The 72,089-nt window shown below is 40.7% G+C and overlaps 1 long non-coding RNA gene across 1 annotated transcript; it reads left to right on the top strand.

Moving 5' to 3' along the window:
• The first annotated feature begins 40,067 nt into the window (after window positions 1–40,067).
• On the top strand, window positions 40,068–65,456 carry LOC117531100. Its single transcript, XR_004566521.1, has 4 exons — window positions 40,068–40,079; window positions 54,519–54,529; window positions 60,386–60,397; window positions 65,264–65,456. It is a non-coding gene; the product is annotated as an uncharacterized LOC117531100 (long non-coding RNA).
• The last annotated feature ends 6,633 nt before the right edge of the window (window positions 65,457–72,089 follow it).

Here is a 72,089-nt window from a genome sequence, read left to right as displayed (position 1 = left end):
TGTGAATTAATCTGGCTGTACGTGACATGTTATTAAGTTAAATAAATGCTTCAGCTTGTCACCTGTGTTCTAAATGAACAACAGCGAGGCCAAATATGAGAATTGTTGAGCCTCAGTGTTAGTACTTTACGTTCCATAGCACTTCACGCCCTCTCCTGCCATGCAGTGTCGCATCCCAAAAACACAGTCAAGCTTTGTTCTTTAACAATCCTTCCTGCTCACTGTAAATCTGGGCTCCTACCTCGCGAGACGCCCCGTTCATCCCCCTGGGTTACAGCAGGAAGTCGTCTAATGCCTCATACCTGGCACTGCTGCGGGTGAGGAAGCAGGAAACAGTCACCATGGTGTGGCTGCTTTGTGCCGTATGGGAGATAATGGGAGACAAGGATGTGCTCCAGGCCATGTTCCAAATCACCACATCACACGGCATCCAAGCCGTCTGGGCAGGAAGCAGCAATTTCTCTCATCCAAAGTACAAATACACCACTACTGTACATTGAGTATATTTTATCTGTCCAAGTGATTCCTGGCGCGTGCTGTGAAAAACAAATTAAATAATGTTTGTATGCTAATTGACGCCAGGCGGGCAGTAACTTAATAAACTAATATAAGAGGTCAAAGGGCAGTAAGGATCAACCGAGTGGGTGGAAAAAACATGAACAAGAATCATGAATTCAGTTTGGCTAATGCAGATTACACCTTGACCTCGTAGTCGTCGGACACGTTTAGCGCGCGAGGTGCGCTCATCAGCATTCGCAGTAAACAATCCCCATGAAGAAAACAGCTGCATCCCAGACGGTTCATGGAACACCAGCCGTAACTCGGGCGCACGCCTTCCTCTTCAGAGAGATTGCATTTTTGAAGACGCCATTAGCGGTGAGGGTAAACAAACACAGGTGGTATCAATTCAAATTTTCATCCGAACATAAGGTCTGGATCAGTGGAAAGATATATTATGAAAACTACCGCTGTCCCACTGACGTGACTCTGCTCTGCATTATCGCTCAAGTCTACACCAGTTTTATCACTTTACATAGTTCTGTTTTTAAACTGTTGAGAGTTTAATTGTTATTGTTGAATAAATCTGATGTTAAGAACAAGGAGGCCTCGTTTAAACAAAGGCTCATTTCTGTTGCCACTACTGTTTCAGCACTTTTTATGGCTGAGAACTTACAGAACAGATGCCTCCTGAGCTTGTTGTTGTCACCTTCACCCAACTTTGTTTGCGGAGGTTATGTTTTCACCCCTGTTTGTCTGCTTGTGAACAGCCTGGTACTCACAATTTTTTACATATAGTTCAAAAACTTTTTCACAGGATTCATATCCTGATAGGCAAGAACTGATTAATTTTTCAAGGTCATAAGTCAAAGGGCAAAGTCAGGAATAATCTTGGAAATTTGGAATAAATCCCTATCTTTAACACTGAATGAATTTTCAAAAAATCATAACTGTCAGAAAAGATCAAATTTCTTTCACATTTGAGAGTGTTATGTAGGATGGTATCCTTTATCGACTGGCAAAGTTGGATCCAGATCTGGTCCCGACTACAGATTTTGTGGCCATTTCAATCTAACATTGAAAACCCCATTTAATGTATATTTTATTTATATCTTAATCACTGTGCCCCAATCACGCTCATATTTAAAAGTGAGGTGCAGACTGGTACTCACTATTGTCTGACAAAGTTTGATCCAGTGTAACAATATAATTCCCCCCCCCCCCCCGGCTACTGGATATCTTCCCCCACCCCTGAGAGGCAACATCCCTACATGGCAGCACTAATTAAAGCTTACCCAAACCTTGACATGGCCAAATCAGGATAGAGCAACATTTAAACTCTATTTGTCATGGATGTCTTTTGGTCCCAGATCATAAGTGGGAAGGTAGAGTGATACATGACCAGGGAAGAAACTGTACATCATAACTGAGAGAATTTACACAACAGCGGCCAGTTGCTTCAGAATGGAGGATCTTTTGAACATAGCCAACCTTTGCGCATCCATAAGTAGATATGTGTTCAAGATGGGAATAACCTTTTTATCAGATAGCCTACAATCAGTCCAGGGCAAGACCACATCACTGAGACATCTTTGCAGGGGGTGGAGAGATACACAAGATGGGGGCCAAGAACTGCAGCAGATTTGCTTTGCAGGGGCTAGGGGGGAAGATATAAAAGGTTGGGGTAAGATATCCTAGGACAAATTCTCCTCTGGGGGGAAGATATCCAGGAGGGAAGATAAACTGGGACATCGGATCTGCTCCGGATTGTGGATTTTGTGGACATTTGAATTTAATATTGAAAAGCCCATTTGATATATTTGTATTATATCTCAATCAAAAGTGCCTCAGTCACTCTCGTTTGTGACACTGAGGTGCAACCTGGCTCTCTCAATGAATAGAATAAGTTTGAACAGCATTTGATTGATATGTAATGTGGATTTGGCAGATATTTGATTTTAACATTGAAAAGCCCTTTGTTCTATATTTTTTTTATTATATTTTAGCTTATGAAAAGCTACTTCTAACAGGACTTTGACCTTGAAAAATTTTCAAAGGTAAAAATTTGTGGAATTGGCAACTACCGTTCATGGAGGTTTGTGTTCTATGAGCGCAGTGCTCTAGTTTAGTACTACAACCCCTGGCAAAAATTATGGAATCACCGGCCTTGGAGGATGTTCATTCAGTTGTTTAATTTTGTAGAAAAAAAGCAGATCACAGACATGACACAAAACTAAAGTCATTTCAAATGGCAACTTTCTGGCTTTAAGAAACACTATAAGAAATCAAGAAAAAAGATTGTGGCAGTCAGTAACGGTTACTTTTTTAGACCAAGCAGAGGAAAAAAATATGGAATCACTCAATTCTGAGGAAAAAATTATGGAATCACCCTGTAAATTTTCATCCACAAAACTAACACCTGCATCATATCAGATCTACTTGTTAGTCTGCATCTAAAAAGGAGTGAACACACCTTGGAGAGCTGTTGCACCAAGTGGACTGACATGAATCCTGGCTCCAACACGAGAGATGTCAATTGAAACAAAGGAGAGGATTATCAAACTCTTAAAAGAGAGTAAATCATCACGCAATGTTGCAAAAGATGCTGGTTGTTCGCAGTCAGCTGTGTCTAAACTCTGGACCAAATACAAACAACATGGGAAGGTTGTTAAAGGCAAACACACTGGTAGACCAAGGAAGACATCAAAGCGTCAAGACAGAAAACTTAAATCAATATGTCTCAAAAATCGAAAAATGTACAACAAAACAAATGAGGAATGAATGGGAGGAAACTGGAGTCAACGTCTGTGACCGAACTGTAAGAAACCGCCTAAAGGAAATGGGATTTACATACAGAAAAGCTAAATGAAAGGCATCATTAACACCTAAACAGGAAAAAAGAAGGTTACAATGGGCTAAGGAAAAGCAATTGTGGACTGTGGATGACTGGATGAAAGTCATATTCAGTGATGAATCTCGAATCTGCATTGGGCAAGGTGATGATGCTGGAACTTTTGTTTGGTGCCGTTCCAATGAGATTTATAAAGATGACTGCCTGAAGAGAACATGTAAATTTCCAGTCATTGATGATATGGGGCTGCATGTCAGGTAAAGGCACTGGGGAGATGGCTGTCATTACATCATCAATAAATGCACAAGTTTATGTTGATATTTTGGACAATTGAAAGGATGTTTGGGGATGATGAAATCATTTTTCAAGATGATAATGCATCTTGCCATAGAGCAAAAACTGCAAAAACATTCCTTGCAAAAAGACACATAGGGTCAATGTCAATGAGCAGATCTGATTTGATGCGTTAAGGTGTTAATTTGGGGGATGAAAATTTACAGGGTGATTCCATAATTTTTTCCTCAGAATTGAGTGATTCCATATTTTTTTCCTCTGCTTGGTCTAAAAAGTAACCGTTACTGACTGCCACAATCTTTTTTTCTTGATTTCTTATAGTGTTTCTTAAATCCAGAAAGTTGCCATTTGAAATGACTTTAGTTTTGTGTCATGTCTGTGATCTGCTTTTTTTCTACAAAATTAAACAACTGAATGAACATCCTCCAAGGCCGGTGATTCCATAATTTTTGCCAGGGGTTGTATTAACATGTTTTATTTATGCCGTTCTTGCAGTTATCTGTAATTTAAGTAGATGGGGTCACTCTGCAGATATTTTGAAAACGACTTGAGCATATGGCTGATAAACCACATTTTATTTTGAAAGACCTTTGATCATTTTTCATCTTTTTTAAACATTGATTTTTCAATTTCAACACTTAACTCTAAACTCTGCAGCTGCTCTGATTTAAATAACCTGAATAAAAACTGCTCTGACAGTTCAGTAGTTATGACAAATTGACTTCAACCTCAAATTTTTTTCTGTGGTGTCCAAGCAGACCCCATAAGACAAATTACTGTGGAACTCACAGTATTTAAAGTAAGTGGATAAAAATGTGAAACTGAAGAAAACTCTGTAGGTGATAATTACATAACATTTTAGCTAAATAAATGGCACGGAACAAAAATTCTTAAGCACAAGAAGGACTGAAGGCACTGGAAAACAAAATCACCATGTGCTTGACAAACAGGTTGGATATTAAGCAGTATGACCTGGCAGCCAGTCAAAGAAAACACACCATTTAAATGCTGTGAGATGATGAAGAACCTGAAGACAGGTGACACAATTAAGTGAATGCAGGTCAGGTGTGCAACAAAAGAACCAGACAGGGAATAGTGCAATCCCAACAATGGACACCAGAGGGAGACAGAGGTGAGAGAAAGAGAGACTAAATGGATCAACCATAAAACAAAAGTGAAAAACTAAGCAAATAAAACAAGTACTAAACAAACACATAGTTCCCACACGAGGAAACATCAAAGGCAACAGTAAGTAAGTAAGTGAGTAAGTAAACTTTATTTATATAGCGCTTTTCACAGACAGGGGTCACAAAGTGCTTTACAAGGTAAAACAATAAAAATATACAGTAAAAATACACACTCAGTACTAAAAGATTATTGGCCATGAAAAGCCTGTTTAAAAAGTAGAGTCTTTAGTTGCTTTTTGAACATCTCAACAGAGTCCAGAATCGCAGGGACAGAGGGAGTTCGTTCCAGAGACGAGGCGCTACGGCTTTAAAAGATCGGTCTCCTCAAGTTTTAAAAGAGGTTTGAGGAACCATCAACAGGTTCTGACCTAAAGGTCTGAGGTTGCGGGCTGAGGTGTAAGGCTGAATCAAGTCAGCAATGTAATCAGGAGCCTGACCATGTAGTGCTCTGAAAGTCAAAACCAAGATTTTAAAATTAATTCTGGAGGCAACAGGGAGCCAGTGGAGGGACTCCAAGATAGGCGTGATGTGGGCTCTCCTGTTGGTGTGGGTCAGAAGCCTCGCAGCAGAGTTCTGGACATACTGCAGCCGATTTATCTCCTTCTTACCCAGGCAAGTGAACAGGCTGTTGCAATAGTCCAACTGCGTGGAGACAAAGGCATGGATGATTTCCTCTAATTCTTTCTGTGACACCAATTGTTTAAGTTTGGCGATATTTCGCAGTTGAAAGAAGCAATTCTTCACAAGCTTGCTTGCGTGCTGAGCAAGAGACATTCCTTCATCAAAAATAACGCCAAGGTTTCTAAGGCTTGTTTTTGCCGTTAAGCCCAAGTCACCAAGGAGGCTCCTGATAACAGGAACAGCACTGTCAGGGGCAACAATAAGTGTCTCAGTTTTTTCAGTGTTCAGTTGCAGACGGTTTCCATTAAGCCACTTCTTCACCTGTGACAGGCAGTCAAATAAAGAGTTCAATTTGTGGACTTCTGAAATCTTAAAGGAACAGTACAGTTGTAAGTCGTCCACAAACAGGTGGTAGGAAATATCCCTGAAGCCCTGAATCAACTGGCCGAGGGGAAGGACATACATCTGAAACAGCAGTGGCCCCAAAACAGAACCTTGCGGGACACCATACTGTAAAGCAGCTGTTTTCGATAGTTTATGGCCAGCCAACACACTAAAGGTCCTCTCCTCCAAGTATGAGTATCCAGTCACACAGGGACGTCAACAACAGTGAACAAACACCAAAAGAAAACTCAGTCACAACTAAAATCTAAAATACAGCTTTTTTGAAACATGTTGCAGGCATTCATTTCAAAATGAGCAAATATTTGCACAAAAACAATAAAGTCTATCAGTTCGAACATTAGATATCTTTTTTTTGTGGTGTATTCAATTGAATATAGGTTGAAGAGGATTGCAAATCATTGTATTCTGTTTTTATTTACATTTTACACAACATCCCATCTTCATTGGAATTGGGGTTGTATATAATATAGAGATAAACTGTGACTTCTTCTACTGCTATTTACTGGTTTTGATAAAGATGATGACAGTGTTTGAGGTTTTATCTTTTTATCCATTTATTTTTTTGTGCGTTCGTTTTGTGATTGTGTTCTTGCCCAGCAAACCCTGCAGAGTTTAAACTCGAAACTAGCTTATCAGTAGCCGACAGTGTAATCCAATGTGGCTGCTACTGAGTCAATACTAATAGTTAGCGGTTAGCAGTAACGTCCGCTAAATTTTTTATAGGTTTATCAGTTTAGCGTTATAAAGTTAACTTTTCAGTAAGCGGTTTAATGGTTATCGATGCTAAGTCCACCACTGGTGACAGGTGATGACACAGTACATGGTGAAAATCAGCAGAAGGTTACAGGCTTGAAAACAAAACCAAACTGAAGACTTATGATAAAATGTTCAAATTTATTTCCAGGACATTATACATTGTCCATTAAAAATAATGGATTTACTTTTCAACCACTGCAAACGTACAATATTCATCATATTTTTCTGAGCATCCAGTTAATGTACAGTTTTTATGGTGTAATGTGTGCCAGTAGTGATTGTGATAAGTGTAGATTTCACAAGAATCTAACCAATCCTGAGCACTGCTTTGATCAGGACTGCAGTGGAGTGTCTGCTTAATGCTAAACTGTCTGTTAGAAGCTGAATACACACTGAAATGAAATGTCTCTACTGCTCCCTTCATCATCCATCCATCCAGCTTCTACCTCATTTTAATTCAAAATATCTCTTTTTATTCATCCCCTTACTGTAAAACATCACTACGTCTGTCAGGCTTGATCAATTTATGCATTTTCATGAGAATTCAAGCAACTTTTGTCTGCTTGTTCACATCCTTTGACAGGGTTGTGGAATTGTCCAGGCAGTGTCAAATTGACCAAAGATGAAACAGTGAGGTTAAAGGTATTGGGGTCAAGGCCAATTTCAGTTTTTAACTTTTTAACTTTTTAACTTCTTAACTAATTTACACCAAATGTGGTACATATATGCAGTGGGTTCCTGAATTGCCTGCGCAACATTAAATTTGCCCAAGCTCAATCACTGGGATCAAGGGCATTGGGGTTAAAATTTTAAAAATGTAGGTTTGTCACTCAGATTTGCACCAAATTTGTAATACATATGAAGTTGTGTTCTGGAATTGCACAGCAAAGTCAAATTTGCCAAACCTCAATCATTGGGGCCAAGTTCAGGTCTGCGTACCTATTTGTTCAACCCCTCCTCCTGAATTCTACCAAAACTGATTGGTCAACAAAACAAAATCAAGGCCAGGGAATGTGATTTTCTATCCAATTTGGACAAATTGTTGCACATGCTTAGATGGATTATAGAATTTCCCTGTCAAGGGCAACCAGATGTCAACAATCAATGCCAGTGCCAATGAAGATCAATGCCATTGGTGTCATATGTCAGATTGTTGTAGCCTGAAATGTCTTCATGCCCACAGGGGCTATTATCTAGTTATTAATAAACAGATTTACCACTGTCAGCCTGTAAAAGATGCTGTAAAAGATCTTCTGTTAACCTCATAAACATATGGTTAAGAAACATTTTATTTCTTTTACCACTTAAAATATTACTAAAGACACAATTTTATACATTCATTTTCTGTAAGTACTCACTTTTATTGTGATTGCAACATAAAATCAGCTTTCATGTTATTATGTAAGTTGGTTTGGATTTAATGTTATATGTGTATATTTTTCCTTCTTTTTAGATATGGTATTATTCCCATCTCTCTTAATTGTGTTTCCAGTTTGAGGTTCAGTGTCTTGCTAAAGAACACTTCAGCACAAAGGAGCAATTGGGATTCGAACCCATGTTCCCCTTTGGTCAATGGACAACATGATCCACCACTTAAGCTTCAGTTGTCCCCACTATTAGCATAGCAGAAACCTTGGAAACGTTTTAAACATACTAAATAGCTAATATTTATAAGTAATCATAAATTAGTAAAATATGTAGCGACTTTTCACTTTTAGAAATCTGTAATTCCTGAATGATAAAATTATATAAATTCTTTTATGTGTTGTCCCTCAGTCATGTTGTATTTAAACTGATTTTTCATTGTACAGTAAGTATCATAGACAAAAGAGATGAATGTAGCAGCGGATGCCACCAGTGTGAAGGATAACAGTCACTGTAACATCCAGAGTTATGTCTCTACTTCTTGGTGGTACCACTCACATGCACATCTGTTTCCTCACTTATGCATTTGTCCTCTGAATAGCAGCGCACCAGGTTATAGTGCATCGTGGCTGTTAGCGAGGATGACATGAGAATCTGATCGGTTGAATTTGTGATACTGATGAATGTGGAGCATAAATCCTGCTCTGTTGCGCCCATTGCATACGTGTCAACCCCTTTGAGGGTCCACCTGTATAACCAAGTGAGAAAATCCATAAAATCAACACAAAATCCTTATAAGCTCTAAAGTGCACCAAAATCAGTTTTATTACAGTACACACAACCACATAGCGGTATCACATAACTGGGTTTTTGTCCACATATTATGAGTTGCCACAATGACATTAAAGTCAGGATCATTAGTATTTCCTCCACAGTTGAATTTCAAACAATAGAGATCTAGTATTCATGCATCAAGCTGAATTTTATAGAACTGAATGTGTCAAATTTAGTTATTTTTTACAGAAACAAGAACTGTGTGTCACTAATGGAAATACATTAATAAAATCATGAAAAATAAATTGAATATAATGAACAAACTAAAACATACCTCAGAACTTCATCAAGTGTAGCGAAAATTGCCTCGCCAGTGTCGATGTTGCAGAGTGGTGATGATCCTCGACTTCGCCCCTGTGTTTATGTTGAAGATCCGTACCAGGATGGCCAGTCTCTTGGTTTTCTTGTCATAGTTTGGATTTCAAGTGTTCTTTCACGTGCAGCGCATGACTGGATACAAACAAAGTCATTACTAGAATGTAATTTAATGGGGTCCCTGATACGTAATTTACGTATCAGCGACCGGCAGACCAGTCTAGAAGTTATGGTAATGCGCGAGACTCGGAAAAAACAAGCATCTGGCTTTTTGTGACGATCATTTGACGATGTTTAAGAAAAACCACAGTAAAATAAATTTACAACAGAAAACCCTGAATATCTGTAAGACTTTATTTGTACGTCTGTATTACTCTGAAACTCAGAAAAATCAGTATAATTTACGGATAATCCGTATAGGTTGACATGTATGCCACTGACCTGCTTTGCACTGATATTTGGACCAAATGGACTTGCACTCATTTGTACAACGCGTTTTGCGTCCGCTCTGAAGATAGCACCTACTGTGTTTGTCCCCTTGAAGAAGATCAACTGCTAGCATACAGCTATCACTGATCAGTGTAGCTAGCTAATTATTAGAATCTGATGATCTTTTATCAACTATTAGTGATGAGGTAGCAGTTCTGGACAGTTTATTCAGAAAGAATATGCAAAATGAGACTGTTGCTATCAAGACAAAGCAGACAACTTAGCATAAGAGAAAAGCAGGCAGATGAAATAAGGATGTAATTGAATGCTAACAAGTATTGTGTTTAGTACTTAATCACTTTACGAGTCTCAATCTAAGTGCACTCAAAATAAAACAACTGTATCTCCCGGTATCACTCATAGGTTCTTTTTAAAGTAGCAAGCATAAGCAAACATTTCCACACAGTATATTTCTCAAAGAGAAGTGCAGTACTGGTCTGTTGCTGTAGCATGCTCGCTACTGACAGCTTTTAAAATAATGGTGAAAACACAGTCGCTTCAAGAAGACAAAAATAGCACAGATTATGTTTAAGAAGAAGAAAAACGTAAATCAAGCCACACAGCTTCATTTTAATTAGCACCACAGAGTGTTCCAGAGTGCTAATAAAAGCTCCCAGGTTGGTGGTAAATGATATTCCAGTCTTTTGCTGACACAGAAATAGGATGTGTGATGAAGCTATTGTTACTCTTTACCTGGACAGCGACTGTCTAGACTTATTTACAATGTTTGTGCTTTCTTGTGGTAACCCACTGGAGCATAATGGATCCTTTCCTTTTATAAGTTTAAAGCTACAGTGTGCATGATTCAGGGGTGATTATTATCAGAAATGGAATATAGCATTCATAAGCATCTGGTCAATAGTGTTCAATTACCGGCACAATGAATCCATGTGTTTTCATAAGCTTAGAATGAGCCTTTCATACCTCCATGGGAGCGGCCCCCTCATGGAGGCTGCCATGTTGATACAGGTGCGCAAACAGAGATTAGTCACCAAAGCTCCCTGAGGTGAAGCAAAGAAGCAGTAAGCTGAAATGTTGTATTTTTCATGTGTTAAATTTGATTTCTTTTAATGGTTGTTTTCAGTTCTGTTTCATTGTGTACACAATGTGTTTTCTGAAATATAAGGGTTTTTTTGCTAGTTCGGGAGCACCTGTGACTTATTTATGGGTTGTTTCTCTTTGAGAGGCCTTTTTATAACAGATGCAACTTATACTCCGGAAAATATGGTACTTGTGTTGTGAACTCACCTACGTAAGGTGTATTGAAATATTGCACCCTATAAATACAAAAACTTCACGCTGGAGTTTAGACCAAATGTTTGGCCATCTTTGGCAGAGTCACTTTTTAATGTTTGCCTTTCTAATGTTTCTAATGTCAAATGTTTATTATCAGAAGTGAAAGTTGCATTTTTGCATCTTCAAAATGCAAGGTTGGTGTGTCGAAAATCCCTCACCAGTCCTCAAGGAAACATCGACAATGATGTATTGCCCAGGTGTTGTATTGAAATTCTTCTCTGCCACAGACTGAGGAGGAATGTGATGAATGTCCCGTCATGTCACAGACATAAGTGCTCCCATAGATTACTCCAACACGTCGGACACCACCCGACACAAATGTGTTTCGATGACGGCTCATCTTTCTCTCCACTCATCTCTCTCTTTTTTGTCACTCAATATGCCAAGGACCTTTGGACAAACAGGTTAAAAATATCTCCCAAACACTGTCTTGTTAGGAGTGAGACAAGATGGAGTGAAAGAAGCAGGAGATCAGCAGCGGGTTTTGTCATTTTGACCAAATAGGACAGCCAGAGGTTTTCTGGGGTACATAAAATATCAATCTAGTATTATCAACTCCATCCCATCAGGGACATCCTGAATATGTGGCCTTTGTATTGTGACCACCTGCTGGATCTCCCTGTTAGTCATCTCAACAGGAGTAGGCCATCATTGTTCATCTTCACCGCATCAAAATTGAATATGCATTCAAAGAACATCTAGAAACACCCATCTACACGCTGGCAGTCCAACACAGTACACCTGATGAATGTTTGTTTACAGAACCAAAGTCAGATGAAAATAATCAAATATCCTCCATCTGATCATTGGAAAGAGAAATGTGAGTCATATTGTTTGAAGAAGAGCCACCAGGACCATGGGATTCCTTAGATGCACCCCAGAGAGGAGCAGGACGACCGTTACAACCCCAATTCCAAATTAATTAAATTAAAAATAGAATTCAATGGTTTGCAAATCTCATATGCCCGTATTTTATTCCCAATAACACTGAAACAACATATCAGATGTGGAACCAAAGACATTTTGGAAAATATTGGCTCATTTTGAATTTGATGGCATCAACGCATCTCAAAAAAGTTGGAACAGGGGCAACCAAAGGCTGGAAAAGTAATTGGTACAAATCAAAAACAAGTGGAGGAAGATTTAACAACTAACTGGATTAATAGGCAACAGGGCTGTAATGTGACTGGGTATAAAAGGAGCATTTCAGAGGGGCAGAGCTTCTCAGATGTAAAGATGGGCAGAGGTTCACCAATTTATGACAAACTGCATCTAAAATTTGAGGAACAATTTCAGAAAAATGTTCCTCAATGTTAAACTGTGAACACTTTGAAGATCCTACCATCTACAGAGAATCGGGGGGAATCTCCGCCAAATCAAGGCTGAAGGTCACAACTGGATGTTGTTGATCTTTGGGCCCTGAAGCAGCATTATATTAAAAACAGGCATGATTCTCAAATGGAAATCACCACATGGACTCAGGAACACTTCCAGATATCACTGTCTCTGAACACAGTTCTCCTGGCAATCCGCAAATGCAAGTTAAAGCTGTATCATGCAAAGAAGAAGAAGTCCTATGTGAACACGATCCAGAAATGCAGCTGTCTTCTCTGGGCCAAAGCTCTGTTAAAATGGTCTGAGACAAAATGGAAAACTGTTCTGTGGTCAGATGAATCAAAATTTGAAATTATTTTTGGAAACCACAGATGCTGTGTCCTGTGCACTAAATAAAAGAGGGACTATCCAGCTTTTTATCAGGAGACAGTTCAAAAGCCTGTATCTCTGGTGGAATGGGGCTGTATTAGTGCCTATGGCGTGGGCAGCTTACACATCTGTGAAGGCCCCATCAATGCTGAAAGGTACATCGAAGTTTTACAGCAATATATGCTCCCAGCCACATAACGTCTCTTTCAGGGAAGGCCTTGCATATTTCAGCAAGACAATGCTAAACCACATACTGCATCCATCACAACAGCATGGCTTCAAAGGAGAAGGAGTGCTGAACTGGCCTGCCTGTAATCCAGAACTTTCACCAATAAAAAAAAAACATTTGGCACATCATAAAACAAAAAATCCGGCAAAGAAGGACCGGTACTGATGAGCAACTTGAATCCTGCATCAGACAAGAATGGGACAACATTCCTCTAACCTCAAGAACTGGTGTCTTTACTTCCCAAATGTTTACAGACAGTTATTAACAGAGGAGGGGATGCTACACAATGGTAAACGTTGCCCTGTTCCAACTTTTTTGAGATGTGTTGATGTCATCAAATTCAAAATGAGCCAATATTTTCCATGTAATGGTAAAATGTCTTTGGTTCCACATCTGATATGTTGTTTAAGTGCTACTGGGAATAAAATATAGGTATATGAGATTTGCAAACCATTGAATTCTGTTTTTAATTCACTTTTTTGCACATCGTCCCAACTTTTTTGTAACTGGGGTTGTACTGTACATCATGTCTCAATGTAACACGACTACTATGAGCTATATGAAGTCTACATAGCAACAAAATGAATGCCAGAACTTGTTTGTGGAGCATGGGGGGAGCATGTTCTAGGTGGGTTGGAGATGCATCAGGAATGGGATGAAAACTGGGGAATGTCGTATTTTAATGACTGACCTGGCATCAATACAATGACTGACTCACCAAACATAGCCCATTTTACTGGTACTCTCAGTAGGGCCAAAGCAGATGGTCACCCCTGCGAGTCTGGTCTGCTTGAGGCTTCATCCTATAATCAAATATAATGCAATGTTAAAATACCCTCGGCTGTATGAGCATGAAAATAGGAAACAGAATGTGACCTTTTGACCTCTTGAAATAGGTCAAGGTTAGCCATCTTTGAACTTGTCCAAGGTCTGTGTCCCAAGAGTGTTCCCTGTGAATTTGAAGACCCTGGCAGTAATAGGACTCAACTTATGCTGAGCACAGACAGACGGATGGACGTGAAGCCTTCGCGATACCTGATGGCCATATTTTGGCCTTGGTTAAAATGCCTAAGGGACTTTTCCCCTTTGAGCCTACATAGGACTTACTGTCACCAATGTGCTTGCTCAGGGGTGGGTGAGATTTAAACTTCACTCGTGTGTAGCGCCTTGAGGGGACTTTTGTTGTGATTTGGCACTATGTAAATACATTGAACTGAAACTGAATTGAGAGGAGTCATAGATAGTTTGCAATGTTCTGGCTAAGTCCTACATACATGATTTTGACCATGACTGCAGGATGAATACACCATCGGCGGTGTTGTGGTGAATCGTGACAATCTCCTGTATAAAAATAAAGACTTTCCTGTAACAACATCATGACCTTATTACAATGCACAAAATGATTCTTCACTTTTGAACCAAGAACCATCATGATCTAACACATCACCATCAGGACTGTATCAAAGATCTAGTAAGATTGCATAAGCTGGAGTTATGAGGAAACAAGAATGTCCAAAATACAACAAGAATGTCTATGATTGACATGAAAAAACAAAAGCAAGAAAACTTGGCCCATCCACTTTGTTTTTTCCCCAGCCAAGAACTAAACCAAACCAAACCAACTTTGTTTTAGGTTCGCTAGACTGCCATAAAAACAGAATCAGGATGTTTCCAAAAAGAAAAACCTGCCTCAAGACAGATATTCAAAAAGATGTCCAAAAATGCCACCAAAATATTACGTTCTGATGTGGTTAATTGTATCCTTTATTGTTATGATGCATTTTTTGGGGGGGTATTTTAATGGAAAACAGTTATTTAGCAGCCATTTTGGAAGCCATTTTAAATGAATAATTCTGGTCCTTTACTGTATATGCCTTTTTAAATGCATTTTAATGCATTTAAAAAAAAATTGCTGTCCAATTTGTACACCATTTTGAATATTTGGCTTGATTCCCGTTTTGTCTTTGGGAATGTCCTGATTGTGTTTTGGGGGTCATTTAAAGTACCTTAAAGTACCTAAAAACTTGGTTTGGATTAGATGGTGGGGGTGGGAGTAATTAGGCAGTCCTAACTCTCCTACTAAAGACAATTTGTCAAAGTTCCATGACAGTTTACACCCATTTCAGACAGTTTAACACCTTCATGGAGGTATCTTTTATCATCAGAAATTATGGAAACTGTCAAGTTTTGCTAAAACACTACCAAGAATAAGTGTAAAAAGTACACAAAAAAACACTTTTGCACAATAAGAACCATATAAATGCATTGAGCGTGGCGTTTTTCTGACCTTCCCTCACTCTTGTTAAACCTTCCTGGTGCCTGTTGTCCTTCTATGACCTGTGGATTCATCTGGACAGCTGGATGTTATTTAAGTGACATCAGACCTGTGATGGACTAACGAGGGTACCGCAAGTTCATGACATTGGTTGACCTCAGGTTGGTATGACCCGCTGGGACCTGATCGGGACTTTAACAATAACTGACAGAGACAGAGAGCAGAAGCTTTCAATCAGTGTCAGGGTCACACTTTGGTGAACTTACACATTCAGCCTTGCAAAGAAAAGAAAGATAAAAAAGATGGTTGGTTGGTTGGTTGGTTGGTTGGTTGGTTGGTTGGTTGGTTGTCCATTCGGCTGCTCCCGTTTTTGTTTTCGGGGTCGCCACAGCGGATAAAAGACATATATTCATATTTTGCTCAGTAATGAAGCTGAAGTATGTAGGTATTTAGCTAAATATTTAGGTTGATGTAGTTAAATATTTAAGTAAGGTGGTGTGTACTTTAATATTTAAATATTTAATTTAATAAAACCCCAATTCCAATGAAGGTGGAACATTGTGTAAAATGTAAATAAAAACAGAATACAATGATTTGCAAATCCTCTTCAACCTATATTCAATTGAATACACCACAAAGACAAGATATTTAATGTTCAAACTGATAAACTTTATTGTTTTTGTTTATATGAAAATTCAGTAAGGTATATCTTATATATTATATTCCAATTCTAAGGTGGAACTATGCCAGTATACAAAGGTATATCTAAATATCTAAAAAGGAAGAGTAAATTAGGAGAGTAGAAAAGAGTAGAGTAGAGCCACTTAGGTGCCTGGTCTTGAGAACCAGGGATGGTAGGTTAAAAAGCTTTTTTATCCCATGGGAACTCTCCCTACCCACCCAAGCAGCTCAAGAAAAAGGTATACAGTAGTGTTCAGAATAATAGTAGTGCTATGTGACTAAAAAGATTAATCCAGGTTTTGAGTATATTTCTGATTGTTACATGGGAAACAAGGTACCAGTAGATTCAGTAGATTCTCACAAATCCAACAAGACCAAGCATTCATGATATGCACACTCTTAAGGCTATGAAATTGGGCTATTAGTAAAAAAAAAAGTAGAAAAGGGGGTGTTCACAATAATAGTAGTGTGGCATTCAGTCAGTGAGTTCGTCAATTTTGTGGAACAAACAGGTGTGAATCAGGTGTCCCCTATTTAAGGATGAAGCCAGCACCTGTTGAACATGCTTTTCTCTTTGAAAGCCTGAGGAAAATGGGACATCCAAAACATTGTTCAGAAGAACAGTGTAGTTTGATTTAAAAGTTGATTGGAGAGGGGAAAACTTATACGCAGGTGCAAAAAATTATAGGCTGTTCATCTACAATGATCTCCAATGCTTTAAAATGGACAAAAAAAACAGAGACGCGTGGAAGACAATGGAAAACAACCATCAAAATGGATTGAAGAATAACCAGAATGGCAAAGGCTCACCCATTGATCAGCTCCAGGATGATCAAAGACAGTCTGGAGTTACCTGTAAGTGCTGTGACAGTTAGAAGACACCTGTGTGAAGCTAATTTATTTGCAAGAATCCCCTGCAAAGTCCCTCTGTTAAATAAAAGACGTGCAGAAGAGGTTACAATTTGCTAAAGAACACATCAACTGGCCTAAAGAGAAATGGAGGAATATTTTGTGGACTGATGAGAGTAAAATTGTTCTTTTTGGGTCCAAGGGCCGCAGACAGTTTGTGAGACGACCCCCAAACTCTGAATTCAAGCCACAGTTCACAGTGAAGACAGTGAAGCATGGTGGTGCAAGCATCATGATATGGGCATGTTTCTCCTACTATGGTGTTGGGCCTATATATCACATACCAGGTATCATGGATCAGTTTGGATATGTCAAAATACTTGAAGAGGTCATGTTGCCTTATGCTGAAGAGGACATGCCCTTGAAATGGGTGTTTCAACAAGACAATGACCCCAAGCACACTAGTAAACAAGCAAAATCTTGGTTCCAAACCAACAAAATTAATGCCTCGCAGATGTGAAGAAATCATGAAAAACTGTGGTTATACAACTAAATACTAGTTTAGTGATTCACAGGATTGCTAAAAAAGCAGTTTGAACATAATAGTTTTGAGTTTGTAGCGTCAACAGCAGATGCTACTATTATTGTGAACACCCCCTTTCTACTTTTTTTTTTTTTTACTAATAGCCTAATTTCATAGCCTTAAGAGTGTGCATATCATGAATGCTTGGTCTTGTTGGATTTTTGAGAATCTACTGAATCTACTGGTACCTTGTTTCCCATGTAACAATAATAAATATACTCAAAACCTGGATTAATCTTTTTAGTCACATATCACTACTATTATTCTGAACACTACTGTATATAATATAATCAATATGTTTAACTTAATTATAAAATATCTTAAGACACAAACACAGACAGTTCATTTTAAACCCTTTTGGTGGGTTTTGGCATAAATGTTTACAATTTTCAACCTAAGTATCAGAGGAAAGAGACTAAACCCACAAAAGCTGAATTTTATGCATTAATTAATTTACAAATAGCGGCCCACAGAACAATATAGCAGATATAACTATATCATATGTCATTTTTAAACTACGCAAATATCTAAAAGTGAATTACGAACATGTGGCAAATTCCTGAAAAGGTTTCAAAACATCCATATTTTCACTCCCATTGAGACAGCAGCACCATGAAATGTGGCCCACCCAGTATCTGCACGGGCCCAGAACCATATCAGCATGACAAAGCAGGAGGCTGAATTACAGCTCACATCCTATTGCTGTTAATTACAGTGGGAGGAGGAGATGTGTTCTAATTACAAAGGAGGGCTGACACAGCCACTGCAGCTCAGGGAGACAAACAGGCCTCCCTCCTCATGCTGTGGTTTTGGATTTAATGAAGACCCACCAAGTTCTCCCCACATGCTGACACATATGGCGGCTGCTGGTGCTACCGTTTTCCCATAAGCCAGGAACTCACTGCCCAATTACAACAGCCCTCGTGGCCAAACCAGGGTTACGTTTGGCCACGGGGACTGTTTCTACAGATTGTGCTCCACAGCATTCTTCACTAAACATGGCAGATCATCCCAGACAATGACCACAAATGAGCGAGAGTTTACGGTTTTTCCCAATTACGCAAAAATGGTTTGACTGGAACCTGGGCAATTTGAACGTCAAGTACAAAAGTGGATTTGATCTTCATTTGAAGGGATTCTGTAACATGTTCTATACGTTGTTTGCGAACCTTTTTCCAACCTGTATACATGGAATGGTGAAATCGGAAACACGCTTTTGTGTTCTCCAGCACTGACTATTGCAATGTGTTGTTTTCGGGCCTGCCAAAGAACATCATCAGAAGTCTCTGTATGATCCAAAATGTGGCTACTCAAATTTTGGTTGGGCAGTGAAAATTTTGCCTTATATGGCTGAATTGTGTTGATAGACAACTATGGGGTTTCAAAAACATTGTATCGCTAGTCCCCAAACACACTTGCTTTTTGCACTTTAGAATATGCACACGGTCCTTACAGCTCATTGAACCCTTTGGTACAGTACATCTGGGCAGTACCGCCTGTTTATTTTGCTGCTCACGCTACGGTCACATTAGCTACAAGCAACAGAGGCAAAAAGTCGGCTAGCTGTTCATTTTCAATCAGAGTTGCGTTTTACAGGTTGGCGGTGCCAAAATAAATGAAGACTCTATTTTTTTGCAAATGCTGAGCAACACGACACGCCGACTGACAATCCAAGTGAAAAGGTAGCTTGGATTCAGCTGGTTGTTCACTCAAACGACATATTCCAAGATGGCGGAATGTCCTCTGAAACAGCTCATTTCTGTAAAAATCAAATATGTTTGGCATTTTTCCTCATATATTTTGTAAAAGTTTGTGAGAACTAAACACTTCAAAATCTAAAAATGCTGTTTTTGTAACTAGATAACACCCCTGAAGACTGAAGTGATTTACAAGACATTGCGCAGAGAGGTTAGCATGCTAACAAGTGATACAGAAACATTTACTGTGAAAGGCATTGGACTGAAATCAATCAAGTGAACTTTGGTTCCGTAAAGCAGTAAATCATGGGCTGGCCATGCCCTGGGACCATGTGACAAATACTAACTGCTTGTCGCCCTTTGCCTTTGTCACTTGTAGCTAATGTGACCATAGGCTAAAACTTTGAGTTATTAGAGGGAAGGGGCAGAGGATTCTCAAATTTTACTTGTAACTGTTGATGATTGCTGTGGTTGGTGCAGAGTGAGATTAAGATGAACGATGCAGCTGAAGCCATTTGCCATCATGCCTGTATGACAGGTTCATTCTTTATCCACGTTTCTCTCGCCGCCTCGCTTTTCTTGCTACAATCTTTTTCTGCCTCCTGTTTATTTCTTTCATTTCACTGACTTTTTTTTTCCACTGCGCTCCCTCTCTGCCTCCGTCTCTCTGTTTATCAGTGGGACATCAGCACACTCCATCTTTAGCGTGGCGGCTTTGCGATAGGGGTTAATGGATTGGGCAGGATGAAGCATTGTGTCCCGCCGTTGGAGACGGCCATTTGTTTTGCGCGGGATCAATGAGGAGATTCAGGGTTGGTGCCTGACGGAGATGATGGACGAATGTTGCACCAGAAAACCGTAGAAAACTGTCAGCTGCAAACCACATCATATCATAGCATTACTGCTGCTTTAAATTCACATTTTCCTGAGCAAAGTATTTCTATCTATTATCCATAAAGGGGTATTTTGGAATTTTACCACACTTTTACACTGCCAGCTAATTCAAGTAAAACAACAACAGATGTTAATTTTATTCTTTGTGGATTTGACGATGGCACGAATGGGATAAAATCCCCTTTCCTTAATGATGTTTGCATCCTTGGGGTCTTCATAAAAATATTTCATAGAAAAGAACACCAGTAAGTCGACCACACTTGCTTATGTGTTAGCTAGCTGAAGTCATCCGGAACCTAATACCCTGGCCAGGATGGGAGACAGCTGGATGACACAAAACACACTAATTAAATGCTTATGTTTAAATCAAATGTTCAGTTGTTATCGCTTCCCTTGAGGGATTTCGTCCGACTGTTCTGACTAGCCGAAGAAACATGTGGCTTTAAGCATCGCAGTTGGCCTCTGGACTCCAGGGCAGCGGCCTCTCAAGTTTGCCACATACTGTCAACATCCGAACAGTTACTCAATTCACAGCCAAGGGATTTCTCAATCATGCACCCCACGGATGGCTACTGGTTCCAAACATCTTCCAATGAGGTGGCCGCCTCACACCTGTTCCCTTCGCTAGACGACCCAGACTCGGCCCAGCTGTTCGACAGAGGCTGCAGAGTTATCTGGTCATGTGAGAACTGTGTCATATACAGTGAAAAATCAAAGAAACCGGCCCCACACTCTTCACTCCTCCGGGATCCTCCAAGTGGGATTTGACGGACCGCAGGACAGCCGGATTGTTTAAACCTGGCATGGAAAATCAAGAGCCGCATGGGGTGTTTGAGAAGGGATCGAGGTTCGGTGACTTTGCTTATTTTGTCTTGTGTCATTATCTCACAGATCGAGTTCAATTTCAGGTGCGGTGATGAGTTTCCACTCGTCTTTCCTTGCACGTAATTACGTCTATACGTAGCGTCTCTATACCCTCCGCTCACCATTTTCTAACACAAACATCTGAAGTGAACACAAGGGCAACATGAAATTTCACCCACTGCCTCATCTCACCAATGGACTTTAAACTATCCGGCCAGGCCTTTAACAATTAGTCACATTTATACACTGACACAATTTATACTCTGTATGATATTGGGCAACCTGCCACCACCTTGTAGAAGCTCTGATTGAGAGTAGACATTCTCTCACCTCATCCTGCCCCTTATTACATAAAGTGAATTTTACTAATTCCTGGCATGGGCTAATGCCCTATTTTACAAGCCTAATAAGAATAATGCTTAGCCATAAATTCTGAGTCATCCCGATCTCATGAGACAGGCTACAAATGAGTTATGAATTATATCTGCACTCTTACAGAGTGGCGGTACAGCATCAATTTGCTAAAATGGCTGTGTGTGAATTTTAGTGTTTTCTTTGCAAACAAATCGCTGGAATCACCACTAAACTTTAATTTATTTGGTAACATTATAAGTAGATATGATAAAAGAGCTCAAAGTGTGATTAAAACATGTCTGTATACACGATTAATGGCGGATAATTCTGAAAAGGCAGCATATGAAGCATACTTGTGAGGGTGGGCTGAAAGGTTTGTAGATTATTGAAATTTAGCACTTTTGTTAACTAATTGCATTGGTGTTTTCCAGTTATGGCCATATTGGTGCATTGATCACTTGTCAAAATGGAAGCATTTTTCATCATAGTGTCATTAAAAGTGTGACAAATGAACTTTCTGTCATGAGATGTTGCACTAGCGCCACATTTCAGAACTAAAACTATGCATTCCTCTTCAGTCACTTATCCCTTTATCATTCCTCCATATCAAGCAGAATAAATGCCAGTTGGAGCCTTTTAACAGGTTGAACGCCATGTATGTAGGAAACAAATATAGGTATGTCCATTGTGATGTAATTATGTTCTAGCCTAGAGGCGTTTCTAGCCTTTGGACATGATTGTTAAAGGAATTTCTGGTGATTTCATCACCTTGAATGCAAAAGAGAAGTGCAATAGTCTCATAGACCAGTACTCATGCACTAAGCATGCACACGCAGGAATCTCATGCACTATACTTGCACGCACAGCCATCTTGGCTTCGTAAACAAAGGACAGAAAACCACAGATAACAACACACACAAAGGGAGTGTGCTTCGCTCCCTGCCTCATTCCCACAGGATGTTTTTAATATCTACATAGAAAATAGTTGTTGGCTGCTATATTTATCTTAAAAATTTGGCTTAGTGCACCTTTACAACCAGCAAAAGGTGTGTCTGCTTAGGATTTTCATGCTAAAATCGCTGTTAGATTAGGGAATGATGCTCCAACTTTTATAAAAGATGTACAGGGTCCTAGACACCTTGCGTACAAAAGTTGGAACGTCAAATGTTTCTGCTTCGGATGTTTCGATGTAAATTAAAGTGTTAAATCACTTCAAAAATTTGCACCGTGGCTTTGTAGTGAAGCAGTGGCCATGACTCTGTTTAGTCCGCTACCACCATGCTGATAAAGCAAAGCAGAGAAAACATGCACACACTTAATTGGTGACTCAAGTTTAATCAGGTTTAATTCATCTGATACCTATCAATCAAAAAATGCCTAGATTGGGATATCCCTAGTTTCGGCTCAATGGGTGATGCATCTAGTGGTTCAAAGTACACCAAGCAGATGTTGGTTGAGAACTTTCAGTGTTCTGAAATCAGATGATTTCATCTGCTTCCTATGCTCGGATGAATGATCCCTCACTTAGAGATACAGATAATGGATGCAGTGAAAACACACCCCATCCATTGAAGACCATAAGGTTGTTTCATCTATAGGGAAGATGATAGCCTGAGTTTTCTGGGATCTAAAGAGCATAGTATTAGTGGAATAGCTTCCAAAGAGCTGAAATACAGTGCATCCACCCCTTAGTAAAAGGTACATGGCAGCCCAACTGGAGTTTGCCAAAAGGCACCTGAAGGACTCTCAGACAATGAGGTACAAAATTCTGTGGTTGAATGATTGAACTCTTGGGCGTGAATGGCAGCCGTCAAGTTTGTAGGAAACCAGGCTGCATCCCTACAGTGAAGCATGGTCGTGGCAGCATCATGCTGTGTAGATGTTTTTCACTGGCAGATACTGGGAGGATTGAAGGAAAGATTAATGCAGCAATGTACAGAGACATCCTGGATGAAAACCTGCTCCAGAGCGCTCCTGACTTCAGATTGGGGTGACGGTTCAACTTTCAGCAGGACAATGACCCGAAACATACATCCAAGACATCAAAGGAGTGGCTTCAGGAAAACTCTGTGAATGTCCTTGAGTGACCCAGCCAGAGCCCAGACCTGAGTTTGATTTAACATCTCTGGCGAGATCTGAAAATGGCTGTGCACAGACACTCCCCCTCCAACCTGATGGAGCTTGAGAGGTGCTGCAAAGAAGAATGGGCAAAACTGCCCAAAGATAGGTGCACCAAGCTTGTGGCATCACATTCAAGAAAACTTGAGGCTGTAATTGCTGCCAAATGTGCATCAACAAAGTATTGAGCAAAGGGTGTGAATACTTATGTACATGTGATTTCTTGTTTGTTATTTTTAAGAAATTTTCAACAATTTTTTTATGTTGTCATTATGGGGTGCTGTGAGTAGAGCTTTGAAGGGAAAAAATTACTCCATTTTAGAATAAGGCTGTAACATAAAATGTGGAAAAAATGAAGCGCTGTGAAGACTTTCTGGATGCACCGTACAAATGAAAATTACAGTGCTAGTTTGCTGAAGCTTTTATGTGAAGCTATCATGACCAAACACTGAAGAAAACTGGTGAAGGTGGTTTTGTTTCATCAGAACACCACCACAGCTCACCAGCTGACAGTTGCCAAAGCTCACTGTTTATAACTATGGGTTCCAGCTGGTTGGTAGCCCAACATTATTCTCTGGTTTTGACAACATCTGACCTTCATCTTCATTTCCAAACATGAAAAAACACATTTGGCTGGGAAGAAATATTTGAGCAATGATGGCTTCTTATCATCATTGATGACATTTTTGACCATGAAGATGAAAGCTACTATGCCAACAGGATCCAATACGTGTAGCACCATTGGGAAAGTGATTGCAAACCTTAATTGAGACTGTGGGCCATGTCTTGATAATCTATAGCACACAGTCTAAAATTCATAATACAAGTGGATGTGGGGCATGCCCAACAACATTTTGTTATTTAGAGGGCGTGTAATCTAAGTACAATATAGGGTACTTGGAGCAAAGGAGTTGATTTTTCCTATCAATTTGTCATGCACATAGCTTTGCGTAAGATAAATAAATTGTTCTATCACCTGTTATTTCCTTTACGACTTAGGTTTTAGCAGATGCACAGCAATCTGCTATTAGGGGGTGGTAATATTTCGCAAAATTAAACGTTTTGGTGTATTACCCCTTTAAAAAAAAAGGGGAACAGTTATTATGAACAAAAAATGAAATAGCTTGTGAACAAATAAAGAAAGCTATTTTAGTAGCATTTTCTTTTGTCACACACACAAAAAAATAATATAACAGGAACATTGTAGATATTGTGAGGTTTAAATAATGTGAGGATTTATGTCCATAATGGTCTGTTGTCAGTCATAGTCCAAGGGGAGCGTTTTGTCATCCTTCCTGAGGCTAAAGAGATCACTCGATTTCGGCAGGGAAAGCGAGGCATCTTGTCCATAGCAAACCTCCAGGTAGACACGTCCTACCATTGCCAGGCAGCATTTTGGAGCGAAAAATGTACAATTTGTGGGGTTTGGACTTCAGCGGGTAAGGACAGGGGAGTTAGATTAGATTGTTTGGTCAATGATATGCATTTTCTTGTTCATAACAAATGTCTCCCTATTTTTAAGGGGGTATTTCAAAATATTTGTGCTAACACCAACCCTACTGTTATTTAGTTGTACAAAGTATCAAGTTTGAGGTTGTCAAAGTCAGTAAACCTTTCCTCACCAACAAAGGCACCTAAACCTCTGATTTCCACAACCCTACCCAACAAATATGAGGACACCATGCATACAAAGTCAAAGTTTGAGTTTTGGGACTTTAATGACATGAATTAAGCCTGACTGTAGCTCAGGCAACCAACCACACTCACGATAATTCATGCGCACAATACATAAATTATCTGATTACATAGAATTCATTGAACACAACCAAAGACGAACATCAATTTAATTTCAATTAGCTGCTTGTAACAATTAATGTCATGTGATGGAAGACAGGGTAATTAATTTATCTGTTCATTGGGTACCATTCGCAAAAATCAACCATTCCTACACTGCACTTGTATTTAAGAAGTAATCGTATTACTGAAGTTTTGAAAATTCACCTACTCTTTGAGTTTTTGGCTAATGCAAAATGAAGTGTGCTTGTTTGAGTTGGCTGTCAGTATCACCGCAGAATGGCAATAGTTCTTGACGTAGGATTTTCGGGATCAACACCTACTCTTTCCTCAATGCCTGGCTGGGATAGTGTACCATCTGTGGTAGGCCAGAGGAGGCTGCTTAAAGCTCTTGCTTTCACTTCAGGGCATAACAGTCAAATTCAAATAACCAGCCTGGGTTTACCATGTTTGTTTATGTCTGCCACCCCTAATTTTATGCTGGTGTTCATTTTAAATGTCAGACACGAAGATTTTACAGAATATAATGTTCCAAAAGAATCCTGCGGTAACTCCTACACTCATTTCCCATTCTGCTTAGAAAACAGGTACATGGATGCTATTAGAAAATAATGTCATCCACAGGAGTTGTGGGATTGAAACATAGGGGGAATGTTGTGCTTGGTGAGTTACAAGACGTATTGGCAGGGCTGAGTGTTGATGATGGACCTCGGCACTGCATCCTGGGAAAATGGAGGCAATAACGAGTTCCTTGACATTCTCCCCCAATTGGACCTCAGCAAGTCTACAATACAAAGTCTCATCAACACCAATTTATTCTGAATAGTCTTCTTGTGCCACTTAACAGCAAACATAGTAATTTAACAATTACTTTTCCATCAAATGTGATGAAAATAAAAAACACATGCTCAGCACAGCAGTTCTTGGTCATCTCGCAGTATTATGCCTTTTTATTGGTTCTCTGTCCCAAATAAGTAAAGGTCTCCATTGCAGTTTGAGTTTGAGGGGGAATTCCCACACAGCAAACAGAGCTGATGAGACAACAAAAGCCAGTTACTAACAGGCATGTAATGAAATCGAGGATCTCTTGGGCCCATCAAGCTGGAGTGCTACCCGTCCCTGGAGGTCTAGATAAGAAGCCAAGCTACCCTTCCATCCGTCCACGCAGTTCAGAGGGTAAACTAGTGGAGAAATTGGACACTGGTGCTTTGGGAGTTTCCAGTCTGTTAAAGGCTCTCGAGAGAAGGATGGACAAGGGTTAAATTCAGGCCAGTCTTTTTGAATGTTGAAGTGTGGCCTTTGATTGGTCACCCGTTCCTGTGTAGTGTGCTGCCAAAGGGAAACTTGACACTGCCGTTGTTATTGAAGTGCTGCAGGAGGGGCTGATAACTGGTCTCATCGGCACAGATTCAGTGTAAGAGCTGGCTCTCAGCCTCTATAAAAGACAGTGGCAGGTGTGTGACAGATCTGGATGTTAAAGGATGGCTGAGACCCCCCCAGAGATGACAGCCCCTTGGCCTGTCTCGAGAAGTGATTAGGGGCCTGGCTGTAGGGGATGCTCGCTCGTGTTCAAGGCTCCATTCTCCACCACAGTATCTCCATATGGCACTCATGCTTTTGTCATCTAATGCCATTCCTCTGGGAAAAGAAAACTTGTAGAAGACATGAGTCAAAGGAAATTAATGGCCACCAATTAATGGTAACGAGCCCCAAAGGTTGAAGATCGGGGTTGAAATGCTTCTTTAAGTCTCCAGCTCAGCCACAAGTGGCATCATTGTCGTCACCTTGTTCTGATTTCATTTCATCTCTCGGCGCCATCACAGCAAGCAATATATGGGTATTACGTTGCAGCCGGCTCTGCTCTTATTATTTTCTTGGGAACTCAAGGACAGGCAGTGTTGTGCAGAGATGAGGCAGATATTTATATGAATGCATATAATGTTGTGTTCTCAATACTGAGGAACATTTAGCGCCAATCTCTGAATAGCATCAGAGGATCTCAGCTTGACAGACTCATTAATATCACAAGAGTTTATGTGCTTCATATTGCCTTCACACCAGCTGGGACCGCCTGCCTGATGAGCTGGCTGGTGTTGTTGAGGATGTGCCGTATTTTTTAATACCTTCATTTGGAGTTAAGACGTTACCCAAAAGCAGCCCGATGACTTGGGGCTTGGTCACACTCGATTGGCGAATTGGAGGCTTGGTGTGAGGTAGTAGACCGTACATTACACACAAATACAGCGCATTACAACTGCAAGGTCACATTCATAAAAACAATTTAAAATATCACAAACTGTATATTACCCAGATGAACACATAGCAATCTTAGATTAAATATGTCCTATATAGGCCCTGAGGCCAGTCGGTGCTTATCTCCAGATTCGATAGTGTAAAGTGGATGAGAGTCTACAACTCCCTCTGGATAGGACACCAGTCCAATGCCGGTTACTTCCCCAGCCGAGCCAGTATTGATTTACTGGCTGGGGAAACTGAAACAATGTAGATTAAGTGTCCAATGACACAGACAGATAAGCTGCGTGGGATTCAAGCCCAGGTCTACACACTCACAGGCCAGCTCATTAAGATTATCTTTAGATGCCCATATGTAAACATGACAAATGTGGCTCTTATACAGACGTAGTAGTGGCAACCATTAGCATGCTACACTTACTGATATTAGCGGCAAGTGCTGGCATGTGTGCAGCATGTGACTGCTACATTGGATGAACTCAATTCAATTAAGTGCAGGATTTCCATCTAATAAATATATGTAGCCCAAACTAAATTCATGTAAATTATTTTGCATGGATGTGCTTCCAGTGAGTCATTTGTTTGAGTGATACATGCAAAAGCTTTGCTTCTTCCCACCCCTTTTCAGACACACAGTGCAAATTTTGGTTTTGGTTTTTGTTTTGATTTGTTTTGATATGTTGTGTCTGTACTGTGTTGATGCTGAAATAAATTTCATTCATTCATTCATTCATTCATTCATTCAAAAAACAGACTCATTGGATTGGATTCCATCTAATAGATATACAGAGTCCCAACAAAATTAAATTGTCTTATCTTGGATGGATGTGTTTTATTTGAGTTGGAGCTACATATATTTAGTAGATGGAAATCCTGCAACAATTTCCCATTTTGACAATGTATCAGTGTGCCACTTCATTTTTCTCTTTTTCACAATTCACAGACCTTTTGTAACAGCTCGGCCCCGCCCATTGCACCACAGGGAGCCAAGATGGCTTGTTATATGCACAGCAGGAACATGTATACATTGACAATCGCAGAGACACGAAACCTCAATATTCGAGATAGCTTATTATATGTATAGGAGGAATACACATTATCAATTACCCACACAGGGGTTGAGACATTAAACATCAATATGCGCACCTTGGTGTGTTAACACCTGCAGAGCAGAGGACACACCCCAACCACCAGTGGTGACACTTTGGTATGTGCTTCGCACATCTGGGCATGTTACCACATAACAAAACAGGAAACACACTCGGTATGGTGAATTATGTCCATTGCGTGTAGAATGTCCGCCACAAGCATTAGCATCATCTGCTCCTTCCTGGGCAGTCTTTTAGCAACTTTGTCTCTGTTTTTTTTTTTTTTTTTTTTGCATTTTATCATGGATTTGGAGATTCTGGACAACGTGGTGCATGGGGTCGTGTGGTAGGTAATGGCGTGTTTGTGGCGGATCATGATGATGTGGGTGGTGAGTACTACACGTGCCTCTGCCTAAACACCACAAATTTGCTGTCTGTATGAGGAGCTTTAGTTCTTCTTGACCCTTTTGTTAATGTCTTTAAACAGCCTACATAATGTTTGTAGCAAATGGAAAAAGTCTAATACAGTAAGGACAGAGAATTAGTATTTCTGCCACAGAATTAGTATTTCTGCCTTTAAGAAATGCATTAAGCCACACCTTGTAGATATTATAGATATTTGAGGCAACCTAGAATAAAAATGTCTCCAAACATTCATATACTAACAAAATTAATAAATTATTTTTTCTCCCTGATATTCAATTAAAGTTGCTCATCACTTATCAAATTTAATTCAACTCAATTTATTTATACAGCATCAAATCACAACATATTCCTAAGCAAGGTTTAAATCTTTGCTTTGGTCATGGTAGTAGGGAAAGAAGCTTTATTAATCATAGGAAGAAACCTAAAGCAGACCAGGCTTAGTAGAGTGACCATCTGGTTTGGCCATACTAACAAAATTAAACAAATGTACAACAAACATTTAAAATATTGAGAAAAAAAAACCTATTGATCAATACAGTCATATACACACAGCAATTATTTATTTAATGTCTGTGTGCCCACAGGTACTATTACCTTCAACTGGTAGAACGAAGTGGTACACTTCAATGGTGCCGTTTGACACCTTCCTGGAAGTGAAAAATGTTCCAGTTCCTTGACTGGTTGCGTGAGGGCTGGCTCCAAAACAGAGCACTTTCCCATAGAACTCCATGTTAAAATGTCCAAATTTAGAGCAGAAATAAAAATAGCGACAATCTGGAAAAAAAGAAAAAGGGTTTAGGTCTCTATAGATATTTTTATTGTCCATGACAAGTGTATGGGGAGGCCAAATTGAGTGACCTGGAATAATCCTGGAATACCTGGAATAATCTGGCTTGTTGTATGGTGGATCACCTAAGACATCCTTGCAGTAACATTTGCACTGAGTGAAACTCTCGCTGGATTTAATGTGGTATGCTAGCTGCACTTTTAGCAGCTGTTGCTAGCTCCAGCCGTTAGGTCCACTTAATTTACAATTACAGAGAAAATAAGAAGCTCATAACTTTTAATGTTCACAACAAAGTAAATTCTGACAAGAACCACCGCACAGCCCTCAAAAATATGGTTTAATGAACACTCCAGATTCACTGGTTCGGATTTGAAGTGAGGGGTGTGTCCAGGCTTCTTTCGTCACCCACGCTCCTCTTCTTTATGCATTAATGAGTTCATCGTGAGCCAGCATGGGAGGCGCTCTCGACATAGCGACGCCCAGGCACAGACCACATGTCGGCTTTTCCGGGTCTCTAAAGAACCCCTATGTGTGTCGTCATGCAGGCTTCATCCAGTATATATACAATCAATGGCCAAATCTGTGCCATCTTGCTTCAAACATAGATCTCAACTTTTCCAGAACTTCCCCAAAGTCATTTTTTTTATTATTATTACATCCGTCAAGGACGTAATAAACTCATTGGCATTTATTTATTTGTCTGTCTGTTAGCAAGATTACGTCAAAACTACTGCACGGATTTTGATGAAATTTTCCACCACAGCTAGATATTAGAACAAAAAAGAATCCATTCAATTTTGGAAGTGATCCGGATCTGAATCCGGATTCTGGATCAACTTTCATTATATGTAGGCTTTGGATGATTACTTTTAGTAGGATTACATCAAAACTATTCCACGGATTTTGACAACATTTTCAACACAGATAGATATTAGGGAATGGAAGACTCTATTAAATTTTGGAGGTGATCTGGATCTGGATTCTGGATCAAGATTTCACTTTACATGCTTTGAAGGATTACATCAAAATTACTTCATGAATTCTCATTGAATTTGCACCACAGATAGATATTAGGGCATGGAAGTCTCCACTGGATTTTTGAGGTGATCTGGATCCGGGATCAAGATTTCACTTTATATAGGTTTTGAAGGATTACATCAAAACAGCTTCACAGATTCTCAGCGAATTTGCACCACAGATAGATATTAGGGCATGGAAGACTCTTCTGGATTTTAGAGGTGATCCGGATCTGGATTCTGGATCAAGATTTCACTTTATATAGGTTTTGAAGGATTACATCAAAACAGCTTCACAGATTCTCACCAAATTTGCACCACAGATAGATATTTTGGCATGGAAGACGCCTCTGGAATTTAGAGGTGATCTGGATCTGGATTCTGGGTCAAGATTTCTCTTTATATATGCTTTTAAGGATTACATCAAAACAACTTCATGGATTCTCACCAAATTTGGACCACAGACAGATATTAGGCCGTGGAAGACTCCACTGAATTTTGGAGGTGATCCGGATCTGGATCAAGATTTCTCTTTATATATGCTTTTAAGGATTACATCAAAATAACTTCATGGATTCTCACCAAATTTGCACCACAGATAGATATTAGGCCGTGGAAGACTCCACTGAATTTTGGAGGTGATCTGGATCTGGATCAAGATTTCACTTTATATAGGCTTTGAAGGATTACATCAAAACTCATTCAGGGATTCTCACCAAATTTACACCACAGATAGATATTGGGGCATGGAAGACTCCACTGAATTTTGGAGGTGATCCAGATCCGGATTGGTGGACGTCAAAAGTCTCTGATTGCTGTTGTTCCAAAAGCTGAGACACAGAATTTCGCTTCATTGAAATATCACTTCATGGTAGTGGAGGTGAGTGAAGTGACACGCTCACCCCTTTGTTTTGTTTGTAAATCCATAAATATTATGTGCATCACATTGAAGGATTGAAATCTGCACATTTTCTAAGCATGTTAATCCTCATGCTTATAATGTTGCACCTTCTTAAAAAAAATCATGCCTTTCAGCTTAAACTGCTCCCTGATTTGAATACAGATGAGGAGTTTAAATGCAGGTGCTGAATAAAGATCCACAGGAGGTCAGAGCAGAACTAATGTCGTGTGGGTTAGCGTGCAAAGCTCAGGCAGCTGCCAATGTACCCTAGCAACAAGTACCGCCAGCTCTCCAACACCAGTGGGAGACTGACTCTCAGTCCGTGTATCCCAGCATGCTTTGCCGCTGTGGCGCCCTTCACCCGGTGACCTGCCATAAAGGCAGCTTGACGAGATGAAAAGGGCGACGTGACGTGAGCGGACACAGTCGCTCCGGCCTCACGCCGCTCCGTGCCTTTCAAACTCAGCTCGCGTGGAGAGAGCGTCGACACGGGGCAGCTTGGGTAACAAGAGTCAGGACAATGAACCGCAACAGAAGTCCTGTCGGGGTTTTTTGTGTGTGTACGTTTTGCCTGCTGATGTTAATGATGATGTTCCCCTTCAGTGATGCGCAGTATTGGATCTCGCAAGTGTAGATTCCCAAGTGAAATTAGGAAAAAAGTGGAATTTGGTTGGAAGCTACAAATTATTTCCCTGCTAACATTTACTTTGTTGGGAAAAAGCGCCATCTGTGCAGGAGCCAGTGAACTGGCATACCTCAGCCATCCTTCCTACAGTCGCGCTGCACCGTGACGGTAATGGGACTTTAAATCAGTGCCTTCCAACCTCAGGATTCATTACAAGGTGACAGCCCATTGTGGCTGCTCGGTGACGACAACAAGTGGCAGCGGAAGGTGGGGTGGGAGGGGGTGAGGCAGATGGTATGGCGCAATTACAATGCCGCCGTTTTCACAGTGCTTCTTCCACCTATGGCGTGACGGAGGCGGCTGCTGCAGCCCATTGATGCCTGCTGAGATGAATGCGATGGATGACCATCTTTCTCAGTGACAGGCTCCGTATCGGCGCTGATTGAGACGTTTAGACACCCATGAGGGATTACTGCGGAAATAAACTTCTAGGAGCTCAACTTCATGGAAAAAAAAAGTCACTTTAAGTAATAAAAGGAGTGAAATACATAAAATTTAAAAGTCAGTCAAAAGTTCAAGACAAGTAGTGTTTCATATAAGGTGGGGGTTTCAAAATATAGAGCTAAATGTGTGATCTCAAGTTTATGCTTTAAAAAGGTGCAAATACCATCAAATATCATTCTGGACTAGCACTACCTATTAGCCACATGCTAAGAGACATGTGGTGTTGTACAAAGAATTTAGCTGTTTTTAGCCATAGTGGCTAAGAACATTTTTAATGTTCATGCGTGGTTCGTACAAATTCCACAATAGGTGCAATTATTGGGATAACTTGAAAAATTTTGTTTATGAATCTTCTGTTTGCTGATACACTGTGTTAAAGAGAAAATATATTGTTAGACTGTCTAAGAGTTAAACTGTCATAGCAACATTTTGACATCCAACAGAACAAGTAGAATTGGGTGATCATTCAGTTGAGTACAGTTAACTGGATTACTACACTTTCAACTCTATCATGACGTTGAATATAATTTAACTTTGATCTTAATTTCATTATGATCATGTTTGTTTGTCTTTCATCCTGATTGCTGATCTTTGATTGTGACAGCTCAGCTTTGATGCTGATTGTTGAAATTTGTTTTGGATCAGTGACTTTTGGTCCTGATCCTTATATCTGATTATGAGCATTGAACTTTGACCCTGATCACTGATATATGATCCAGATGGCTTAACTATGAACCCGATCAATGACCTCTGATGTTCTGATTACTGAGGTTTGATCCTGACAGCTTAACTTTGGTGCTGATTGTTGAAATTTCTTTCAGATCAGAGACTTTTAGTCCTGATCCTGAAATCAGATTATGAGTATTGAACTTTGATTCTGATCAATGATATATGATCCAGATTGCTGATCAATCAAACTTGATCATTGACGTTCGATGTTCTCTGGAGGTGATGGTGTAGTGGTTAAGGCATTGGGCTTGAGACCAGAAGATCCTCGGTTCAAATCCCAGCCTGACTGGAAAATCACTAAGGGCTCTTGGGCAAGGTCTTTAATCCCCTATTGCTCCCGGTGTGTAGCGAGCACCTTGTATGGCAGCACCCTCACATCGGGGTGAATGTGAGGCATTATTTTGTAAAAGTACTTTGAGTGTCTGATGCAGATGGAAAACTGCTATATAAATGCAGTCCATTTACCATTCTGATTACTGAACTTTGATCCTGACAGCTGAACTTTGGTGCTGACTGCTGAATTCTGATTCTGAACAATGACATTTGGTCCTGATCCTAATCTTTAAGTGAAATGAATTCAGTTATGAGCTCTGAATTTTGATCCTTATTACTGATGTTTGACCGTAATTGTAGGACTTTGATCCTGATCACAGACATATGATGAGGATTGCTGAACTTTGACCTTGTTCAATAACCATTGCCATTCTGTCTACTGACTGACTTAATTGGGGTAGATATGTACATGGCGGTGCCTCGCTCCCGACCAATCCGTAAATGGTAAAAGGATGGAGGATGGGCAAGACCGGCATGATCTGGGCGGGATGAAGGAAGTCAGATCACTCCCACCTGTCTCACAGTTACCAAGCTAGCTATGGCTAATGACTTAGGAACTGTGGGTTTGGGTGTTTGATTAATGCATGTTTTTAGCTGTAGTAATGGATGGCATGGGTGCAGGTATTAAACTCTGACCAGGATATTGCATCAATGTCTGTGGCACTATCAGTGTAGCTCATGTTAGCTAGCTATTGATGCATGCTAATTCATGCTAATGTACAAATTAAATAATATATTTTCACTAACCGGCAATACTAAAGCACAGATGTCTACAATTAACTGCTCAGTAAGCAGCTGTGTCATTTCAGATATTTGTATTAACGTGCTTAAAAGTGAGCTAGCGGCTCGCCAATGGCAAGGCAAATTTCATAGACCAAACCCTTAAGTATGCATAATTTTATGTAACACACACACACACACACACACACACACACACACACACACACACACACACACACACACACACACACAAAAAAAAACTAAATCAAGCCAACATTTGTTGTGACAACACTTTGCCTTTCAAAGAGCATCAATTCACAGAAGTACGCGATTCGCGCTTCAAGGCAATTCCAGAAATCTAGCAGACATAACCACAGTTCTTGTGTCTGCCTTTTCATGTAATCATAGACTGAAGTCAACTCACCCTGATGAGATCAGAGCTCTGCAGTGACCACATCTCTTCCAGGACTCCTTGTTCTTCTGTTTGCTGAAGACAGTTCTTTATGACTTTGGCTGAAGTTTTGAAGCCGTCATGCTGTGGAATTAATCGGAGACCAATCAGAAGCCTCTTTGATGGTATTGCATGATGGGTAACAATCTGCCTGTACTTTTTAGGATTTAAGAGACCATTAACTTTGACCAAATCCACAAATCCAATTGCAGGAATGCAGCCACAAACCTGCAAGGAGCCTCTGCCACGCTTCGTTGTTGCCTGCAGACACGCATACTTGTTTGACTCTTCAGTCTTTTGACTAAAACCTTGTCTAGGTGGGTTGGTTGACCTTGTTCCCATGAGATACAGCCTTTTGGTTGCACATCTCTGTTCCACTACTGACTAGACTGGATTTCTTTAAACTTTTATGATGTTATTGTCTCTTGGTCCTCCACCTTTTAGATTTTGACACGTCTACAAAGAGCTTATGGAGTCATGAGGTACCTGGACAGATGTGTCTGAGTTCTTTAGAGTCTCATTTATGGTGGGGGGCATCTTGGATTTTGCCTTTGTGGACATATACATTTTTGTAATTAGCACCATTGGATTCCTTGACAAAGAAAATGTATATTGACCCACTGGAATCAAGATCCTAGAACATCTAGAAGCCAAGATATTGAAACATTTTAAACCACCACGATTACAAACTCAACATGGCCACCATGATGGCTTGTGGAAAAATGGAGTTACCCATTCTCTGCTTGGCTGTTGCATGCACTTTCTAAAAATGTTTAGTTTTACTTGTCTCCACAAAATTGCAACAAAATTACATAATGAACCTGACTATTAGGATATATACCATGCTTTTGTGGGCATTATCCAACACGCAGGTATATTGGTCTTGAGGAGCAGAGAGGCTAGAGAAGGCCCAGCGGATGCCTACATTTCACCTGGCTGCTGCAGAGCAGTTTTTTTTTAAAGAGATGGGGATGGAGAGATTGGCTGCCTGAGTGGTTGCCATTCAGGACCCAAGGCGGTTCCATGGTGTTCTGATTCGGTGCAGTACCAGTGCATGCACCTAGACTTGACCTTTCATTGCGCATGTTAAAAAATGCTAACATAGCCCTAAAAATGAGGTTTATTGGTCCTCACCTGTATCTATCATAATCCAACGTTTAAAAAATTAATATGCAGTAGTTGTTTATGGAATTACTGAAGGAATTTTTGTAAACCCGCTCATTGATTTACTGACTGACTCCATTATGTCTATGTTTGCCCTGCTAATCACAGAGAATAATCTGCATAATTTAGTTTGATAAGGTAGAAACTGAGAATAGGTTAAGAAACTCACTCATTCATCTTCAACTGGTTACTCCAATTAAGGGTCACATGGGGTTGGAGCCTATCCAAGCAGTCATAGGGCATGAGACAGGTTTCACCCTGGACAGGACGCCAGTTTGTCGCAGGGCCGGGGGAAGTAACTGGAAAAAAAACAAAAACAAAACACACACACACACACACACACACACACACACACACACACACACACACACACACACACACACACACACACACACACACACACACACACACACACAAATGATGTGAGCATGTGTTTTAGTGGTGAGCAGCAACATAATAAAAACCTAGACGAGTTGTTTTAGGAGAGAGCAGGTGGTTCCCAGTTCAAAGAGTGCAGGGATGAGGTTGTATTTTCTTTTTGCTTCTTTGCTTTTCCTCCCCAAAGGGTCTCGTCTCGGGAGTTCCTCCTCCCCAGTCTGACAACTTCAGAGTGCCGTTATTATCTGAAAAGTGCTTTTAAATCCACCACTGCTCAACACCAGGATGTCTTCTGCATGCTAATCCTCGGGGATACAGCTCTGTCACTCCTCGGTCGTTCTTTCATGCCTGGCATGCCAGAGACAGCTGGGAAAATAGTCTCTGCCCAACAGTCTGCAATGGTATGGCGATCTCAGCCTACCATGGCGGAGTTGAGCCACGTAGCAGTGTGCAGCGAAACGCCAACGTGGGCTTTTCTGAAAGTCAAGGGTTGTAAGCTTAAACGTCAGTGGTGTCCTGGTAGGTGGGAATACCGTTCCTATGCCTTCAAGAACACTAATTCACACTTTCACCTTTGCAATCTTACAGCATCAATACAGATCAAAAGAATCATGACAAAACTCATAGCATAATTTGAGGAAAGCTTGTCTGTCTGTCTGTACGTTGGTCGAGTCCCACTGAACTTGATATATGGATGACAGTCAACTCTATAAATGTGCTGAAAGGGTTTGTTTTGGGAAAGGTTGAGATCTTTCTGGTCAAAGTGCACTTGTTGATTTTTTTCACTCTAGATCTCTAATTACGTATACCAAACAGTATAGTGATATAGAGAGTTGCTGCTGTGCATGTGTTGCAATGCTGATAAGATTCCATCACTTATGACTAAGGGTGTTTTGTGAGTCAGACATCCAGCTATCCCAAGCCAGACATCTAGGATCCTACAAATGTGCATTGGAACACTTCCTGAACCTGAGGGATTACTTTGTTAGATAGATCACATCTATTGATACATGCAATGTTCAGATGGAGTGATTTAGTAAGACTCTCTGGACCTAATTTGGACACTACAATGAGTGTTGGTATAGAAAGTATTAAGGAGTTTGGAAAGGTGTGGAATGAACTCATGATTATGAGCAGATGATGTGAACTTGGAACGATATGGGTTCGGTCTATATTGGAAACTCTGAACTCACTTTGCTGGATGATGGGGCATCTTGAGGAGAGGGTGTAGGTACATCGGGGTTAGGGTGAGCTATACCTGAGAAACTGACCTGGCATCAGTACAGCTGATGTACTACCATAGTCTCTTTCACTCGGACTCTAATCTACCCATCGTTGTTGCTTTTCAAGTATCCTGTCATTGTTAACACCGGGCTACACTTAATTCTTTAGCAACATTTGTCAATGCATGTCCATCTTGTGCTTTTTGTTTAATGTTGTTAGATTGGTCATAGCAGATAGTCACCCCACTGTCTGGTCTGCTTGAGGGCTCTTCCTGTAATTTAAAAGAAGTTGAGTGAGGTTTTTCAAACCACTGTCACCAGTGTGCCTATTCATGGTGCGTGAGGTTGAGACCTTACTTGTGTTAAAGTGCTTTGAGGTGATTTACCATATTTTCCAGCGTATAAATCCCACTGGCGTACAAGTTGCAATTGATAAAAAATGTCTTTTGAGGAGGAAAAACCTCATATATAGAAGTCATGCCAGAGTATAAATTACACTGGAATGTAAATCACACCTTTTTCTGTATTGTCAGCTCTTTAACTTGGGATTTTTATGCATTGCCTTAGTGTTCTTTTTATTATTGGTATTTGTTCTTTTAATATTAGAACTTATTTTCCTATAATAATTTATATAGTCATTATTATTATTAATAATAATATTATAATAATTAATATATTCTAATATTATACCATACATACACAGTATATATATATATATATATATATATATATATATATATATATAGTCATTATAATTATTATTATTATTAATGTGTGATTTCTTTGAAATATAAGTCTCACTGGAGTAAGTCACAGTATTAAACTTGTAAAAAAAAAACATGACTTTCACTCTGAAAAATATGGTATGTTATAATTTGGTGCCGTATAAATAAACTCTCTTCAAATAAGTTATGATTTCCAGTCAGATAAACTTCATGTCCTGTCATCGTATCCCATATGAATCCAACGTTAGGGTTCTACTCTTTTTCCCTGGCAGGAAGTAGTTCCAGAAAGAATTTAATTTAATGCCACATACACATTTCTGACGGTTAGATACTGTAACTCTTAATCCAATTTGTCTTCTTTTTCCTTCTTTTTCTTTTTTTTTTTAGAGGTGAGTATATGCTGTATATATCAGGAACCCTGGTGACATTCAGTGTCCCAGGGTTAGACTGACAGGCGCCGTATTGTTGCCAACTCCAGAGTGATCACACTGTAAGTCACACACATCTCAATGCAGCGGGTTGATGGATGCATATTTTTACTCTCCAAAAAGTTTCAAAGTAATGGGATGTTGTGCATATGGTTGCCAAAACTGATCTGAAAACTGATTAAAATGTATAGAGCTCCTGCAGATACAGAAAGGATAAAAATATGAGAAAATAAAGCAACATCCAGCTCATATCTCTATCAGGCAGGTTCATGTTCAAGCTTATACGTACTGTGTAGGCTCTCTCTCTACCCTTCAAACTGTTTTGCCTGTAAGAAAACATTGCATTATTTTATCTTAATTAATTATGGAACTGATTACCTCAAAAATTTTTAACTTGATTGGTCTCATCAATGCCATGCCAGAAATATATATTTTAATATTACTAATGAAAATTACCACCAAATATCATTGTTCTGGATATTAATATTTCAGCGCATTGACAGAAAGGTGAAGGATAAAGAGCGCCTTTTGTTTTTTTTTCTGTAGCTGCTGCAACTTGCGTTAATAAACATCATGGAGTTGCCTAAAATCAGATTTTTTTTGGGGGGGGGGGGGTGTTTTTGTGGTCGTATGTTAGCATATTTTGTGCTGAAACGCTCCTTAATGCTTAAACACTTGCTAACCTTAAAGCTGTACAGCCATTTAAATTTAAAAAACTGACAACATTTAGTTGCATAGCAAAAATTACCTTTGACCTGACATGCTTGCATGATGCGCGTTCCCTGGGCATGCACACTAATATCCACAAGATGTCTTGTAAATCACTTCAGAGATGTTATGTGGTTTCAAAAACAGTGTTTTTAGATTTAAAATTGTTTATTTCTTTCTAACATGTACAAAATATACGAAAAACATATTAGATTTATGCAGAAATAAGCTTTTTCAGAGCATTTTCCGCCATCTTGGTTTATTTTGTTCAAGCAAGCAGCCAGCTGATATCACGCTGCCTTTCCTCAGACTGGCTGTCGCCATGTGCTTCCCAGCATCCCTCGCGCAAGTTGGGTGAAGCCCCCACGTGATTTGACTTCGTTACTGAATGTAGGTCATGGCAGTCTGACTGCTTGAAATATTTCCCTTTAGGGGCAGAAAATATACATTTTTTACAGACTGTGAATTTTGACCACATAGGTAATGTCATGTTATGAATCTCTTATTTAAATACTAAGGAATAAAATTATAGTCGTGCCAAAGAAAATTCTTCTTATGCGTTAACTCTTATACACCCAGAGGCCGTACAGCTTTAAATGATCGTTAATTAAACACAGACATGGATCTATATAATGTGAAAACTGTCCAAAAAGGGTTGATTACTCATGTTTTTCATTCATATTTTAACATTCAAAGATCATATATAGTGCAGGTGATGTAGCAATATGCATGATTGTTATTCACATGCTTAAATAAATTAAAAGAAGCTAGCAAATGCACTTTTTGGCTTAAAAGCCCATCCATTTCCTATATCCGCTTACTTTAGCTAAGGGTCACGGGGGCCTGGAGCCTATCCCAACTTTGGAGTTTCTATCTGTAAGCACAATAAATGCCGCGTTCAATGGATCCAGCTAGGAAACAACATACCGCTAGTTGTCGCCACTCTTAGTATGTAGGCACTCTACCCTACACCATTGGAGAGCATTAGGGGTGCCGGAAAAAATCCATTCACGTCCGAATCGCGATTCTTATTTATTACGATTCTGAATCGATCCAAAATGTCCAAGAATCGATTTTTAAAAAAGCATTTTTTTAAAACATTTTGTTGCTTACTCGCTGCGTGCACTGTTTGTCAGGCAACGGCCTCCGTACTACAGCGTCCCCGCGAGGGGAGGATCCGGCGTGCTTCAAACATTCGTGAGCTGCAGCTTAGCATGGCAGACGAAGAGCTAATTCAGCCAGCACCATCTGGGTAAACACTAAAACAACTAAATACAAGTCAGTTTTTACAGCACTTCTAAGCAAATCGTTCTACTTTACGTTCATAAGCTGGGAAAGTTTTCAAGTTTAAAGAAGCCAAGAGAGTTCGAAGTACTAATCTCTTCAGTACTTTTAAGAAGTGAACAGTATCACTGAGACTGAGGCTTATTTTTTCAAGCACACTTTGAGGATGAGAGACGGGCTGCACTCTGCAGAGAGGAAGAGAGTTGAGGATAAATATAGAGAACAGTGATAAAGAGGTAATCATCTCGACTCAAAGCATATTTTATCCAGTGGGGTTATTAGCAGGATGGAGATGAGTCAAATCCACCCAGGCGTCTCTTCCTCTCTCTCTCTCTCTCTCTCTATCCCTCAACTGTTGATCCTTTCTCGTCCTCGCCACCCTACGATGGACCCACTTTGGCACAAAGCCCAGTATCCCTCGTTCTCAACCATTCACGGCACTTTCACTGTTTCAGACTCAAGCTAATAGCTGATGAATGGGGCAGTGCAATATGCAATACATACCAAATGAAGCAATGGTTTTTAATTAAATGTTTCACTTCAGCCTCCATCATATTTTCCCTGTAACACAGGGTTGATTACTGTATAATTTTGAAAGATAGGGGGCAGTGTTCTCAAAGGCAAAATGATATCAGGGACACTACAGAAATGCAAGCTGACTTTTTAAGGTGGACCAGAGATGATTTTGAAGACCAAAAAATATATAAATTAACTGTGTAACTGAGAAAGACGATCACAAACACGAGTCTGACGTGATACAATTTGGCGTCAGTAGTGCAGTTAGCATAGTTTTATTCTGTAGCTAACTGTGACTCAGCAGTATTGAATTGTAGCTATAATGGTGGTGTTTACTTTGTGAATTAATACATCAAACCTAGTGCTATATTTAAGTAAAGTCCAGTGTATTCATCCATTTCTTTGAAAGGTGAAAGTTCAGGTATATCTCAGTTTTAACGCTACCATATTTGAAGATTTCCTCTTTTCTCTCCTTGATTTGTATGTTTAGCTGCTTAACAGGATGGTGTCTACTTCCTAATTTGGTGCCTTGGGGATAAATCTGTTCACCAGTTGAATCACAGCAGAAATAATTCTTAATAATGAAAGACTGATGATAAATGAGCTTTATCATGCAGCAGACTCGACAATTAGATGCCTCCTAACAAACATGCCTTTATAATTTTCATCATCAGTCTTCCTGCTGTTATTTCCCATTTTCTCTCTGTTTCTTCACCACTATGAAACACACAGTTATTTGCTTGCAATCAACAGGTAACACAGAGACCTTTGTTGAATTTTACAGGAACAGAGTAGGATGACATGAATTTACTGAAGAGAAAAAAAATGTTTGATATCACCCCCCTAAAAGTGGCTCAGAAAAAATTGATGGACACGCCAAGAGGAGGCCTATGCTGAGTGAATGGTGAGGAGCTACAAACATATTGAAAATCCTAACAATTATACAAAACCACAACTCATGTCATCTTCATTGTTGACATCCTCAATACCATCTCAACATTTTCTTATGATGTGTTTTGTATATCATGTTTCAATTTTTTTTTCAATTTATTTTCATTTATGTAGCGCCAAATCACAAAAGGTTGCCTCAAGGCGCTTCACAAAGTAGGGTCTAACCTTACTAACCCCCAGAGAAAGTACACAGGTGACAATGGTAAGTAAAAACTCCCTCCGATGAATTGAGGAAGAAACCTCAAGCAGACCAGACTCAAAGGGGTGACCCTCTGCTTGGACCATACTACAGATGCAATTTACACAAAAATTCACAAAACGAAAATGCAGGAGATGCTGCCGGTGTGCAGGACAAGAAGTTACAGAAACAGACGGCTTTCGGTGATGATCCTATGGGCGTCACACAGATTAAGGAGTGATACAATCAGTTTAAAGACGTCCGCACAACAGTGGAGAGCGAGCCACGCTCCGGTCGGCCATCAACATGCTGAAATGACCAGATCATTTCCAAAGTGAACGCTGTGGTGATGCGGGACCGTCGTGTGACTGTCCGAGAAATTGCGGAAGAGGTCGACATTAGGACTTTTTCGGTACATTCCACTGTGAAAGAAGATTTGGCCATGAAAAGAGTGGCGACGAAATTCATGCTGCTGCTGACGGTGGAGCAAAAGCGCCTCCGTGTTGAAGTCTCACAGGACATGCTGTGACATGCCCACCTCTTCCACAATTTCTCGGATAGTCACACAACTGAAAAGTCACCGAAAGCCGTCTGAATCTTCCGAATGGTTTCCACCTGGCTGTTGCCCAGTTTCTGGCAAAATTTGATGTGGCTCTGCTCCAGTCGTTCCGTCTTTTGACTTGAAATGAAAATCCGCTGAGCGCCCAACACGTCCTCACACAAAGGCTGCTTGCCAGAAAATGATGCAATCGAGAGGCGTGAAAAAGTTCACTCATGCACACGAAGGTTCAAGGTTTGCTCATGCAAGCACATGTGATTCAAATCCATCAGGTTTTTGCAAAAAATAAAAAGGTCCGATACTTTTCTAATAGACCTCGTATAACTGAGTATTGTCAGCATAGCAATGAAAGGTAATCCCAAAACACCGCAATATGTGCCCAAGGGGTGCTATATAAAGGGAGAAAAGCAGGGGGCCTAAGACGGACCCCTGTGGAACCCCAAATTTCATGTCACTATGGTTAGAGGTAGTGTTATTGTAAAAAACACAGTGAGATGGTCAGGTATGACGTCAACCATGCAAGGGCACTCCCAGTAATCCCAAAATGATTCTCCAGCCTATCGAGTAGACTATGATGATCCACAGTATAAAACGCAGCACTGAGATCTAATAGCACCAGAACCGTAGTGGTGTCTGATTCCATTGCAAGCAGAAGATCATTCACCACTTTAGTGAGAGCTGTCTCTGTGAATGATATTTTCTAAAAGCAGACTGCAGTGGTTCACTAGGTACACTAGGGTCAAGATTAGATTTCTTAAATGGTATAATCACTGCAAATTTAAAACATTTAGGAACAGATCCAGAAGTTAATGACAGATTAATAATTTCCAGCACACTCGGCCCAAGAGTGGGCCACGTGTCTTTAAACAGTTTTATTGGTATAGGATCAAATAAGCAGGTTGTGCTTTTTGTAGCCGTTACGAGTTTCGTCAGCACGCTTAGTGGGATACTGTCAAATTCTGTAAATCTAGGTAATATCTCAGTGATGGCACCCACCTCAATAACAGGGTGTAGTGGCTGGGTTAAGGCACGCTGGGATATATTTAAACTAATGTCTTCTATTTTCTTCTCGAAGTAATCCAAGACATCTTGTGCTGTGAGTGATGCTTGATTTTGTTGACCAAATCAAAGTAATAGGTCCGTTTTGTAGCCAATAGTGCATGATTATAGTCTAAGATAACATCATGCCACGCAAGGTGGAATACTTCTAATTTTGAACTACGCCATTTCCGTTCTAAACCTCTAGCCTTATGCTTGAGGTCACGCAAGTAATAACTGAACCAAGGTGACTGTGTTTTGGGGGAGCATGGTTTTAACAAAGGTGGCGCAATCATATCGCGTGTTGTTTTGAGTACTGAGTTTAAACTATCAATAAGTTAAATAAAATGTTAAAAGTTAAGTGTAATATTTTGTGCATATTAATACAATTTTCAATGTGTTTTGCATTTCGCATTCAGAATTGCATGTTGAGGTTACGGTTATGTTTAGGGTTGAAATAACAATAAGACGACTTGTCACTTTTTTTTTATTATGTTCAGATAATCCTCCATCTTGTTGTCAATGATTTCACAGCCTCCTGGCTGAGGAATATGTACAAATTTCATGGATTGCTTTTTTGTACATTTTATACTTTTTTGTGAGAACAGACTAATTGATCCTTTATGTTTTTCCAAGGTATGAACGCGGTTTAAAACTGTGACCTTCCGATCACACTGTGGCTCATATCGTATGGCACAATCCTAGCATGTTACATCATCACACCGTGCAACAGACTAGCATTCTACGCAGTCAAACTGGACTCTAGATCACATTCGCCTGTAATGTGATGCTACTCCACTTTTACAACATAAGGGAGGGGCAGTACTATGTGCCATGGGATTCTCTGCCATGTTCATGCCTGCTGTCCACAGATGTGGTTAAATCCCATGGTATTACACAGGGGTCAGATGAGACTGCGCTGCCCTATTAATACGATATTTCTAATGTTTTATGCTACGGTCACATTAACTACAAATGATGGTAATATGCAGTTGGCTTTTGTCACTTGATGGGAGTTCCCGGGCGCGCACGTTACATCTCCATAAGATGTCATGCACATCACTTCAGAGGTGTTATCTGGTTCAAAAACAGTGTTTTTAGTTTTAAAAGTGTTCATTTCTCACTAACCTTTACACACTATGTGAGAAAAATCTTAGATTTATACAGTTACTGCTGTTTTGAAGCGTATTCCATCATTTTGGATTATTCTGTTCAAGTGAACAACCAGCTGACGTTACGCTGCTGTACACTGTGACTGCAGTTGTTGTGTTGTGTCGCTGAGTATTTGCATGAAATAGACTTCAGCTCTATTTTAGCCCCGCCTAGCTGGTGGCAGAGTGTCCGTTGTGTCTTGCAGCTGAAAAACGCTCACTCTGATTGAAAAAGAATGGAAAGTCGCCGTTTTGCCACTTGTTGTTGCTTGTAGCCAATGTGACCAGAGCGTTTGGGACAATATCTAAGACTTTTCTGACTTGGACGTTAGGCATTCTGAGATGCAACCTCACCTCCAGTATTTACCACAATAAACATAGTGTTGAAGAAAAACTTTGACAACTATGTTTACTATGTGGCATTGCACAAGTATTGCAATTCAAGACCTAATGAGGTTATATGTATTTCCTGTCAAAATTGCTAAAATTATTAATTGTATTTGAGTCCAGAGAGTTTCATAACAACTATAACAATGCCCCCTTGCAGCACACCCTCACACACACAGACACACACCTTTCACTGTTTCACCCAGTCCAGTTCTGCAGGTGTTCGTATTTGAATCACAGTTACTAGATCTCACTCTCTCAACTCCTATGTGTTGAGGCTGTACTCGTGACTGCATGAATGCATTTATAAACACTGAGAGGACTGACATCTCAATAGGCTGCTTATTTCCGCACTATCAGCTTACAGCCTATAATTACAGCCAATCATCTTGGATCAAGCCCGTCTGCATGAACAGGGCAATGCAACATCTGCTGCCTTGGCCAGCAGGCCGAGAAGGACAGTTATACTGAAAGGTAAGTCAACTGGGGTTGTGAATGGCATAAGAAAGTCCTATGTTAGCAGGTATGAAAAACTATACTAAAACCTATTTTTTTTTCTGCCTAGGAACAGGTGCCCTAAGGTATTTCATATCTTTCCTCTGCCAGTGAGTTCTTATCTACATTAGGAAATGCTCAAGGGCATTGAGATTAATCTCCAAGGAGGCACATTTGGAGTGCAATAAAGGTAATATTGGAATTCTCAGAAGAAAAACACTTCACTGATGTGCAATTTCTTTATTAAGATCACATTCTATAAGCCTATAAACAGACACTCCAAGTACATCTGAGAGTGTTTTGAAGCTAGTAGAATTGCTCTACTAATGTAACTCAAATGAGTTATAACTGTGAAGCATTTAGGTATTACAAAAACAAGCATATTTGCTAAAGTCTTCTATAATTGGTGACCCTATTCCCTATGGTTTTCCTATTATGACTTTTCTCTAAACTTTAGTTTGCAAATGGTGAAACACATTTAAATTTTAGTTGCTCATTGGGGGGATATAATCCAATCCAGTCCACACACGAGAAGAAGAAGATTTCACTGGAAAAAGCTGTGATTGGCAGATGTGAAGTCTAATTTGTGGCCAACAATACAGACTTTGGTTTATCTCATGTACAAAGCCCAGACCACAAGACCCGTTCGGCTAAATCTGAATGTCATCAGCGGAGTTTGAGGTTTTCATAAAGCTGACAATGACATAAGAACGATTCACATTATTGTTGATCTTGCATATTTGTCATGGAAAGCATGTTTTAATGTCAACGAGAAGAAGCCAGAGAATTTGTAAATCCAAGTTAGCCTAACAGGGCACACCAAGATTTACAAGATTTTCCTAATTTTCCTCCCATGCTTTGTGTTAATGTTTGCTAAAGGGAAATCTACACAGAGTGAAATCTAATAGAGTGTAATGTGATCTAATAGAGACACTCTTGATCCATCTTTTTTGCTATCTAAACTGTGTTTTTCCATCTGCCTACACCCATTCCCATTGGTCTCCCACTTAATCAGACATAGAAAACTGTGGGCTGTGACACAACCCTACTCTGGACCGTTATAGCTATCAGTTATTTCATTTGGCCTTTTGTGGAATCTAAAACTTACACATACATAATCATACCCAAGTCTGAGCATTGCTAGCTTGTCTCTCCTGAACTCTGGACCACAGAGCTGGCAACTGCACACCCAGCAAACATACAGCCTACACTTGCAAAATAAACTGACATTATTGGAGAGTGAGTTAGACAGCAGCAACCAAATACTTTCCCACCAGCAAGACCCCAGCAATATCATAGTACTTCTTCACCGAACTCAAAAACTACTATTTAATACCCTGCAATCGACAGACTGAATTGGGTACAATTGCCAGGGCTAGTTAGGGCCACTCTGATCTCTTATCCGTGGAAAGAAGCAGCACCACTCAAATGAATTTACAATTACTGATTTCAGACACTTGGTTGTCACGCCAACAGTACATCACAGTGTCATCGAGACCATCTATTTGTTTGCGTGTTTGGAAATAAAAGCTATTATAAGGATTTAGAGCTTTACTCACTACACTGCTATTATTTTGAACACAACTGTATCTCAGGAACCGATTCCTAAATACTGTTAGTTGGCAATCAAATCTTGACATAAATTCTTGCCTACAGAGAGACAGTTGAGGGACTTAATAGAGTCTAAAATAAAACAATTAAACATTCCTTCTCTCTCCACATCTCACAATGTTGCTCATCAACAGTTTACTGTTCAGTACCTGGACCTTGTTTGAAAGGTGGTTATCAATTCTCATCAGGATCTTCTGAAGAAATTCAAAAAGTGTACCTCAGGTCACACAGATAGCTCAGGTTCAAAACATCAGGACCTTCTGAAGAAATTCAAAAAGTGTACCTCACGTCACACGGATAGCTCAGGTTCAAAACATCAGGACCTTCTGAAGAAATTAAAAAAGTGTACCTCACGTCACACAGATAGCTCAGGTTCAAAACATCAGGATCTTCTGAAGAAATTCAAAAAGTGTACCTCAGGTCACACGGATAGCTCAGGTTCAAAACATCAGGACCTCTACAGACCTGGCAGAGAGGGCAGCAGCATAATTACAGTGAGGCTGACCAGGTCAGCCTCGCTGGCCTCCTGCAGAACATCACAGCGGAGCTCTGAAAGTGGAGGTCGGTCTTGAAGTCCTGAGCGATTTCTCTCACCAGGCGCTGGAAGGGCAGCTTGCGGATCAGCAACTTATGGATTTCTGATAGCGGCGGATCTCTCTCAGCGCCACGGTTCTGGGCCTGTAACGGTGAGGCTTCTTCACACCACCGGTAGCCGTAGCGCTCTTCTGGGTGGCTTTGGTAACCAGCTGCTTCCTCTGAGCTTTTCCTCCGGTGGATTTACGGGTGGTCTGCTTGGTTCTTGCCATATTAAAGCTTCCTTCAGATCAGCTCTGCCTATTTTGCTGAGCCAGCTCTCTCTGCGGCGCTTAGAAAGCTCATAACACTCCATTCCTTGATGCACAATAGCTGGTAGCTTGTAAAATGACTGACCTGCCTCATTTTTATCACCTATGTTTGAACAACTGAACACAGCACAAAAGTTGACTATTGTTGAAGCTTCTGCAATTGTTTGCCAAATGCACATAGCATATCACAGCAGCCAGCGCGTTGTAATCCAAAATGGCCTCGGGGCGCAAAAAATCACGTGACCGATACATCACACGAAAACTCTCTATATGCTTCATAATATTAATTATCGCACAAATCAAGCAAACTATTTTCAACAAAATCCTTGAAAAATGACATCTATCTATCTAGCTGGCTAGCTCTCTAGCTATTTGCCTTTACACTCTCCTGAGATGTCCAAAGGTTTAAACCCTCACAGCAAAGACCAAGGCAACAAGACTTAGGATTTGATGTTAACAGTAGAGTAGAGTTCCAAATGTGAAATTAAAATATTGCCAGTTAAAGTTAGCTTAATTCAACAAGTGGAATATAATTTATTTTCTCTACATCTTGTAAGACTTTAGCATCAAGCTAATTTCGTTGGCACAGTGACTATGAACCATCCTCGTGTTTCATGCTTTTATGCTCAGACCTACACCCTCTTGGACCTTGTGTTTAGTCTCAGAAGGGGGTCATTAAGGGCTTAAACTGCAATGTAATGAAAATGTTGTGACAACAGTACAGGGTGAAGTAAAAATAGGCTTTTGGGATACAGCTGAACCTCACGCTTAGGAACAGCAGGAGGGTTTTGAGAGAGGAAAATGATGGTTATCTGAACACTCTTGAGACATTGATATTGGCCTTGAGACTGCTGGATGGACTTGATGATAACCCTGAGCATCACTGATCCTGTCATCGTACAGGGTGTTGGCTTTGTCAGAGCGAGAAGGTCAGTGCACGAAAGGTAGCACTTCAATCACTGCTCATGGAAATCTAACTTAACCTTCACTGTGAAGACACGATTTAACAATAAATGTGTGAAATCCCAGCACGGTGGCTTAGTGGTTAACACTGTTGCCTCAAAGCAAGAAGGTTGTTGGATGGCTTCCCATTTGGGGCCTTTCTGTGTGGAGTTTGCATGTTCTGCCCGTGTTTGTATGGGCTCCCTCCAGGTGGTCCAGCTTCCTCCCACATCCAAAGACATGGAGGTTAGATGAATTGGAAGCTTTAAATTCACTGTAGGTGTGGTTGTGGGTGTGAATTTGTTTGTTTGTCTATATGAATCCCTTCAACAGACTGGTGCCCTGTCCAGGGTGTCCCTGCCTTACACCCTGTGATTGCTGGACATTCTCTAGCCTCCCCATGAGCCTGAAATGGAATAAGCAGGTATAGAAAATGGATGGATATGAAATCCATTTAAGGCTGGTCAAAAATTGTGATAACCAGAGAAAGAGCACACGACGGTCTCGTATCCACAGAGTCATCCGTTTAGAAATGGTCCGGTGGCTTGTGCCGCATCGTCACAGCTCGGAGCGCGGCGCGCCAGGCGTCCTTAAAGGGGTCCTTAAAGCTGTAATAACAGTCCTTATTCTCTGTGAAGCCAGATAAATTTTTCAAATGGTTTCCAGGTGCCAGTTTCTAACAGCTTCTGAAAACATTCTGATGGAAAAAAAGTCCTTTTCATTCCGCCATTTCCAGACAATGAAAATCCGACGAAGGGGCGGGACCACTCCTTCCCAAGGCGTGCTCACAGGCGAATGATGTCACTGACAGGCGTGGAAAAACTCACGCATGCACATGAGGGTTCAAGCATGTCTGACGTAAAAACATATGAATAAAATCCATATAGTTTTTGAAAAAAATAAAAAGGACCTATACTTTATTGACAGACCTCGTATAGTTCCTATTTTGATGAGCTGCATTGTTATGACTATTCAAACTATTTGTAGATATGTAAAATATAATTATAAATCATAAAGTAAAATGGTTTACAGCATGCCGTAGCTAAGTAGCATAGCGACCAAACAAACATTTGTATAAAGCGTACTTACATATTTGGTGTGTAGTAGGTGGGCGTGGCTAGGCTTGATACCCGGCCACGCTGGGGGAGTTGAAGACTCATTTGTTTCATGCTGCGGGATCCGTGGATAAGCACAGTCGCCATAGAGCCTCTGAGCCTATATGGGACTTTCTTCTTCTGTAATCAGACATGATGCGAAGGCTGAACTGTCTCGCAAAAACAAGCACGATGAGGGCAGTACAGCTTGGAGGACGTTTGATTAATTTGGCAATTCCATAATTTAACATAATACAAAACATCCAGACAGTTGCACCCTCAAGTGCAACAAAATGTAAGGATTGTAAGCTTGCAGCTTGTTATGCGTCAGTGGCCGTTTTCCCCTTTTGACTGCATTCATCATAATTCTGTGGCTTGTTTTTCCGCCGTATGTTCGCTGGCGTGTTGGATGCAAAGCAAATGAAGAGAAATGTGCTTTGTCCTGGCTCCTTTATCCTGGTGCAGAGGCTGCTTATGCATTTTCTTTTCTTTTTTATTCCTCCCTTTTTTTTCTCTTTTATGCCTGCTAGAACTCCTCCAAGCCAAAAGCACTTCCACATGCTGTACTCCAAATCCAAAACTTGGTGCCAGAGTGAGAGTTAGCCTCAGTTTTGGATTCCAGCCTGTTTTAACCTCTCTGTTTTGGAGCAGCTGCACCACCCTGTACTTTACAGTGAGAAGAGACACCACAGGTATGCTGCACGCTGGCCACCGTGCACTCAAACAAACACACACACCCGTACACATTACTCATTCGCATCAATTCTGCACAACACAAAAGTGAACCTTGCCCTGAATAAATCGTAGTTATTAAGTCAGTTCAATGACAAATTGATTTAATGCATATTTACGTGACGATACAACGGCGTGTCTTCGGTGGTGAACAATAGTCAACGTCTTTCATGTGTGTTGCAGGAAAAATGTAATTAAATGAGTGTTAAGTGATCAAAATCAGAAAATGATACAGCTTCCACCCCCCACCCCCCATTCTGCCATACTACCTGCTAGTAATGTATTACTATACGCAGTTGTAGCATAGCAAATCTTTTGTGATGAAATCCATAAATTAACAAACTGGTCAACCTGTGTAGTTGTAACTGACAAGTATGATGTGTTAAAAAAATTCCAATTATCTCCCCTTGAAAAAAAAAGTCAGACCAGGATTACATGTTGTCCTTCATGCACACCTTCATGTGGTGTGCTCCCTTTGTGTGAAGTCACTGAAATCTGCAAAAAACAGTTTAGGAGTTGTGTAAACAAGGTCAATATACAACACAATGATTAGGGTTGGGTATCGAAAACAGGTTCCTTTCAAGAATCGTTAAATGTTTCGATCCACCAACATCAACAACCTTTTTGCTTAACGATTCCCTTATCGGTCCATCAGTTGACATTACGGCGGAGCGGCTGTTGTTTTTGAGAGTGTTTATTTGGAAAATGGTCATTTCTCTACGTTGATTGCAGACCCGCTGCTGCAGTGGATCTGCAGTCAAGCCTGAAGCAACGAAGCAGTGCTGCGACCCGCTGGTTTGCAAAAGTTTTTCAGAAGGTTTTTCAGAAGCGGTAGGTCAGCAAAGTCTTCATTGACCCCCCTCAAGGCGATTTAAAGATATAGATCCTGAGTCACCTTTTTGCGGATTAAAGTTACTAACTGGGACTCTTGTCAAGAAACAAGAATTGTCCTCTGTTCCATTCCTGCTTTGTGGGACTAAGTGCACAGCTCTGCACAGATTTCGGTCAGAATTAATAACTTCCAAGCGAATTGCTGTTTAAAATCCAATGACAGCTCTTTCCAAATGTAATACAGACAACAAACTACAACAGATCAAAACTGTTTTTTTATTCCAAAATGAGACATCCTCCGTTCTTTATGAATTACATTGATGTTGAAGTGCAGTCGGCTGCAAGAACTCAGCTCAGAGTCTATGGAGTTACATGTCTCATTAATATCTGAAAGGAAATGCTTTGACAAAAACTACAGATTTTATTTATTTCTATTTCTGTTCAGAGATCTAGGATCCATCATGTACATCTTGGATCCAGTGACCATATACAGACTTTATTGATGTCCAGAGATCAAGGATCCAAGGACCAATTTCATATTTATTTACTTTAAGACTCAATAAAATGCTGTTGACATAGAAAACCTGTAAAACCTTTTAGTACACAGAAAATTCACAAGAGGTATTGATAAAGGAATCTATAAAGAATTGGATCGATAAGCAGAATCGATAGATAAAACCTTATCAATACTCATCCCTAACAGTAATGCAACAATTAAACACAAAATTCCCATGTTCTCCCCCTTGATGATGTTGGACCAGAATTAGTGCTGCAGATAAGTGTATGAATTATTCACTTGATGATACAAGCACCAAATTTGGTATAAATCCTTTAGAGAAGTCCTTTAACTCAAAAAAGCCATTAAACACAGAGCGAAATTTTAAGTTTTAATTTATTGGGGGTATAATGGTGAAGTCACTGTTTAATCTGTTCCTCCCTGTATCCATTCTAGAAGTTTGCAATCTTCATCATAATAAATTTTGCTGAGCAAAATTTACTCTGCTGGGATAACATTTGGTCCCAGTCCAAATAGCATTAAATATACTCATCACAGGGCTAAATCAACTCAACACAGTGTAAAATCAACTCTTATTGGAGTAGAACTACTTGAATTGACAAGACAGTGTCACTGACAGAACGGTGCCCCCTAAGGGCCACTTCACACAGCACGAACAAGTATGAATCAGGGCGAATCACAGCAAAACAGCTCGCATTAAAACATCAAGCCGACATCAGCAGGGACACATGGTTGGGCAGGTGTGAATGATCCCGCTGCGATGGTTCCGCGTACATGAAACCGTTGCAGCGGGAACACAGTGTGAGCAGCTGGAGCATGTGGAACCACATTGTGTAGCTGCTGTGGGAAAAAAAATACATGCCACCCGCAGGATTCGAACCTGCAATTTACAAAAGCTCTGATTGGCAGACAGAAACTTTACCACTGCACTACCATCACTGTCCTATAATAAGTGCGTAAAATGCCTGAAGTCAAGAAGGAGATAAACATATTTAAAAAATAAAACCACGACACACCCGCACACATGCGAGACACATGCACCATGTATGTTGCTTTTTGCAATGTTGCACTCATGAGGCACTTAGACAAATTTCACATCCAGCTTGAAAGTGATCATCAGCTCAGTTTTCGTGTAAAACCCCAATTCCAGTGAAGTTGAGACGTTGTGTAAAATGTAAATAAAAACAGAACACAATGATTTGCAAATCCTCTCCATCCTATATTCAATTGAATACACCACAAAGACAAGATATTTAATGTTTAAAATGATAAACTTTGTTTTTGTGCAAATATTTGCTCATTTTGAAATGGATGCCTGCAACACGTTTCAAAAAAGCTGGGATAGTGGTGTGTTTACCACTGTGTTACATCAACTTTCCTTCTAACAACACTCAATAAGTGTTTGGGAACTGAGGACACTAATTGTTGAAGCTTTGTAGGTGGAATTCTTTCCCATTCTTGCTTGATGTACGACTTCAGTTGTTCAACAGTCCGGGGTCTCCGTTGTCATATTTTGTGCTTCATAATGCGCCACACATTTTCAATGGGCGACAGGTCTGGACTGCAGGCAGGCCAGTCTAGTACCTGCACTCTTTTACTACGAAGCCACGCTGTTGTAACGTGCAGAATGTGGCTTGGCATTGTCTTGCTGAAATAAGCAGCGACGTCCCTGAAAAAGATGTTGCTTGGATGGCAGCATGTGTTGCTCCAAAACCTGGATGTATCTTTCAGCATTGATGGTGCCATCACAGATGTGTAAGTTGCCCATGCCATGGACACTAACACACCCCCATACCATCACAGATGCTGGCTTTTGAACTTTGCGCTGGTAACAATCTGGAAGGTCTTTTTCCTCTTTTGTCCAGAGGACACAACGTCCATGACTTTCAAAAACAATTTGAAATGTGGCCTCATCAGACCACAGCACACTTTTCCACTTTGCGTCTGTCCATTTCAAATGAGTTCGGGCCCAGAGAAGGCGGCGGCGTTTCTAGATGCTGTTGATGTATGGCTCTCACTTTGCTTGGTAGAGTTTTAACTTGCACTTGTAGATGTAGCGACGAACTGTGTGAACTGACAATGGTTTTCTGAAGTGTTCCTGAGCTCACGCGGTAAGATCCTTTACACAGTGATGTCGGTTTTTAATGTAGTAACGCATGAGGGATCGAAGGTCACGGGCATTCAATGTTGGTTTTCGGCCTTGCTGCTTACATGTAGAATGTTCTCCTGATTCTCTGAATCTTCTGATTATATTATGGACTGTAGATGGAATCCCTAAATTCTTTGCAACTGAATGTCAAGAAACATTGTTCTTAAACTGTTGGACTATTTTTTTTCACACAGTTGTTCACAAAGTGGTGATCCTCACCCCATCTTTGCTTGTGAATGGCTGAGCCTTTTGGGGATGCTTCTTTTATACCCAATCATGACACTCACCTGTTTCCAATTAGGTGTTCTTTGCGCATTCATCAACTTTCCCAGTCTTTTGTTTCCCTGTCCTATTTTGAAATGTGTTGCAGACATCCATGTCAGAATGAGCAAATATTTGCACAAAACAAAAAAGTCTGAGTTTGAACATTAAATATCTTGTCTTTGTGGTGTATTCAATTGAATATAGGTTGAAGAGGATTTGCAAATCATTCTATTCTGTTTTTATTTACATTTTACACAACGTCCCAACTTCATTGGAATTGAGGTTGTAAGAGCGTGAATGTCCACACATTTTCTAAGTGGCCAGCGAGCGGTTTTAGATGTTCATTTGTGTCACCTGGAAGTTGGCCAACACCTGCCGCAAGAGGGATCGAATGGGCTCTCACAGGGCACACTGTCTTTCAGCTGCTGGTGTGCGCGAATAGTTGTAGCGACATGTACGAGGTGTTGGAGGCAGCTCCAATTTTTCACAAACGGCATGCAATTCCTCCTTCGTGTGCTTGTCGGCTTAGATCGTGTTATGTATGAAAGGACCCTAAAACTAGGTCAGCTCTGCCTTCTCTGCGCATGCATCATCAGCCGCGGTTCACCGATTATTCATTGGTGGACATAATAAAACACAACCTTTCCACTATCTCTCCTTGATGATGTGCAACCAAAAGTATTTTCATTCCTGCACAACTTCATATGGCGTGAAATTTTGTTGAAATCCACCAAACCATTTGGGAAAAGTTGCACTTACAATGTCATTATTATACAGTTCAGTGCACTGGTTAATCGTAAATCCAATTATCTTTCCTTGAAGTTGTCAGAGCAGAATTATTTTTTTCATGCACATCTTCCTATCAGACTGCATGATACATTAATTAAAAATAAAATTTCAGTTCTCTGTCACTGAAGCTGTGATACCGGAGTTATTTAACTTTGTGCATGTCTTCACATGGTGTCCTACCACTGTGTGAAGTTTCACTGAAACAGATCAAATGGTATCAGAAGAGTTGTGTTTACGAAACTCAGACAAGTAGACAGACGGTCTAATATGGTGATTTCTATATAGTGCCCAAATTTTTGTTTGCAGGGAGAATAAAAATTTGCCAGATCTGTTCAGTAATTCACTGCCAAAGCTTTCATGTCATTAACAGTGAATCAACTCCTTTGGCAGTGCTTTCCATCTGAGATGCCGACAAAATCATCAAAGATCTAATTACGCCAGAATTGTTCCAGCAAGTCATTTTGGCACACTTTTCCCCTCAGTGACTCACATTTAATCAGTTTTCTTTTTGCCCAATTTATGACTTTAACAACTTAATTGCAGCAACAGAGGCCTAACGCCCAGAGGCCGAGGGGTGAGATAGACACACGACGGTTTGTAATTCCGCCGTCGAACGTACTCCACTGTGCTGGCAGCTCCAGAAGCGCACATACCTGCACAAGAGCAATTTGTATCCACATACACGGAAGTTCACACAGCCGTCACCACAAAACGAGGCATGAAATACGGCGTGCCGTGTGCCAGCACATGAATCATGGCAGTATGTCATTGTTTTGCTGCCCTAGGCCAGATTCTCAACTCTGCTGCTCCAGACTTTTTCATCCCTCCATTTTCCCTCTGTTTCATAAAACAGGCCAGTTTGCTTCACCAAAAAGCAGACAGCGAGTCTGGAGGAGGGACAAAACTATTATCTCACACACAGCAGCAGCTCGTGCAGGAGTTCCAACTCCAGATAGGATTCTCCAACAAGCTGTTGTCTTCATTCAGATTGATACTTACTGATCTCTAACGTGCCGCGCAGCAGTGGAGGATTTGGCTTTTTCCCCTTAAAATACAGTTAGATGCAAAAGTATATGGACAGTGATGCAATTTTTTAAAATCTTGCCTCGACTGCCACAATGGAGTTGATGTCAAACACTCAGGAACTGCTTGTTGTGTAGATTGTTTGCTTTAATTCAAGGGGGTTTAACCCTTTGAGGTCCAGGGGTATTTTCTCACTTTAACCACACATAGGGGTTAAAGTGAGAAAATTTAACCCCTTTTTAAGGTAGTTTCTTTAAGAATAATGCCCATGTGTTGCATATCAAAATGTTGTGAACAATTTCAGCTTTCTGAATGTGAGACACATATTTGTCTGAAACACTGGATATAAAATGCCCCTAAATCCTGCACAATGTAGTTTTAAACAGTGAATAAATCTGAGATAGCTAGCAGTGCCAAATTTTGTAATAAATTATGTTAATGTGGTGAAAATACATTTGATGCCTGTGCTATCAATTTTTTTTTTGTTTCCAGTAATTATACACTACTGAACACATGATTATGAATGCTACGTTCAATTTCTGCTAATAAATACCCGCAAATCCTTCACACTGTAGCTTTAGTGCAAAACATCACTTTTCAAGGTTTTCTTTAAACAAGTTGGGAGTTAAATATATGAACATTTTTTTATGTATGTCTTTGACTTTACATCAATCATGAAAAAATGCAAACACTATAGTCAGATCTGGGGGCAAATTCTGGTGTCAGCTGTCGCCACATTTATCACTCATCCCCTTAGTTCTAGGATGGAAACCACCCAGGCAAAAACCGGCCCATCCTCACCTCTCCTCCCTTTGGCCTTCTTCAGCCACTGGGGTATTCAACACTCAATTTGATTCAATTTATTTTATTATACAGCGCCAAATCACAACAGTGCTCCCTCAAGGCGCTTCACATGGGTAAAGTCTAACCTTAACCCTGAGCAAGCACACAGACAACAGTGGTAAAGAAAAACTCCCTTTGGTGATATTGAGGAAGAAACGTCAAGCAGACCAGACACAGATGGGTGACCCACTGATTGACCCACTTGATTACTCAAGTTTGCTCAAGCACCTGTGTGGTGGTTCATGCCCAGGGAAACATGCCAGATGGCTGAAAACATCATAGCTGACATTCCCTCACAATGCAAGTGACGCTCTTCATCTGAGTCTCAATAAGTATAAGTAAGTAAGTAAATGTGGTCTATTAAACATTGGGTCTCTCTCTTCTAAGTCCCTGTTAGTAAATGATATAATAATTGATCAACATATTTATTCTGCCTTACAGAAACCTGGTTACAGCAGGATGAATATGTTAGTTTAAATGAGTCAACACCCCCGAGTCACACTAACTGCCAGAATGCTCGTAGCACGAGCCGAGGCGGAGGATTAGCAGCAATCTTCCATTCCAGCTTATTAATTAATCAAAAACCCAGACAGAGCTTTAATTCATTTGAAAGCTTGACGTCTTGTCCATCCAAATTGGAAGTCCCAAAAACCAGTTTTATTTGTTATTATCTCTCGTCCACCTGGTCGTTACTGTGAGTTTCTCTGTGAATTTTCAGACCTTTTGTCTGACTTAGTGCTTAGCTCAGATAATTATAGTGGGCGATTTTAACATCCACACAGATGCTGAGAATGACAGCCTCAACACTGCATTTAATCTATTATTAGACTCAATTGGCTTTGCTCAAAATGTAAATGAGTCCACCCACCACTTTAATCATATCTTAGATCTTGTTCTGACTTATGGTATGGAAATTGAACACTTAACAGTATTCCCTGAAAACTCCCTTCTGTCTGATCATTTCTTAATAACATTTACATTTACTCTGATGGACTACCCAGCAGTGGGGAATAAGTTTCATTACACTAGAAGTCTTTCAGAAAGCGCTGTAACTAGGTTTAAGGATATGATTCCTTCTTTATGTTCTCTAATGCCATATACCAACACAGTGCAGAGTAGCTACCTAAACTCTGTAAGTGAGACAGAGTATCTCGTCAATAGTTTTACATCCTCATTGAAGACAACTTTGGATGCTGTAGCTCCTCTGAAAAAGAGAGCTTTAAATCAGAAGTGCCTGACTCCGTGGTATAACTCACAAACTCGCAGCTTAAAGCAGATAACCCATAAGTTGGAGAGGAAATGGCGTCTCACTAATTTAGAAGATCTTCACTTAGCCTGGAAAAAGAGTCTGTTGCTCTATAAAAAAGCCCTCCGTAAAGCTAGGACATCTTACTACTCATCACTAATTGAAGAAAATAAGAACAACCCCAGGTTTCTTTTCAGCACTGTAGCCAGGCTGACAAAGAGTCAGAGCTCTATTGAGCCGAGTATTCCTTTAACTAGTAATGACTTCATGACTTTCTTTGCTAATAAAATTTTAACTATTAGAGAAAAAATTACTCATAACCATCCCAAAGACGTATCGTTATCTTTGGCTGCTTTCAGTGATGCCGGTATTTGGTTAGACTCTTTCTCTCAGATTGTTCTGTCTGAGTTATTTTCATTAGTTACTTCATCCAAACCATCAACATGTCTATTAGACCCCATTCCTACCAGGCTGCTCAAGGAAGCCCTACCATTATTTAATGCTTCGATCTTAAATATGATCAATCTATCTTTATTAGTTGGCTATGTACCACAGGCTTTTAAGGTGGCAGTAATTAAACCATTACTTAAAAAGCCATCACTTGACCCAGCTATCTTAGCTAATTATAGACCAATCTCCAACCTTCCTTTTCTCTCAAAAATTCTTGAAAGGGTAGTTGTAAAACAGCTAACTGATCATCTGCAGAGGAATGGTCTATTTGAAGAGTTTCAGTCAGGTTTTAGAATTCATCATAGTACAGAAACAGCATTAGTGAAGGTTACAAATGAGCTTCTTATGGCCTCAGACAGTGGACTTATCTCTGTGCTTGTTCTGTTAGACCTCAGTGCTGCTTTTGATACTGTTGACCATAAAATTTTATTACAGAGATTAGAGCATGCCATAGGTATTAAAGGCACTGCACTGCAGTGGTTTGAATCATATTTATCTAATAGATTACAATTTGTTCATGTAAATGGGGAATCTTCTTCACAGACTAAGGTTAATTATGGAGTTCCACAAGGTTCTGTGCTAGGACCAATTTTATTCACTTTATACATGCTTCCCTTAGGCAGTATTATTAGACGGCATTGCTTAAATTTTCATTGTTACACAGATGATACCCAGCTTTATCTATCCATGAAGCCAGAGGACACACACCAATTAGCTAAACTGCAGGATTGTCTTACAGACATAAAGACATGGATGACCTCTAATTTCCTGCTTTTAAACTCAGATAAAACTGAAGTTATTGTACTTGGCCCCACAAATCTTAGAAACATGGTGTCTAACCAGATCCTTACTCTGGATGGCATTACCCTGACCTCTAGTAATACTGTGAGAAATCTTGGAGTCATTTGTGATCAGGATATGTCATTCAAAGCGCATATTAAACAAATATGTAGGACTGCTTTTTTGCATTTACGCAATATCTCTAAAATTAGAAAGGTCTTGTCTCAGAGTGATGCTGAAAAACTAATTCATGCATTTATTTCCTCTAGGCTGGACTATTGTAATTCATTATTATCAGGTTGTCCTAAAAGTTCCCTGAAAAGCCTTCAGTTAATTCAAAATGCTGCAGCTAGAGTACTAACGGGGACTAGAAGGAGAGAGCATATCTCACCCATATTTGCCTCTCTTCATTGGCTTCCTGTTAATTATAGAATAGAATTTAAAATTCTTCTTCTTACTTATAAGGTTTTGAATAATCAGGTCCCATCTTATCTTAGGGACCTCATTGTTATGTGTCGGACGCGGTCGGAGCACCGACCCAGCGTTTGACAGGACCCAGCACGAAATAAGCAGAGCACGGTTCAAAAGATAACAGAATTTAATAATCATAATAAGTGCAGTGATAAACAACCAAAAATGTCCGCGGTCTGGTGAGGTGAAAACACGGCACGCTCTCAGCAGTGCAAACGGTCCGGAGCCACAGCAGTTCGGACCCAGGGACCCCGCCGACACCCCCCAGGTGGCCGCGACAAATCGAGTCTGTGAAGAAAGAAAACATGAGGTGAGTCCAACACTCTCCACCCAGAGAGACACAGCTCAAAGGTGCACACAATCAGCAAACACTTCCTGGCTTAAATATATCAGCTTCTCACCCTGCAGGCATGGAACAACTCAGTTCAAATCTCCACTGCAGCAGAAGCTGATTAGACAATTAGCATAACGTGACAGCTCAATAACACAAGGTGTGAGGGACACCAAATCCACTGTCATTACTTCATAAAAGTCACCAAAACCAAATTACCTCAGGAAGTGTGCTGAAGAGCGTGAGACCTCACCCAATCCTCCTTCACAGACTGTGGCGTCAAACCTGGAGCGGTCTCTGCGTCCGCAATGGTGAGATTGTTCTCCTGACGTCGATCTCACACGTCTGCTCACAAGGTCGAGTCTCTGGCAATCACACACTGTGCATTCAAGGCTTAAATGCAGCAATCTCTGATCAAGACAGAATACACCACAGCTGTGAGTCCTGATGACCTGCACGTGAAAACAAGCCTCAGGTGTTCAGGGTGAGGTCCTAATGCTCAGCCACTCAGTCCTGAATGCATACCACCTGGTGGGAGAAACAGAAACCAAGCCAGCCAAACACCCCAGCACACAACACTCATAGTACCATATCACCCCAATAGAGCACTTCGCTCTCAGACTGCAGGCTTACTTGTAGTTCCTAGGGTTTGTAAGAGTAGAATGGGAGGCAGAGCCTTCAGCTTTCAGGCTCCTCTCCTGTGGAACCAGCTCCCAATTCAGATCAGGGAGACAGACACCCTCTCTACTTTTAAGATTAGGCTTAAAACTTTCCTTTTTGCTAAAGCTTATAGTTAGGGCTGGATCAGGTGACCCTGAACCATCCCTTAGTTATGCTGCTATAGACGTAGACTGCTGGGGGGTTCCCATGATGCACTGTTTCTTTCTCTTTTTGCTCTGTATGCACCACTCTGCATTTAATCATTAGTGATTGATCTCTGCTCCCCTCCACAGCATGTCTTTTTCCTGGTTCTCTCCCTCAGCCCCAACCAGTCCCAGCAGAAGACTGCCCCTCCCTGAGCCTGGTTCTGCTGGAGGTTTCTTCCTGTTAAAGGGGAGTTTTTCCTTCCCACTGTCGCCAAGTGCTTGCTCACAGGGGGTCGTTTTGACCGTTGGGGTTTTTACGTAATTATTGTATGGCCTTGCCTTATAATATAAAGCGCCTTGGGGCAACTGTTTGTTGTGATTTGGCGCTATATAAATAAAATTGATTGATTGATTGATTGAAGTAACTGGTTGTTTGATACAAAGTCATTTCAGTGCTACCTACAGATCCTCCAACAAGGCCTAGTCCTAAAGACATCCAATGAACACCTTTGGTCGCTGGTTAGCCTCCAACCCCAACAACCATACAGTAAGACAGCAAGTACCTGGACCCGAAAGACTTGAACTTTCATTCTCTTACAAAGGTATTTTCATCTCCAACCGACTCTGTCCATTGACCCCCATGATTTCCACAGCAGGATCACATTGTCATAAAATGTCATGCTTGGTGAGTTATGGCACTAACCTATCCTTTGACCTTACTGACACACCGCTAGGCCTAGCCAGCCCGCAACCTGAAGTCAACCCCTATGTGCAGCGTTTAGCATGAGAGTGACCTGCTCTTTTCCTGCATATGTGGGTCTCACCTATCTGTTGGTGGGGAAGTGTATTTGTGTGCCTGACTCACCGCTTGATCCTTCTGTCATCCCTGTGACCAGCTCTCCCATCCGGTCACACTCATCGCACCTACTTCTGCCCGGTGGCCAGTCTGCGCTTCACACAGACAGTTCAGATTTGTTGAAAGGTGAAACACATACAAAAAACCCATTGTGGTGTGCATTGACAGCCTCTTCGTCTCGTAGTGTAGCAGCAGCATCCTTGGTGTCATTAGCGAGGTTGCATTCTGCTGTCTCTCCACAACAAAGCCATCACCCTCCTCAGACTTCACAGAGATGCGGCTCATATCAGCTGGTGAGTCAGACCGCCACATCAGTATTGACCCTGCCCAAACCTACCTACCCCACCACATCAATAACCCAAATTAATTTCCTTAAACACATGGCTCAGTTTGAAAAAGTTAATTTTCTGCAAGAATTCATATATTGATATCTTGTGTAGAAATAGTGATTAAAAGCCATTGTGAACATTGCTCCCAAGATGTGAGGGCCACTTCTACTCTTCTGTGGTAAATTCGAGTCGATTAAAGCATTCTGAGGTGCCGCATTCTTCACAATATCATGGATTCCCCAATCTGAAAAAGAGTACACATCATTCAATACAGAGATAAATAATTGTGGTCAAACCAGAAACGAGGAATAAAGGATGACACAAACACCTGCAGGTTATGGGCTGTTGGCAAAGGAATGAAGAATTCCGGGATTCATGCTGCTCTTGCTAAAATGTGACCCTGCCATCAACAAACTGCAACACGAACCATTGACGTGCTGGAGCAGTCAGTCTTTTCTCACGCGCTGCTCATCCACTTTTTGTGCCTACTGAAACTTCATCCTCTTATCTACTTCAAGGATTGATGAGTTGTGCGTTCAGAGATGCACACCTGCACATCACTTTTGCTGTTATTTGCCTACATGTGGCCAAGACAGTCTTACCTCTCTTAATCTATTGGCAGTCACTGACCCAAGAAGTTGATGCTGTTGGTGGCACATTAATTTTAGAGAATTGTGGAAACGTGGAAACAGTTTAGTCCTAAAATGGCATGCGTAACCACATTCAAATTCCTTCAAAACAGTGCAATGCTCGCACTCTGCTACTGCGGCTACGCATTATCCATGTGATTCACTTTCATGAAATGGTTACCGCAAAGTTTGCAGAATAAACACATTCCAGATATTTTTTACAGCAGTAAATGGGTAGTGTTTCATTGCATGATGTGCACGCTCAAAGCATTTTACAATTATGTATGTAATGCACATGTTGTTACTGTGCTGCCATGCAAGATGCACAACTACACACCAAGACTACATTTGGGATTAAGGGTGTATTTGTGATTGTCCTGTCTCATCAAGGAAGTGAACCTATGACCCTCAGGTCACACACCTATTTATCTGGTGACAATTTCCCCAAAATTTAATCTTTTTAAAAGTTTTCAGCTACACAGTGGCCAAATTAATGGCATTATGTGGCACCTGCAGAGCAAGCAGCTCAGTGGGTTGGGAGTTGGGCTAACAATACACAACAGCGGACACAGTTCGGTGACTATTCAATATTCCAAGGGCTCAATGGTCCAAAGGTTCATTGGTCCAAAGGTTCATCAGGCTGGATGTGGAGACAAAGCAATGCCTGACCGAAAAGCTCCTGCACGGCGGAGTAGCATGCAGGCAGATGCCCAGAACATTAGCACAACCCTGCTACCAGGCCAGAAGCCAAATGAGGACGTGCTATGGAGAAACGTTCAAATCTCGAGGAAGATTAGAGTAGAAAGGTGTTGCTGCTGTTTTGAACAGGTTTTTTTTTTGGGGGGGGGGGGGGGGGGGGCTAATGGACCTTCAGAATAATGATCCATCCCTGCACAGTTTAGCAAATTAGCTAACAGCTAATCAGCGAAGCTAACACTTTCGTTAATGGATTAGCTTTTTAGCCATCAGCAGACCAATTAGCATCTACAAAATTAGTAGTTCTGCTAGCATACAGTAAGCTAACTTCTTTGTTTTTTAAGTTTAACAAAGAAGAAAAATGTTTCTAAACCCAAAAATCACAGGTGTTTCTTTTGGTCCTTCTACATTCAATAAGTAAAAGTGACAAATTCCACAAAGGACACACACATCACCTCAAGGGGATGGAGAAGCAACATTAATAGAGTGTTAAAATCATTTTCCATGAGTATTTTTATTTTTAACAGTTCTTATTTGTTTAATACTTTCTGCACTGTTGACGAACTAAGATGAATGGAAATGACTGTTTAACTTCATTTGTTCATTTAATTCACATCTTAGCATGCACAAACATTTTACTAATCTCCATGTTTACACTGCAACATATTTCAGTCTGTTGTTCATGGGTTTAGAGCCAAAAAAGAAAAACTAAAGCTAAATTTGTATAATAGGTACGGTCGGACATCCAGGTCCCTGATATGCACGCACATAGCAATGCGCATAGTAACCAGTGAGCCACTGAAAACAACCCACTGTCGCGCTCATTTCCTACTTGACATCCATCGTGCTTGCATCATTCTGCCACGTTTTTTTCTACTTAATATACACCAGTTTTCACAGAGAATGCCACGATCGTGTGTTGCAGTTGGCTGTACCAACCATGATAAGTTAAAAGATCAGAAAGTGTGTTTTTTCTGAGCTCCCAAAGCACCACAAAAGTCCAGACAGAAGGGATAAATGGCTGGCTACTATCAGCCAAGTAAACGAGGATGGTCAAGGAAATAACGCCGCCGGATCGCTAGTTGGCATCGTTTATGGTTGGAACTATGACGGTATCTGATCGTCTTTGAACCTTCGACTTTCGTTCTTGATTAATGAAAACATTCTTGCCAAATGCTTTCGCTTTCATCCGTCTTGCGCCGGTCCAAGAATTTCACCTCTCGCCGCACAATAGGAATGTCCCCGGCTGTCCCTCTTAATCATGGCCCCACTTCAGAGAAAGAAAACCCACAAAATAGAACTGGAGGCCACTATTCCATTATTCCTAGCTGGGGTATTCAGGCGACCAGGCCGGCTTTGAACACTCTAATTTTTTCAAAGTAAACGCTTCGGACCCCGTGGAACACTCAGCAAAGAGCATCGAGGGGGCGCAGAGAGGCAGGGGCTGGGACAGGCGGCAACTCGCCTTGCGGCAGGCCGTCACCTCGATCATGAGATCCAACTATGAGCTTTTTAATTGCAGCAACTTTAACTGCAGCAGCTTTTGCACACCTATCAAGGTTCTCCCCATCCTCATATCCCATTTGGCATGACCAAATCGGCAGGCATTTGCGAATAAACAACGGTAAAGATGGCTATATCCACAATGGTTGTGAGTGTGCGGACAGTTTGTTTTCAGCGACAATCCAACATGGCGGCCACAACTAAGCGGAAGCGACGTAGGCCTGATTGTACTTATAAAAGTTAGCTGTTAGCGGTAGCTCCTGCTACATGTTTTAGCGCTTTATTAGTTTTGCATTATCGGTTAACTTTTCAGTTAGCAGATTAGCAGTTACTGAAGCTCATTTTTAACTTAGCTGTGTAGATAGAATAGATGGAACTTCAATAGTAAACAAATCAGCATTTGTGGAGGAACAGGTGGCGGCTGAATAAGACATCCATCATCATATCACTCAGCTCACACATACCTGGGAATGAGAAAAGTTTTCAGCAAGCCAGCGCTGAACAAATAAGATAGTTTTTCCAGTATAGTGCCTGGAATTGTAAACTAGATGTCTGGATTGTAATTTTCTTTTCCCAGCAGAATCAATAGATTCTGCAGTGAACCTGCTGGAGCGTGCATCTCAGCATAATGGACCCACAAGTTCCCATCTGTCAGTGAAAGAGATCTCAGTGCTTCCTGTTTCCTCGCTAGGCCCAAACAAAGAAGACAAAAAATGTGATGACATTTATTGGAATTCCTACTGTCAGCTGGAAATTGAGTACAGGAAAAAATGATGATTAACCTTGAACTGAAAGAAACACACAAAGTGTTTTTTTTTTTAACAAGCAAAACTGTCGTCGCTTTTGGCCCATAAGGAGGATAAAGTCTTTATTGGAGTACTGGTGCTAATGCTGTTAGCATACAAAATTTAAAAAAAGTTGAAAATTTCACTCAAAGGAAATACTGTAGCACAGACTTCTTACATGATCTCTTCTGACAATAAGCCAAAAAAGTCATATTATTAAAGATATTTGGACTAAAATGCTCAGAAAGGACAGAGAGACTTTCACAATAACTTGCTGCCACAACTAGCGGCCTAGTTGCTATCAGCGCAGAGTTTGAGCTCAGCTAAACAGTACCACGTGTCACTGAAGTGACCACGCCAAAAATGACAGTGGATCCAGAAACTATTCACAGCGCTACACTTTTTCCACATTCCTTTATACTACAGCCTTATTCCAAAATGGATGGAATTAATTTTTTCCTCAAAATTCTACACACAATACTCCATAATGACAATGTGACAAAAGGTTTTTTTTTTTTTTTTGGCGGGTGGGATTTTTTGCAAATTTATTAAAAATAATAATAATAATAAAAAAACTAAGAAATCACATATACATAAGTATTCAACGCCTTTGTCATCAAGCTCAAAATTGAGTTCAGGTGCATCCTTGAGATGTTTCTACAGCTTTATTGGAGTCAATCTGGGTTAAATTCAATTAATTGGACATGATCTGGAAAGACACACCTGTCTGTATATAAGGTCCCACAGTTCACAGTGCATGTCAGAGCACAAACCAAGCATGAAGTCAAAAGAATTGTCTCAAGGCACAAATCTGGTGAAGGGGACAGAAACATTTCTGCTGGTTTGAAGGTCCCCATGAGCACAGTGGCCTCCATCATCCATAAATGGAAGACGTTCGGATCCACCAGGACTCTTCCTAAAGCTGGCCGCACATCTAAACTGAGGGATCGGGGCAGAAGCGCCTTAGTCAGGGAGGTGACCAAGAACCCGATGGTCACGCTGTCAGAGATCCAGCATTCCTCTGCAGAGAGAGAAGAAAGTTCCAGAAGGACAACCATCTCTGCAGCAATCCACCAATCAGGCCTTTTACTCCTTAGTAAAAGTCACATGGCAGCTCACCTGACGTTTGCCAAAAAGCCACTTGAAGTCGTCTCTGACCATTTGAAACAAAATTCGCTGGTTTGATGAGACAAAGATTTTCATGGCTTTCAGCTGGCTTGCTGAACCCTTTGGGGTGAATTCCATCATCATGTTTGGAGGAACACAGGCACCATCCCTACAGTGAAGCATGGTAGTGGCAGCATCAGGCTGTGGAGATGTTTTTCAGTGGCAGGAACTAGGAAACTAGTCAGGATTGAGGGAAAGATGAATGTAGCAATCTACAGAGGCATCTTGGACAAAAATTTGCTCCAGAGTGCTCTTGATCTCAAACTGGAACAATGGTTCATCATTCAGCAGGACAATGACCCTAAGCACACAAACAAGATATCAAAGGAGAAGCTTCAGGACGACTCTGAATGTCCTTGAGTGACCCAGCCAGAGCCCAGACCTGAATTCAGAAAATGGCTGTGGACTGACACTCCCCATCCAACCTGATGGAGCTTGAGAGAAGCTGCAAAGAGGAATGGGCAAAACTGCCCAAAGATAGGGGCACCAAGCTTGTGGCATCATATTCAAGAAGACTTGAGGCTGTAATTGCTGCCAAAGGTGCATCAACAAAGTATTGAGAAAAGGGTGTGAATACGTTCTTGATTTTTTTTTCAATAAAATTGAAAAAAAAAATTCATGTTGTCATTATGGGGTGTTGTGAGTAGAATGTTGAGAGAAAGATGAATTTACTCCATTTTGGAATAAGACTGTAACCAAAATGTGGAAAAAGTAAAGCGCTGTGAATACTTTCTAGATGCACTGAACGCATAAAATCATGGGTTAAAATGTCTTAAACAAGCCCATTACCCATAATCCAGGAAAAAATTGAATAAATATATCCTGTCTGTTTCTGGTTCTGTGTTCAATTGTTGGCTTAATCTTTTATCTTTTTTCAAAAGCTGTTGGATATATTGCCTGTGATAGGCTAGCGTTCTGTCTAGCGTGTACCCGCCTCTCATCCTATGACTGCTGGGATAGGCTCAAGCCTCCCGTGACCTCTGAATGGAGTATGTGGGTATAGAAAATAAATCAATGAATGGATCACTCAAATTACATATAGTCATTGACATCAACGTGTGCCTGATTAAAAAAAAATAATGTTGATCATGAATAATTCTTGAGTAATTGGTGACAATGTACAAATAAAACAAACAAAAACATACTTTGCAACTTTTTAAAAAGAGGATGGAGGTGGGGAGTGAAGGAAAGCAATTCTCTGATGTGGATAAGCCTCAAAATCTGGTCACCTGTTTTCCTACCCAAGGCCCACCGTTTAAAAATTTGATTACAATCTCTTAGCAAGTTTTTAATATCTAATGCTGGCAATCAAAGAAACAAACAAAAACTAAAACAATAATCTCACTGGCTGAGTATATGGAGAGCAATAATTACTCAACTAGAGCCAAGCGTTGATGGTTAAACTAATGAGTGAGTAAGAATAAAGAAACAAGTATGAGTAAAGTCCGGGTTACGCGGCAAAATATTTTCAGCGTGAAATGACCACAAAGACTTGGCAGCACGTGTTTACTGAGTGAATCTGTGGCAATTTTCAGTCTCAGATGTACACACTTAACAGCTGTCTTGGGGGAAAACAGAGAAGGAGAATAAACAGATGTAGTTGTGTGCATCTGCTAAAGGAGTTACTGTGATATCGTGAAAGCAACACAAAAAAGAAAAGGTGCTTCAAATGGTAATGCAGTTATTTTTAAAGAAAATAGAGAAATCAGAAATACTGACCATGGTGTAAGCTGTGGGTGAGGTACGGTGCATCGAGAAAGTATTCACAGCGTTGTACTTTTTCCATGTTTTTTATGTTACAGCCTTATTTCAAAATGGATGAAATTCATTTTTTCCTCAACATTATACACACAATACCCCATAATGACATTGTAATAAAAGTTTTATGAGATTTTTGCAAATTTATTAATAATTTTAAAAACTAAGAAATCACAAGTATATAAGTATTCACAGCCTTTGTAATGAAGCACAAAATCGAGCTGAGGTGCCTCCTGTTTCCACTGATCATCCATGAGATGTTTCTACAGCTTAATTGGAGTCCACCGGGGTAAATTCAGTTGATTGGACATGACTTTAAAAGGCACACACCCTTCTAAATATAAGGTCCAGTGGCATAGGGACAGACAGTGCAGCACGTGCCATCGCACTGGGGCCCAGAACATTCAGGGGCCTGTGAATTTTCTGAACTAATTTACATTATCACAGTGACTTGCACTTTTAAGCAGGCTGTGCATAAAGCCTGCATGTTAAGTGGATGATTCATTACCTTATTGCCTTGAAGCAAACCTATCTGCCATAGTTTCCCAATTGGTGAAATACTTAGGCGCAATATATTCCAAAATGATGTCTTTTTAAACCCTCTGGGGCCGACGCGGTCGTATACAATGGCTAAGATCAAGCTTTACTAAATTATAAATAACTTTTGAATGATATGAGATAGAAACTTGCTTTTTTTGCTGAAAAGTTAACTCCGCGGACTTTCGAAGCAGCCATTGGCCATCTTTGTACTCCTCATAGAAGCTGTGTGATGACGTGCGCAATGCGAGTGTCCAATCGGAATTGGGTCACCATCACATGGTTTTCCAAAATCCAATCGTAGGGCAGATTTACCTCACGTGAAAAGCCAAAGGTTGGTCCGTTTGAATAGCCCCCTGGGTGCTCCAATGATTACATACTATTCGTACATACTTACGAGCTCTGTCCGAAAAGTAACGGACCTTTTTATTTTTTCAACTATATGGATTTGAATCATGTGCTCTTGCATCAGCCAAGCTTGAACCTTTGTGCGCGTGCGTGAGTTTTTTCACGCCTGTCGGTTGCGTCATTCGCCTGTGGGCAGGCTTTGAGTGAGCACTGGTCCAGCCCCCTCGTCGGATTTTCATTGTCAGGGAAATGGCAGAGCGACTGCTGCTTTGCTTCATGAAATTTTTTTCAGAAACTGTTAGAGACAGCCAGTTGGAAACCATTCGGAAGTGTTGTGTGGGCCGCCAGAAGAGGAGGTACTGCTGGCCCACCACCAGAGGGCGCCCTGTCTGGAGTGCGGGCTCCAGGCACCAGAGGGCGCAGCCGCCTCACAGGAGCAGCCAGGGTGACAGCTGTCACGCATCACCTGCAACAGCTGTTACCAATCATCTGATCGGCAGGAGTATATCAGCAGGACGACGTCTCCACCTCTTTGCCGAGATATCGTTTCTACCTGGAAGGTAACGTATCTCAGCTGACGGATTGTATCCTTTTGGATTTTGTGCGTTGTTCTGTGGATTACTTTTCCAACGAGAGGTGGAGGTAGCTTTCCTGCCGTTCGGATTCCTGGGTGCAAACGCGCCCTCATTTAATTGTTCTTTGTTCCTCGCCAGCAGTACCAGGTCCGACACGCGGAGGCAGTGGCCACCTGGGAGTTCGGGACTTGGCGGCTCCAGTATTCCCGGGGTCTGGTGGTGGAGGAAACCGTGTGGTTCCGGTTCTACTTTGGAGAGGCGTCTCCTATCTTCGAGCCTGCCCACACGACACCTTTGTGAATTGACTTTTGTCCATTACTGTAATCTGTTGTATTTGTTGTGCACATTCACAACAGTAAAGTGTTGTTATTTGACCTATTCCATTGTCCGTTCATTTGCGCCCCCTGTTGTGGGTCCGTGTACTTACACTTTCCCAACAGGAAGATTCAGATGGCTTTCGGTGAAGATTCTGTCGGCGTCACACGGATTAAGGAGTATTAAAACCTTTTTAAAGACGGCCCACAGTGGCAGAGGGCGCGCAGCGCACCGAGCGGCCATCGACAGGCTGGAACGACCAGATCATTTCCAAACTGAACGCTGTGTTGATCTGGGACATCGTGTGACTACCACAGAAATGGCAAGAGAGCTGGACATAGCACTTTTGTGGCATATTCCACTGTTACAGGGGATTTTGTAATGAAAGACGTGCGGAGGAATTCACAAGTCGGCACGGAGCCGCTCATGGCGTGCAAAAAAACAAACAAACAAAAAAAAACACCTCAGTGTTGGAAACCATTTGGAAGATTCAGACGGCTTTCGATGGCTTTTCAGTTGAGTGAGTATCCGAGAAATTGTGTAACAGCTGAACATGCCACAACATGTCCTGTGAGACTTCCAACACGGAGGTGTTTTTTTGTTGCGCGCCATGAGCGGCCGCTGTGGGCCATCTTTAAAAAGGTTTTAACACTCCTTAATCCGTGTGACGCAGACAGAATTTTCACCGAAAGCCATCTGAATCTTTCGAATGGTTTCCAACTGGCTGTCTCTAACAGTTTCTGAAAAAAATTTCATGGAGCAAAGCGGCAGTCGCTCTGCCATTTCCCTGACAATAAAAATCCGACGAGGGGGGTGGACCAGTGCTCACTCAAAGCCTGCCCACAGGCGAATGACGCAACTGACAGTGAAAAACTCACACATGCGCACGAAGGTTC

Source organism: Thalassophryne amazonica, chromosome 18, assembly GCF_902500255.1.
Source record: "Thalassophryne amazonica chromosome 18, fThaAma1.1, whole genome shotgun sequence".
NCBI lineage: Eukaryota > Metazoa > Chordata > Actinopteri > Batrachoidiformes > Batrachoididae > Thalassophryne > Thalassophryne amazonica.
This window is presented reverse-complemented; position numbering and strand designations above follow the sequence as displayed.